Raw genomic sequence first — 62877 nt, forward strand, 5'->3', positions numbered from 1 at the left:
CAATGAATCTCTCGGCTATGAGCTTGTTAGAAATTCTTTGTTCTTCGTGTTCTTCGTGTGTTCTTCGTGTTCTTCGTGTGTTCTTCGTGTTTGAAGGTTTGTGGTGGAAGTTCTTCGGTGCTTTAGAGGCTTGATTCCGTAGAGCTTCGTTGATTTATGGTTTGTTGAGGTTTCTAGAGGCTTTTGAGCTTGATTCCAGTGAACTTTGAGATTGAGGAATATGATTTGGATGACTCCTCTTTGATTGTTCTTTGTATTTGAAGGTTTGTGGTGGAAGTTCTTCGGGGCTTTGGAGGCTTGAATCCGTAGAGCTTCACCAATTTGTGGTTTGTTGAGGTTTCGGAGGCTTTTGAGCTTGATTCCAAAGGTGAACTTTGAGATTCGGACGAGTAGTTTGGATGACTTTGCTTCGAATGTCGTCGTATTCGAGGTTGAAGTTCTTGAATTTCTTGGAGGCTTTGAGGTTTGATCTCGGCGAGCTTCGGTTTACGAACTCAAGATATCTTCTTCCTTCTGTCTCAGTCCTGTCTGTCTGTTCTGTGTCCCCCTAAATGTTTTAGGAAGGCTTCTATTTATAGGAGTTTAGGGGTAGGTGAGCGACACGTGGCGGAGTTTGATTGGTCCGCTTATGTCATCGCTTACACGTGCTGAGTGCTTGTGTCACTGCTTACACGTGCGAGGCTGCCTGTGTCATCGCTTACATGTGCTGAGTGCTTGTGTCACTGCTTACACGTGCGAGGCTGCCTGTGTCATCGCTTACATGTGCGGAGCTGCTTGTGTCATTGCTTACACCTGCTGATGCAGTTTCATGCCTTTATTTCAATGACACTTGGCAAATTTCTATTGGTTTCTGAATAGTGATGGCAAAACCTAGCAGCAGTACGTGGCGCTTTGTAATTGGTTGTATTTTGTGGACTTTGGTAGTATGATGTGTCAGCTTGTGATAGGTCGGGAATTTTCCCTCTCTACAGCATCCATCAAGGAGAAGAAAAAAGTAAGAAGGGACTAGGGTTGACAGGGACGTATGGCCCATAGCACAATGTGACATGTGTACGTTGGGGAGGTAATGTGGATTGAGTAGGATGATTAATTTGAGGAGGGTATATCGTATGAGATCAACAATGTTAGAAATACTGAATTCAATATTATTGTATTTCACATTGAAAGAATATACATGAGTGCCTTTATATAGTAGGCATATGAGTGCAGTACAAGTAAATATGAGTACTATACAAGTAAACTAGTTTGGGCCTAAAACCCACAACACTATACATGTTAACAGCCCCCCTCAAACTCAAGGTGGATGTGAGACCAACTTGAGGTTTTCAGCCAAAGTACGAAGGCGTCCCTTAGGATGTGACTTGGTGAAGATATCTGCAAGTTGATCTGTAGAGGAGACTGAGATTAGCTTGAGAGCACCATGGACAAGATGATAACGGATAAAATGACAATCGATCTCGATGTGTTTAGTCCGTTCATGGAAGACATCATTGTGAGCAATATGAATGACACTCTTGTTGTCACAATAAAGAGGAGTAGCAGAGGATGTAGACACACCTAAGTCTTTGAGAAGCCATCGTAGCCAAAGAAGCTCAGATGTGGTATCAGCAAGGGCACAATATTTTGCTTCAGTACTAGAACGGGCCACATGAGTTTGTTTCTTACTTCGCCAAGAAATCAGAGAAGAACCAAGAAGAAAGCAATAACCAGTGGTGGACCTGCGATCAGTTGGATCTTCAGCCCAATCGGCATCAGAAAATGCACGGAGAACAAGAAGAGACCGAGCAGAGTAGAAAACACCATGGAAGAGAGTGCCCTTTAGGTACCGAAGAATGCGCAGAACAGTAGCATAGTGAGTCGATCATGGAGCAGACAGATACTGGCTCACCTGGTGAACAGCATAGGAAATGTCTGGATGACTAACAGTAAGATAAACTAAGCTGCCAACTAAGCGTCTGTAAAGAGAGGGATTAGACAATGGTTTTTAGATAATGCATCAAGTTCCTCTTTCATTGCAATCTGCCATAAAGGGTCAGTGGAAGCCTCACGATAGGTGTGAGGCTCGTGCAATGTAGCAAGGGCAGTGTAACAATGATAGTCAAGTAAATGTGCAGGAATGGACCTTACCCGAGTTGAGTGACGGGGTGGAATGTCTTGTACATGATCTTCAGGCGGAGCAAGAGCAGGGGAACCAAGATCAAGGTTGGGTAGCTCGTCTTCGACATGTTCATCTTCCACCTGTTCATTAAAAGGGGAATTAGGAAAGGGATCAAGGATTTCTGGTGGTTGGACAGAGAAGTTAATAGGAGAATCAGGAGCAGCTACAGAAGGATCAGGATCAGCTATAGGAGGGTCAGGAGCAGCTACAGAAGGAATTTGCGTCTCATCTGGAAATAGATCTAAGACAGAAGAGGAAGATAAAGAAGCACGGAAGTGAGAGAGCTCGACAAAGAGGCGATGTTCCCAAAAGACAACATTGCGGGAGACACGAAGACGATGAGAAATAAGATCATAACACCGATACCCCTTTTGAGTTTCGCCATAACCAAGAAAACAACAAAGTCTTGACCTAGGTTCAAGTTTGTTATGCTCATGTGGCTGAAGAAGAATGAAACAAGCAGAGTCGAATGAGCGTAGGTGGTGATAGTCTAGAGGTGACCCAAAAAGGCGCTCATATGGAGTTTGATTTTGGATGACAGGACTGGGAATGCGATTAATAGTATGAACAACATGAAGAGCAGCTTCGCCCCAAAAAGGAGCAGGAACTTTGGCAGAGAGAAGGAGAGCACGAACAGTGTCAAGAATATGACGAAATTTTCATTCGGCTCTACCATTTTGCTGAGAGGTACCTGGATAAGTTAGTTGATGAACAGTGCCATAGGAATGCAAAACAGCTTGGAAAGCATATTGAGTGTACTCAAGAGCATTATCAGATCGAAAAATTTTGATACGTTTAGAAAATTGAGTTTCAACCATTTTTGCAAAATTAGAATACACTTGCAGTTATTCAGAACGATGTTTCATATTAAAGATCCAGCTATAGCGAGAGTAATCATCAACAAAGACAACAAAATATCGAGATCCACCAATACTAGAGACAGAGGAAGGTCCCCAAACATCAGAATGAATAAGGTCAAAGATATCAGTGGATATAGATTCACTAGAATTGAAAGGCAAAGCTGGTTGTTTTCCTAATTGACATGAAACACAATCAAAATTTTCTGTAGACACTGAACCTAGCAAACCTCTAGAAGCCAATTGTTGTACACGGGAAGAAGATGCGTGACCAAGTCGAGCATGCCAAAGAGCAAGAGAAGGAATAGAAGAAACTGCAGCAGCTGCGGCAATAGAAACAGGAGCAACAAGTGGAAGACGAAGGTTGTCCACGGGAAACATACGCCCAACTCTGGGACCGGTCCCTAGCTCCTGTCCCGTCCTTGGATCCTGCACAATACACCCAGAATAATCAAATATGATTCGATAACCCAACTCAGCTAATTGTCCCACAGAAAACAAATTGTAAGAAAGGTCAGGAACATGAAAGACCCCAGAAACGGAGAGGTTGGAGGTTGAAACGGAACCTATGTTATGACCAGACATTGTGGAACCATTTGCTGTGCGAATAATAAGAGGGTGTGGTGCAGGTTTAAGTTCAGAAAATAAGGACGAGTGAGGTGTCATGTGATTGCAACAAGCAGAATCCATAAGCCAAGAGGAAGGAGACATACCGGACAAAGCTGAGAAAGAAGAGGAATAAGATGCATTACCAACCATACGAATGACATTGGCGATGATGTTTTTAAGGTCATCTGTGGTCATGGTGAAAGTGCGACCTGAAGACTTAGACTGTGCAAAGACGGGAGCCATTGGTTGGACACTCTCAATGTTAGCAATAGTGGCAGCAGAAATTGAAATAGCTTATTTATTGCACTGAAAGCAAGTCTCAATATTATGGCCAAAACGTTTGCAAAAATTGCAAAAACGTTTGCTGGATTGTCGGCGACGATTGTTGCAAAAGGAAGAAGATCTGTCCTTATTCTTCATTTAGAAGTAAAATTTGCAAAAATGAAATCTACGCGAAAAACTGAGTAAGGAGAACCAGGACTGCAAAAAGTCAACTCCAGAAAAAGTTAACGGTCAACGGTCAAAAGTCAACGGTCAATGGTCAACAGTGACGTGGCAGTGACGTCAGCAGTGCACTGGAGGATGACGTTAGCGATGATGTGGCATGATGATGTCACCTAAGGCTGACGTTAGCAGGAGCAGGTCTGGCGCGTGGCGGCGCGTGGGCGTGTGATCTTCAGGGCAGAAACTTTGGGCGGCGCGTGAAGGCGCGTGGAGCCTCCAATGACTGTGAGGGTTTCACGAAAAGGTAGATCGGAGCAAGACGATCTTCATGGTACCTTCGGAAAATTTTTCGGAGCAATATTCACGGCGGTGCCGAAAAAGGCAGTGATCTTTGCAGTGTTCGAACTCCTCAACGGCGGCTGCTACAGGTCCAAAACCTGAGGACGATGTCTAGAAGACTCGAAGGTTCAACGGCGAAAGGCCGTGGCAGTTGTTGTGACAGCGGAAGCAATATTGAGAATGGAGTTACACCAATAAAGACAAGACTGCTAAGAAAAGGTCAGAGCAGTGGTTCTGATACCATGTTAGAAATACTGAATTAAATATTATTGTATTTCACACTGAAAGAATATACATGAGTGCCTTTATATAGTAGGCATATGAGTGCAATACAAGTAAATATGAGTGTTATACAAGTAAACTAATTTGGGCCTAAAGCCCACAACACTATACATGTTAACAAACAATTAGATGGATTCATTTTGAATTTTGATGCCTCATAGAAATGGGAGTGAAATTCAATTTGGAAAAGACATAAGCACCTGCAAGGCGGTAAGATATGAGAGAAATTAGGAATTTTTGAAAAGGAATGCCAAGAGTTTGAATTTTTATACACAACTTGACTCGAGATTGCCCCTATATATAGTAGTATCAACCATCAAATGATTGTAAAATATTGATTAGTTGACATTCCTATATTTACAGTCCTCGAAGTGTGATTGAGCCTAAACCCCGTTGTTGAGTTTGGATATATAGATATAAGATACGGGTGGGAATGACGTTCATAAAATGTTTAAATATAAATTATTATTGTTAGAGAGAAATTAAAAATATATTTATTAATTAGATAATAATAAACAACTAGTCTTTTTACACATCTTTACTCGTGCTTTGTGAGAGACTTTACTATTTTTAATAAAAATTGAACATTTATAAATTATACCCGCAAGAATGGGAGGAATAAATTGAATAATCCTACAATTTAGAGGACAAAATTGATTTTCAAGGAAAGTTAGATGGTGAAATTTGTAATTTATCCTAAAACTTATCTTAAATTTTTTAGATTGGTTAATAGTGGGGAAGGCAGAGGCAGAGTTCCAATTACAAACATCTTTTATTTTAGTCATATATATAATAAGATGGCACTACAAGAAAATTGGTTCTTTTTTCAAGTGTCAAAACTCATATATGTATATGTATATATATATATATATATATAGCCAAAAATTGAGAGAAAATCCAATTAGATTCTGAATTGGATTCTCAATTTTGCGCCACCTGTCCATCTAACTTTTTTGTTTAGTCAATTGAGTTATTGGGTTCAAAATCTGAAAGATTATCCATAACTTTTCTCCATAATCCCTAAAAACCTTCAAATTCTCTCTCTCATACCCGTTGATCACTAAAGGGATTTTTTTCACCTTCATCATGCTTATCTTCAAAGATTGTCCTTCTTCCCATCAAACACAAACACCTAATATTTCTCTCTCTCATCTCTTTCAAGTGCTAAAGGTTTCTAAAACACTAAATTTCTACTCCATTTTAAATCATAACACATTACTATTGCTAATAGAATAAGAAATAGTCCCCAAAAACCAAAAACTAGACTAAGATCTTTTTACAGAAAAAAAAAATGCAAACTAAACTACTTCAATTCGATGCACTTCATCTCTTTTTTTTTTTTTCTTTTAAAAAAAATAATATTAATAACATTTAAAAATCTTGTGCATTGCACATGTTACATGCTATTTTTTTGTAGTGTGAAAGGTCAATCAATAATCCAATTGGATTCTAATTGAGCCCCAATTTTATTCCAAGTGTACTTAATTCCAATAACACTTTAGAGTTTATTTTTAAATGAAATACAATCATGCATCTTTTTTTTTGTTTTTTTGAGAAAAAAAAAATTCATGCATCTAAACATAGAAACCATAACAAGACTAAGTTTGAATTTATGTAATACCATGAATATATACAACTTGTTACTCAGTCATCTATGAAATACCATGAATGAATAATCATTTTTCTATATATATATATGTGTGTGTGTGTGTGTGTGTGTGTGTGTGATTATTCTTAAATAGGTTTAATGAGGGTGGGATTCTATAAAATGAAAAATAAAATTTTTGAATGAAGGTAGAACTTGGACAATTTTAAATTATTCAATTTATTTTTATATCCTAAATATGATACTTTTAAAGGGATACTTTTTTTTAAAAGAAATAAACACATGCATGCACACATAAGAAAGAAGGTATGATGTTTTAACACAAAGACACATCATGAACTTTACTCACATTTTTAAGAGATATTTTGTCTTTGTTAAATTTGATTAATTTGGAAGTATAGAAAAGTGGAGAACAAAAAGTTTTATTTCTCATATATATGGGTATAGATATAACGTGATATTTTTTTAATTTTTATGTCGGTATAACGTAAAATTTTTTGAGAAAGAATACTAAAAGTATTATTAAGAAAATGCAGCCAAATCAGCTAAAATTACATTAAGGATGTGTGGAAAAAAATTTTGTTGCTATTTGTTTTACTTATCCTTCGTACTATTTTGATTTGGTTAGTAATGTTGAGATTTGTATAATTTTAAATGATTGAAAAGGTATTAATTTGTTTAATTGAACTCATTCTTGATATGAATTGAAAATTCAAAATAATACATTTAACCTCAAGTAATTTATTGCTAAACGACAAATACTTTTTTTTTCCTTTAAAAAAATATTCATGAACAAATACAAGTCAGCCCAACCCCTTATAACCCCCATAAACCTGAACCGCACGTTTGCCCCATCTAGGAATACACGCCATAAGGCCTAACCAAGTCGCCACCGCCACAAACCAAAGTATTATATATCATTATGAAAACTAGGAAAAATAAGTAACAAAATTATTTTGTATTTTTATTTTTGAGATGGGTAAAGTCAAAGGATATATTGCTATTTTTCATGAACTACGCTCCCAGAGACTAACCTCATATGATAATTAATAATAAGCAAAGGGAAGGCTTTGTATATGTGAGGACCCTAGCTAGCTGGATCATGGAACCCCACTAACCCTTTTGTAGTTGATTACAACTACTCATTTTACAACTCACTATTTTCTAATCAATGACTACGAACCTTCCAAGTCTTTGTAGTATATAAATTGCTATCTATTGTATCAAAATCAAATCATTATCAAGGTAGATTCCAATATCATTGTCTCTACCGATTACATTTCCAACCAGAAAAAATCAAAAATGGCTTTTAGTCCTTCAAATGCTTCGGTGGGGCTGCAAATATCCTTGCTGCTAAGCTTTTTCATGGCTGCATTTGCTGGTCCATTCCTCGATTCCTTTGACTATAATTGGGGACAGAGTAATTCTCAGATGCTCAACAACGGAGACCTCCTTACGCTCTCCCTCAACAAGGAATGTGGGTCAGGCTTCGTGTCCAAGAATCAGTATGTTTATGCAAAGATTGACATGAATATCAAGCTTGTTGCTGGCAATTCTGCTGGAACTGTCACTGCCTACTATGTAAGTATATGCATATTGCCATAGAGAAATAACTCTTACACATATGTTAACACACAAAAATGTACACACACACAAGATTTAATCTGAAATCATGACAACTTCATTTGAAATCATGGCTTCATAGTTTATATCGCGTGTGTACATTTGCGTGTAATAAACACCTCCTTGCCAATAACCTTTAGGTCAGTTGATAATTTTTTTAATCCTTCAACAAAGTCCAAATTTGAATGTATATATGTCTATAAATCATGTATATATATTGCATTTTGTGTTTTTCCCTGAATATTCTTCATGTATTTTCCCTTGACTTACAATATTTCTATGTGCTCCAGCTGTCCTCACAAGGGCAATACCATGATGAGATAGACTTTGAATTCCTGGGAAACCTAAGTGGTGATCCTTACATCCTTCACACAAATGTCTTCGGCCATGGCCAGGGCAATAGAGAACAGCAATTCTACCTTTGGTTCGATCCCACTGCTGATTTCCACACCTACACCATCCTTTGGAATACCCAAGCAATTTTGTAAGAACACATGCATATCTTGCACAATTGCATTATATGTTAGACTTATGATTAAATAATTAAATTTATTATTTTCTAAGAATTTACTATTGCACAATTTATCATTATACTTGTGAGTTTCTTGATTCCACGCAAATTAACTCTATATACTTTCTTCTTCTTTTTTTCTATATTTTAGCTTCTATGTAGATGGCATCCCCATTAGAGAGTTCAAGAACCTTGAGTCAAGTGGTATTCCTTTCCCAAGTTACCAGCCAATGAAACTATACTCTAGTATTTGGGATGCTGATAACTGGGCAACAAGAGGTGGACTTGTCAAGATAGATTGGACCCAAGCACCCTTCACTGCATCCTATATGAATTTCAATGACAACAATGCTTGTGTTTCATATTATGAGACCATGACTTCTTGCAATACTCCAAATTCTAACCTCAACAACAATGGTTGGCTCTGGCAGACACTTGATTACAGTGACCAGGGGAAGCTGAAATGGGTTCAGGACGATTACATGATCTACAATTACTGTACAGATTCTAAGCGTTTTCCTCAAGGGTTTCCCCCAGAATGTTACGTCAACAACAAGTACTAGATGGGATGCACTCATAGTTTCTCCCTCTCTTCCATTTGATTTCCATAATTCCTTTTTGGCTTTAACTTTTCATTTTAATTCCATTTGATTTCCATAATTCCTTTTTGGCTTTAACTTTTCATTTTAAATTATATATTACATTTGTTTGTCGTCCCAAATAAACATTGAATATTTTTACTGTGTGTCATAGGATGTGTACAATGGAAGAGCTAATGTTATCCCTATGTGATTTGGAATAAAAAACAATTTTGGAGTAATCTCATAGTGAAAGCTATTGTATTTATACATGTAATTGCATTATAAGTTAATGCATTCTTGATCTATACAACAACATAATAAATCAAATATTCATAATGTGATACCCTAAATTGTGTGAATTTAATTGGATTGGATTATTTAAGTGTGTTGCATACATGGGCATGTGCTGAGTCTTACATTAGATGTTTATTAGGTGGAGCTTGGGTTTATAAATATTTATGAAGTCTCCCAATTGTACCTTGACTAGTCTATTTAGGGTATAAAGGCAAATCTTGCTAGCACTTTCCTTGAATTGTTGCACAAAATTTAAAATCCTAGCATTATTTAATATGCAAGCACCATCAAGTTCAAATAACCCCACATTATCACACCATAGTGCCCCTACAATTTTGACAATAGAATGATGCATCATCAAGAGACTTCCTATTATGTTTTGGAAAGTTTTGTGGAAGTTCATGTGTAGGGAATAAGCACAACTTGGTAAATTTTTCCATACCAGATTTTTCTAGCAACTAAGCAAGTAAGAAATATATCACCATTGAGAGAGATGAAGTTTAATGATATTGAATTTAATTGAAAGTAGCCTCAATGCCAAGAACGTAATGAATGGAACCAAGATCCGTTAGTACTATGACTAATTGCTATTGACAAAAATATCATCCACATACACAAGAACATATGTTCAACTGTTCAAATGTCACAATGACAGAATGTGAAAAGCGAAGTATCACGTATTTGGTAGCAAAAAACCTTGGGCCATTAAGAAGGTAGACAACCAATAAGGTTGGGGAGGTAATGTGGATTGACTAGGATAATTAATTTGAGGAGGGAATCGTATGAGATCAACAATAAGATTGACTCGTTCTGAATTTTGATGGTTCATAGAAATTGAAGTGAAATTTGGAGGAGACCTAAGCATTGGTAAGATATGAGAGAAATTAGGAATTTTTGAAAAGGAATGCTAAGAGTTTGAATTTTTATACACAACTTGACTCGAGATTGCCCCTATATTAGTATCAACTATCAAATGATTCAAATCATGTAAAATATTGACCAATTGACATTTCTATATTTACAGTCCTCGTAGTGTGATTGAACCTAAACCCCGTTGTAGAGTTTGGACATATAGATATAAGATACATGTGGGAAATGATGTGCATACCATGTTCAAATAAAAATTATTATTGTTAGAAAGAAATTAAAAAAATATTTATTAATTTGATAATAATAAACAACTAGTCTCTTTACACGTGCTTCATGAGAGACTTCACTATTTTTAATAAAAATAGAACATTTTTAAATTATACCCGCAATAATAGGAGGAATGAATTGAATAATCCTAAAACAGGACTGAATTGAACTTTAGAATTTAGACAAAATTAGAGGGTGCAAATTGTAATTTAGCTTAAAAATTATCTTAAACTTTTTAGATAGGTTTTTTTTTTTTTTTTTTTTATGAAAATTTTTTTTAGATAGGTTGATGGTGGGGAAGGGAGGAGACAGGATTCCAACTACAAACATCTTTTACTTTAGTCATATATAATATATTAAGGTGGCACTACATGGAAATTGGTTTTTTTTTTTAAAGGATTAAACCCTCAAAAAGGGTGAATTGAAACAAGTCCAATTTTTCAATCAATAATTCAATTGGATTCTAATTGAGCCCCAATTTTATGCCAAGTGTACTTCCAATTATACTTTAGAGTTTATATTTAAATGACATACAAATTCATGCATTTTTTTTTTTTTTTTGAGAAACAAATTCATGCATCTAAACATAGAAACTATAACAAAAGTAAGTTTGAATTTACGTAATACCATGAATCAGGGACCGAGCTAATTTTGGACGTGTGGGCAGCGCCCCCCCCCCCCCCCCTAACAATTGGGTTCAATAAAATTACACTTAACCCTCCTTAATAATATCATTGATCTTTAAAATAAAATTAACAAGCCCAAACAAAAATTACCGATAGCAAACTTAAGCCCAACTAGCAACCCAAAACAAACCCATGCAAGACTAAAAAAAACAAAAAAGGAAAAATCTAAATCAGATTCTAGCTAGGAAAGGAGAACACCCACGCGGCCACACAAAGACACCAAAAAAACAAAAAACAAAAAACAAAAAACCTAACTAAAGACTAAAGCGAAGAGAAAAGAACACCCGACAACACGCTTAAGACCCAAAAAAGGGGGGGAGGGGGGGAAATAGAGAGAGAAAACCTAAGCGGCTAAAGAGAAGAGAAGAGAGATTTCGGTATATTTCACATAAGCAGGTAGGAGGAGCAGCGGCAGCACAGCACCGCCCCAGCCACCCAGATTTGGTATATTTCTCTCTCTCTCTCTCTCTCTCTCTCTCTCTCTCTCTCTCTCACACACACACATATTTGATGTCTAGTGCAGTGCAAAATATTGTTAACGCTTTGTTAGTTGATTTGATCATCTGGGTTGTAATTTCTATAACTAAATATAAATATCAAAGATTCAAACAAAAAAAACAAAAACAAAAAGGCAAAGATTCCAGCACAAAATACTAAACCTCAAATTTAATACAAAACAGAAAACAGAAAACCATTGAATTTCTTCTAATAAAAGATTCCAGCAACTTAATATTATATTAATTCTTTCTATCTCTTTCTTCTTTGATTTCTCTGTTTCATTTTTTTTTTTTTCATCTCTAAACAAAGACAAATAATCAAAACACAAAACACAATCTAGTTCTCATAAAAGTAATCAAATTGTAACACCAAACTTGAATCAGAACAAGAGGAGAAGAAGAAGAAAAAAATAGACAGAAGCAGACCTGACCCAACCTGGTACGCATCATGCACTTGGAGGTGGGGAGGAGGACGAGCGGCGGTGAGTGGATGATCTCTACCGACCTTTGCAGCGGCGGCCATCTCTCCCTCCTTCACTCAGCGAGTTCCGTCTCCGCGTTCTCTCTCTCTCTCTGTCTCTGAGTCTGCGAATTCTGTGTGTCTCTCTCTCTCCCTCTTCGCGTGTGTGTGTGTGTGTGTGTGAGATGCGAATAAAAGTGAGTAGATAAAGTTGAGGTTGAGAGTAAACACAAAACAGTTGTCAATCCTTGGTTTTCTTGTGTTTTCTTTTTAAGAGTAACTGTGTGGAGTGTGGTCTTTAAAATTAGATAGGCTTTAAAAAAAAAAAAAATAGAAAGTTAGTAAATAAATAATCTAGAAAATAAGAACTAGGCAACAATTAATTGTTTTTTATAAAAATTTTAATGAATAAATTCATTCGAAATTACATAAATTTCATAAATGAAAACTATGACCATTAATATGACTCTTGAAATATTTTAAAACATTAAACATATAGTAGTTATGAATGAATAAAGTATGAATAAAGAAATATTAAAGATATAATTGTAGACACTCGATTTTGCATAATATTAAAATGGAATAAAGAAATAATAGTCTGTTATTTAAAAAAATAGGTAAGCAAAAGATAAATGTAACCGCTTATTCTCTAAAAAATATAAAAATTTGGAGACGGTCGAAGACGCTTTAATGCCCATCTTTTTCAATTGTTACTAATCTCTAAGTGTTTTACATTTGATATTTTCTCTGCATTGTGCTTGCTTGTTTGGTAGTGTCCTTTTAAAAATTAAAATTGAGATTATTTGCAACTTTAAAACTAGTACGAATTCAATCAAAGATGATTTCGAAGGTTTAAAAAAACGTCGAGTTTTATTTTCATAAATGATTGTAGTAATGTTTTGATTAATATCGATTTTAGGTCTTTGTTTTTGTTGCCAATTTATTAATACTAAATGAATGCTTTTTGGAGTTTCATTATGTTTTTTTTTTTTTTTATACTCCTGCCCCTCAAGCTCAAAGTCCTGCTATGAATATATACAACTTGCTACTCATTCATCTATATAATACCATGAATGAATAATCATTTTTTCTATAAATACGTGGTTATTCTTAATTAGGTTTAATGAGGGTGGGATTTTTTTTATATATAAAAAAAAAGGTTTTAATGAGGTTAGAACTTGGACAATTTTAAATTATTCAATGGATAAATTTTAGTTACAAAATTGATTGTAGCCTAAGGCTACAACCTTACTCAATAAAATAAACATTACTTCATATTTTGAAAATCTAACTATTGAATTGCATATTCTTTACGCTGTTAATACACATGTCAAATTTTGTGTCAATCGGATATTATTTACTATATAATCTATAAGCTTATATTTTATGCATAATTTTAGACTATAAAAACTTACAATTTAAACAATTTATTGATAACATAGTTATTAATCTTTAATTTTCTAGAAATTTTGCAAACATGAAGGATACAAGAAGAAGATGTAATCCAATGGTGGGTTTGTCAAAATTCATCTCCAATAAAAAGATATTAAAGTTATAGACTTAAATTACAACCAATTTTGTAACTAAATTTTGTCCTTATTCAATTTAATTTTATATCCTAAATGTGAAACTTTTTAAAGGGATAATTTCTTTTTTGAGAAACGAACACATACATACACACAAGAAAGAGGAAATGAGATTCTAACACAAAATCACAACACGAACTTCACTCAAATTTTTAAGGGATATTTTGTCTTTGTTAAATTGGATTAATTTGGAAGTATAGAAAAGTGGATTGAAAAAAATTTTACTTTTTAAATATATGGATATAGGTAATGTGATTTTTTTTTTTTATATGTCGATATAATGTGAACTTAAATGCAAATAACACTGTAAGAAATTAAAATAATAATAATAATAAGGGAAAATTACAACTTATCCACCTGTGGTTTGGTTGAAATTTAAGCTGTCTACTTGTGGTTTAAAATTTGACAATTTACTCACTTGAGGTTTAACTAAAATTTAAGTTGCCTACCTGTAATTTGAAATCCAAAAATGCAAGTGTTCCGTTGGATTATTTTTTATCTTATTTGATATTGTATGTATATGTTTTTTGTGTTTTTGGAGGAGAGAAACATAAAAGTTGAGCAAAATTACATATATAGCCATTTATTTAATAAAAATTTGATTGAGCTAATCTCAAGTGGATAAAGTGTCAAATTAAATTTCAAACGCATGACAATTTACAATTAGTGATATTCTTTGATAAAAATAGTATAAATAAGACACTTGACATTTAACTGTTTGTGATACTCCTTAATAGAAAGAGTATAAATAATAAAGTAATGTTAAATTGAAGGTATCCGTAGGGTTTTACATTAAAGGGTTTTTTAAGATATAGGGATCATATACTAAAGAATTGTTTCATAAATCACTATTGTACGGTATACTATGTGTGTGTTCAAAGGCTTTATATATATTTTTATTAGTTTCAAATTTTTTCATTCGTCTTAGTTTAAGTTTAATGTGTTTGTTTGGTGATGTTATGCATTTGTCAATCACTGATATAGCCAAATTATGATGATACATGTAACCAACAAAAAAAGAAAAGAAAAGGATCACAATCACTCATAAACATATGAGTTCAATAATATTCTTGTGTTAAATAGTAGAATTAATCCAGCCTTTGAGCACGTTAAAAGGCACTTTTATTTTTGCTAATGTCAAAATTTTTTATTCATTCCAATTTGAGGTTTATGCGTTTTCCAATCATTGAATATTACCATAGATATCACTACATAAACACATAAATTTAAAATTAAAATGAATGTCAAATTTTGACATAAAAAAGCAAACAATAAAGATGTTATTGCCTATATAAAAAAAAAAAATTTAAAAAGCAAACAATATTTAAGGAGAATGATAAAACCATATAAGTGTATTTTTAGTTGCATGGTGAGTTACATGACTTATTTAAATAACATATGTTGATGGTTTTATGACTGAGTTGATGAATAAGATTCTTTCAAACTGATTTAGAAGAAAATTTTGGCATAACATTCAAGTTAATTAACTAATACTTCCTCTTTTTTTTAAATAAAAATATTTGACACTTTTGGTGTCTCTAACTCATACTAGGGTTATTTTCAGAAAACCTACTTGGTGGTTAAGACAGTGATATAGATGTCTTAGACCTAGCAGGATTATTCTACCCGTGTACAAATTTCAAGGAAGCACTTATAATTGTTAAAGGTCTTGTGAAAATATTAATCAGAAAATATCCCTCCCTTTCAATACATGATTCTCAAATTAATACTTTGAAAAAGAATATTATTGTGATCTTCCAAGATTAATGTAATCTAGGGTTTACCATACACAACGCTAAGATGCGGCTCAAGGAAAACAATCATGGAGATCAGTTTCCGGTGGGCATGCGAGTCCTTGCAATCGATGCTAACTTTGTCTGTCTCAAATATCTCGTTACCGTACTTCAACAATGTCGATACAAAGGTTTTTCTTTTTTCCTTTTTCTTTTAGTTTTTATATATATATATATATATATATATATATTTATATTTGCACCAAGTTTATTGTTTTGTCTAAGACACTGCACAAAATAAGTCTATTACATCAAATTTTAATATAGCAAAATATATATAATGTTCTTAGACAAAATATTTAGCAAAATATTGCATCTAGAAGATAAAATTGTTGTAATAGTAAATTAAAAGTGTTAAATTATTGTATCAACAATAATAAGTTGCAACAACTTATAATTTTCAGTTGCAATAGAAGCTTTAATACATTAGTAAAAGTTGTTGTAATAACTTAAAATGAAAAAATTGTTGCAATAAATTGATATTAATTATTTTTGCAATTGCTGCAATTAAAATATTAAACTAATAGCATATTACAACAAATTTTGTATTGCAATAATTTAATATAATTTTTTTTTTACAATCTATTGCAATGGCAAACACAAGACTACAATGGAGATATCATTGCAATAACCTAATGTCAATTATTTATAACCTCTTGGTCTATTGCAATGACAACAACAAAGATATCATTACAATACTTTGATCCAAATGATTTTGTTCAATTATTTGTAATCTCTTATAATAAGATTCGTAAAATAATAGCATAAGATCCAGCTAATGTGTGCCCTTATGGCACACATTAAACCATCTATTTTTGGAAACATTTTCTCGGGAATTGAAAATATATTGAACAAAATTTTATTACAACACTCTACATCAACAATTGCAATAACTATAAAGTCATGGCAACGATTTTTTTTTAAAAATTGCAATAAACATTTTTTTTCTTGTAGTGAGAACAACTTCTTCATTGGTGTATGTGAACTAATATTTCATCTTCATCATCATCTTCATAGGGTGTGTTTGTTAGTAAAATAATAATAATATAAAATTTTGAGAGAGGTGATTAGTAAAAGATCTTACTTTTATTCTTATACTCGAACCTTTAAAATAGTTCTTTTAAAATATGTTTTGAAAAATTTAAACCCATGAAGAAAGAATTGACATTGCATATTATGGTAAAAAAAAAGTTAAACCTAGAGTAGCAAAGAAAGGTGAAGTTCATAATTAAAGCTAACCCATCTTTATTATTGACAAAATATGTGCAATTGTTCATGCCAAGTGATATTTGTTTTTGATAAATTAAGTTTAATCCTTTTTTTTTTGGCAAATTCTTATTGTCATGATTAATTTATTAGATTAATACGTAAAACTTAAAGAATTCTATAATGCATTCATGAAGAACATTTACTAATTCATGTATTAGCCGGTAAGAAATTAGAAAGAAAAAATTGTGTGAGCTAGTGATGTAGTAATTGCGTAGAGACATTATATATTGAAAAAGAGATTGATCGGAGACTTGAGCATATATGAGTTAGTTATATAAATTGTTAGTCATTGATTACAAAATAAGGACAATAGGCATGTACTTCACATTTAATCTATGTCTACTACTCTACAATCTTCATGTTCATATTGTTTCCTCAGGTTCTTTTTTTTTTTTTTTTTTTTTTTTTTTTTTTTTTTAAATTGAGAGGTTTCAATATCATTAGAGGAACCTTGAGTCTCATATTGCCTCGATCGTGAAACTCATCTAACTTGAAAAATTAAATGAAGCACTATTTACATTTGTTCATTGATGGTACATGATGTGATAATAACATAAAAGTAAATAGTGTTTTTTCTAAGAATAATTTAAGGCCATAAGATTTTTAATAATCTATATTTTAATTTAAATTAGCGTTATTTTCACCTTAATTCACCACGAACACTAGCTCATTATGTACCAATTATACCATAGGAGAAGTTGCTTAAAAAATCATATCCTTTAACTTATTTCATTTACTAGTAAAAACATAAAGAACATAAAAAAAGTGAAGAAAGGAGTAGTGGGAAAAAAAAATATTTTGGTTGGTCGATAAAATTTGCTTTACGATGAAAGCTTTTTTTTTTAAGTAACAGAACTCTTACGTAATTATTGGCTTACAATTTGTTAACTCTTCTACATTTGGTATGCAGTCACCGCAACAACCGACGCAGAAGAAGCTCTTCAAATTTTAAGGAACAAAAATGAGGAATTCGATATTGTGATTACTGATGTCGTAAGGGATGACATAGATGGCTTCAAGCTTCTGCAAATCATTAGCCTGGAAATGGATATACCAGTTGTTAGTAAGCTCTAAAACTAAAAGTCATTCTGCATATTCCTTGATTTGCTACACAAATATCCATGCACACACAGTGTAGGGGTGAGTTAATTATGTGCACGTATTGTAGGGGTAGGTTAACTATTAGGCCATTTAGGCAATCACATAAGACCCCCTAAAATATAATATATTACATCTATTTGTTTTATAGTATTGCCCAAAAATAAGTAAATCCTCTCACTTAGAATTTAAAATTAAAAAAAAAAAAAAAAAACATTTTCTATCGTCTGATAGATATTGCTTGAAAAATATTAATTAAGCTCTAAATTTTAATAAATAAAAATTATTTTCAAAATATTATACTCTTTTCGAGTGTTCAACATTTAAAAAATATGTTTTATTATGTTAATTTGAAACGGTTTAAGAATGTAAAAAATTTCAATTCTCCAAAAAGTTTACTTTTCCTTTTTCTCTCTATCAAAATTAAAATTAGAATTAATAGTTTCAAGACAGACCAACATTACCAAAAGATATAATGAGCATAAAATGCATTTAGAATTAGAAGGTTTTTTAATACATTTTATAAACATATGAAAATAGTCCACAAGATATGTTGAGCCAACATAACTTATTGAGATTGGAATAACTTTACTTGTACCTACATTCTCTATAATACCAATTTTGTATGCACCAATCACAAAAATTCAGCACAGAAAATCCTGAAAAATGTATTATCCGATGAGTTATTGAATTTGAAATTGTTGCAGTGGTGTCTGCTAATGATGATGTATCCAACATAATGAGAAGTATAAAGCATGGGGCTCGAGACTACTTGCTGAAACCAGTTCGACTACAGGAGATGATGAATATTTGGCAACACGTTATCAGAAAAAATCTTGATAACCCAGAGAAATCTAGCATTACCAAAGAAATAATAGATCAAAAAACATCAACTCTGAAAAGAACTAGAAACCAATCAACAAAGGAAGAGGATGAATCGACAAAGGAAGAGGGTGAGACCAACACTCACCCTGACATTGCCTCCTCTTCCCGGAAGAAGTCGAGGATGACATGGACCCAAGAACTACATGAAAAATTTCTTGATGCAATTCAGGAACTAGGCAATGAAGGTAAATCCTAGATCAGAAGAAACACACATGCATTTCTTAATTCTTTTTCCACAACTATGAATAAGTTACAATTCCTTACAGGCTGTTACTCGATTAAATTCATACACATTGTTTCATTAAATTTAATTATTATTAAAAAAGATAATATTATTTGTACTATATTAATTAATGCCGTTTGAATTTTATTGAGTATCATAAAATACACCACCAAAGAAATTATATCTAAATTTTTCATAGTATATACAACATATTGTATTTTACTAATGTATGTGAAACCTATTATTAATAATATTTACAGAGGCAGTTCCAAATACTATACTCAAAATCATGAACGTTCCTGGACTCACACGGGAGAATGTTGCTAGCCATCTTCAGGTGCGTTAATTTTAAGTCGTATTATGTCAAAATTTGTGTAAAGATCAATGGCTTGTAGTGTGGCAATTGTATATTTTATCCAGAGAGAATCACTAATTGCCAAGCTCATAACAGTATAACTAATCCCAGTTTGTTTCTTATTATGCTTCTTGTACTATATAGAAGTATAGAAATATCTTGAAGAAGCAAAAAGCTACAATGAATCAACAGAAAAATGGTGAGCCCAATTTGAATAGAAATTCAACGAACATGCATGGTTGTTACACTGCCTATCAAAGTACAAGTGCTCTGCCTAGTAACATTCATCCTGTAAATCTTGTTCCAAATTCTGAAGAATTAGCTAGCTCAAAGCAGCTGTACCAGTACTACATGCAATCTCGACAGTACCCAATGGAGCAAGGGATGCATAATCATGTGTATGGAAATCCCCCTTCAACTCCATTGCCAACCGAAAACTACCTTCCTGTGCCGGACTTCAAATTGTTGAAGTTTCCAAGTGTCTTTCCAGGAATCAAGGTGGTTGATGGATGCTTGGGAATTTCTTCAGGTCCAAGTAACACACCACCTTTTAGTCCTTCCATTCCTGATGTTTGCTACATTCCATCCACTCAAATGCTTGGAGATAATGCTTCAACTCAAATAGATGCAATTTCCCAGCATAGTTTAGTTGCGTGGCCTCCTCAATATTTTGGACCTGGTACTTCTCTCTATATTCTTTCACTTGAACATTGTATCATTTCATTTTTTTATGCATTATTATTATTATTATTATTATTATTATTATTATTATTATTATTATTATTGATAAGTTACATAGGCACTTAATCATGACTTCACATCCTGCTAATTATTAATATTAGTTGAGTGTAGCTTATTGGTGTCATTTCATTTATTGTGTCAATAGTTGAATTGAACAAAACAGATGAAGAAATAAATGCCAGTTTTTTAATGGTTTTGATTTATTTGTGTCTAAAGTTGATTGTAACCTATAATATATCTTTAATTTTTCATGCCTGTCATATTCATATATTCAAAATTGTAAGAGGTATTACTTATCAAATGTAAGTATAACATATGGCTGAGGATTTAGCCATTGAGTTGAAAGGCAATTTTAATTCATTTATCTTTCATGATCATCCTTTTACAACAACAATAACCTTTTTCATCTTGAGTATATTTTCTTGGCCCAAACTATTAAGCATATTTTCTTTTATTAAAAGCTGTAGTTGCATTTTGTGAGTCTTATATGCAATGTCACTCTCCATTCCAGTGTCAATTGGACTAAAACTCATTTGAATTAATATGAATCTCATCTTTACAAAATTCAAGATGTAATACTATAGATGGTTCTCTGCCATCATTTTCTACTTAGGCTCAATTTTTTTCATTGAATTTTTTTATTCCACAGAAATCATACAAAATACTTTTCATTTAAACATATATTTCTTTCTTGGTAATAATTTGCAATAGATACAGACAACATTTGATATCTCTTTACTTTTTATACCAACTAATAATCATAGAAACCTTTTCATTCTCCACCAAAAAAAAGTATTTGTCAAAAAATTAAGATTAATCTCATAGTAAAAGGCTTTTTTTCCTCCTTTTTTTTCGTTTTAAAAGACTAATTGATGAAACCAACAAAAACTTATGGAGAATTTGCCCTTGACTACAATAGATCATTCCTTCACTAAATTTCGGTTTATCTTATAGATGGCATGTATAATTTTTCTTCCTGCTTTTATTTTAGGGCAACACGCGGTGAAAATTTTTGCCAATGAACCTGGAGATACCAATTGTGAAAGAAAAAATATTGACTTACCAGACTACATGCAAGATCCGAATTTGACAGACCTTAAAGGAAAAGGCAAGGTCAAAGCTGTGCAAAATTTTCCAGAGCATCCACACATGGAAAGTGGTTTCCATCAGTACAGAAACAGTCTCACGGATGATGAACTCACCATGATGGTCAAAGAGGTAAAAGTATAACAATAAGGCAAAGTCTAGCTCATCATGTTAAGTCTTCATGTTTAGGAATTCATTTAGTCTTGAACTTTGAACTCATCATTTTGGAAAGAAAAAAAAAGTACTAAACTAATGGAATTATTGATTTGTAATCATATTATTTTTTTTTTTAGAAAGTAATCATATTAAAGTTAAAAGGACTAATAGGGAAAAAAAAAACAAAATAATACTTAAAAAACTGAATTGAAATCATGTAAAAATTAATAGGGATAATTTGCAATTTAGTCTACGCAACGTCACATTTCTTTTTATTGCTTATTTATATTAGTGTTAATATCGATTAATTTTTTTAGAATTAATTGTGCTCTTAATTTTGTTTCATAATGATATCCTCCTTGGACAAATTAATATATTCACTCCACTAACTAACACACACACACACACACACATATATATATATAGTTTTAACTTCTAACATCTGTTCTTAATAATTATTATTTATCATCAAATTAAGACACTAATTATTTTTTTGGTGAAACGATGATCAAACTCTACCAATATATTGTGTGCTTTTATAATGACCATATTATAAATATTAATTGTCTTCAAACTTTGAGATCAGGCCTTTTTTTAATAATCTATTGGCGCATATATAATAATGATAATGACTATATTAATATGACAAGATTATTTATAATTTTGATTTTTTCATAATCGATAATTCTGCTTTTGATTAAAAGAAGCTTTAGTTACAATATATTTTACATAAAAAATATTTACTTTCTTTGAGTTAATTTGTTCCTTCTTTTCTGTATTGCAGTTTAACGATGATGATCCTCCAAAATTGTGATGATCATGACCGTTCTAACCGAAGCTGGTGCTCGCAATAATGATTTTTTTGGTGATTCTTATAGTTAGGTATGATAAGTATTTTTGTGTAAAGCTGTTAGCTGCCCACATCTCGTGGGTATTTAATTCTTCCCAGGAAAATAATCTTTTGAAAAATTTAGCTTGTAGAATATTTTCTGATTAGTTCTATCCATTTTTTTGGCCATTAGATGCTTTGCACAACAATTCTACACAATTTCACACCCAATCTTACAATATATTGATGTGGTGGTGTCCATGTAGACATGAGTGAGCAAAAAGTTTCCAACACTCATAGTCAAACATGTCAACATATTATGAAATTAGTTGTGTTCCTTAAATTATTGTATTTAAAATATCCTAGAGAATTAGTTGAGAATAAATGATAGATACTTTTATGCCTCGTGTTTTTATTTTGCTTTTCACGGATTCTACTTGAAATTTGTAGAGATTTTTAGCACTCTAGAATTTATGTAGAAATGGTTTTATATTGTCAGGATTCCATAATTGATATCATTTCATCTAGAGTATCGCTTGCCTCTTGCAACATAACCAAAACGTGAATTTTATAAGCCCTATATATGTAATAATACAAGTGTTGAGTTAGTAATTTAAGTGTTTGTAATTGTAGATCAACTGGTTGGTAATTCTTAGTATTTTTAAACAAAAATATCTAAAGTTCAAATTCCACCTCCCTCACTATAACTACTAAATTATTAATAAACAAATGAAAATCACTTCCATGCAGATAAACTAAATTTGGAAAAAATCTGAAGCAAATTTAGCATTGAGAGGAGAAACTACCATGAGCATATGTTCTGACATCCTTTATAGGGCTATGCATTCAAACCACTAATCCAACGAATCTTAATTGACCTAACTCGATGTTTCAGGTTGGTTTTTGATAGGATGATGAGTTGAGTTGAATTCTAAATATTTTTTAAGCTTGGGACATGTAAGATTTTGATTGACAAATTTTTCATTGTAGGATTCAAAGTCTGTTTAGATCCACTTATTTTGCTAAAACTAGAAACTTTTTGCTGAAAGTACTGTAGATAAAGGTAAAAGTTAACTGAAATAATATCTGACTCGTCTTGTTCCAACAAGAAGCAATATCCCGACTTGACAGAGAAGACCCCATCTCGAGTGTGAGTCTAGAAAGGAAGGTCATCCCGATTAAACAAACTTAGGGGATGGCCTTGATGGTTGCTACTTCAGGGGGTAGAAATAGCCTATCAATCTCCTCCTTTCACCACATGGCATCATGGTTTATCAAACTTGAAACCTGAGCATCTGCGTGACTTGCTGTTACAGGGGATATGACCTTGCCTTACAGAGACCCAGGTAGCCAGGCATCATGGAAAATACTTACCTTCGAACCATTCCCTGTCCTCCACTTCAATTCTCGCCTAATGACATCTCTTCCCTTCAGAATACTTTTCCAATTTTTGAGAATGTATGCAGTGGAATTGGTTTCTTTGCTCTAAGGGAATTAGGGTTTTCTACCTTGTTTGCCTTAGACTGTAAAATTAAGGGTGAGTATTGTTTGGATCATTAGAGTAACTGGTTTACTTCCAAGGCTTGTAGGGCTTTGTTTCTTGGGGTTCTGGGAAACAGTGAGCGCTTTGTGTGTATGATTTGATAGTTTTTCCTGTGGAGGATATCACAAATAGTTGGAACAAGCTATCCCTTTCAAAAAGAGAAGGAGGTGAGTTCAAATTCCAAGCACAACACAAGTCCCAGGAGTTCTTGATCGTGGCAAAGTTCTTCACGCCTAGAACTTTGAATGTGGAACCAGTAGCATGCACTTTCAATCCTATTTGGCGGTCAAAGAACGGTTTTCAGATCCAAAACCTTGGTGATCACAAGCTATTGTTTTATCTTTGATAATAAAACCGATGTTGATAGGGTTTTACACAATGAACCTTGGAGCTTTGATAAGCATGTTGTTGCACTCTAGTTTTATAATAAAACCCTTCCTTTGTGTGACTTGGCCTTTAAAGAATCGGTTTTTTGGGTCTAAGTGCATGACATCCCGATTAACTACATGAACCAAGCTATGGCAGAAGAGCTATGTTCTATGATTGGTGAGGTGATTTGCATGCCAGGGGGACTTGCCTTGGGAGGACAAAGGTTTATGAGGGCATGGGGTAAGAGTGGATGTTACTCAACCTCTTTGTCGTGGTAGGGTAGTAACCCTAGATAATGGTGAATAGTCATGGATTGCCTTTAAATATGAGAGGCTGCCTAACCTGTGCTACTGGTGCGGCTGCTTAGATCACACCGATGAGGACTGCGAAGCCTGGATTCAAAGTAATGGTACTCTCAAAACGAAGGACAGGAGGTATGATTCTAGTATTAGAGCCCTTCCTTTCTATTCTTCGAACAAAAATATTGTCTATGTGCCTGGTTATTTTGAATCACAGAAACAAAAAATTAAAGAGAAGGCTATTTCTCGAAGAAGTCCAATCAGAGAGGAAAGACGGATAGCTTGTGCCGGCTGTCAGATCAGTCTGAAAAGGAAGGTGCAGATTTCTCTGTAGACATTAATGCTGATTTGAATTCAACAAGTTTGTTTCAATGCCTATTTTCCAGAGTAAAAAATGGGATAGTAATGAGGAAACGATCAATCCCATAAATTCGAAGCGCATATCCAGGGATTTGGGTATGCATGAGGATATTCAAAATGATGGGGCTGTCTTTGGTGGTGTTGAGGAACAATTGGACCCTAATAAAATCCCCATTGGGCCGGTTTCAAAAAGCCTAGATAGTGAAGTCTCTTATATGAAGCCGGGCCTGGTGAGTGAGACCATAGCTAAGTAGGTTAGGATTACTCAACCCCTTAGCTCATCTGATGACTTTGCTCACAACTCATATCTAGGAAAGCGTCATATTGATGCTTCTTCTTTCGACCACCCAAAAGTAAAGCGTCGTCCACAGAAGCCTAAGGTCTCTCAGTCACATCCCTTTACAACAGTGGAGGTTGTCCAGCAACCCCACCGAGAACAATGAGTTGGCTATGTTGGAACGTGCGGGGGCTTGGGAACCAACGCACAGTTCATAAGCTTGCATCAGTAATGCGAGCGCAAGATCATGTTGTTGTGTTCTTGGCCAAGACATGGACAGATGAAGATAGGCTGACAAAGTTATGTGATGATTTACAATTTAATGAGAAGTGAGTTGTTCCGAGAGTGACAAGGGTAGGCAGACTGGCTTTGTTATGGAAGAACTCAGTGCAGAGTGACGTGGAGTCATTTTCCCTTAACCATATAGACGTCGTCATCAATAAAGGGAAGGATGATTCGTGGAGGTTTACTGGTATATATGGGTGCCAGATGCTAGTCGGAAGCATGAGACTTGGGAATTACTTCGAAATCTTCATCGAAAATACAGTCTGCCATGGATGTGTGCCGGTGATTTCAATGAAATCCTATTGTTGCATGAGAAGTTAGGAGGGGCTCCAAGAAGCGAAACAGCAATGAGGGAGTTTAGAGAGGTCGTGGATGACTGTGGTTTTATGGACCTAGGATACATGGGGAGAAAATTTACTTGGAGAGGCAAGTGGGGTGACGGCATGGTGTTGGAGAGGCTTGACCGAGCTCTTGCTACTTACTCTTGGTTTGCTCTAAACCCAACTACACGAGTATAGTGCTTTCGGTCCAATGTATCTAATCACTACCCCATCGTTATCAAACCTGAAGGCATTGTGGGCAAGCCGTATAAACCATTTAGGTTTGAACACGTGTGGCTAAAGGAACATGGCTGCAGAGACATAGTCGGGGCGGCGTGGGTGACTTCTCTTCCACTCTCAACCTCTCCGTCGGTGCATGAAAAGATTAAACTGTGTGGTGATAAGTTAATGGAATGGAGCAAATGCTCCTTTGGCAGAGTGAAGAACCAAATAGAGGAAAAATCCAAGCTCTTGGAGAGGGCAGAATTTAAGGCGGCACTGGGGGCAGATTATGAGACAGTCAGAATACTCAGATTGGAAGTAAATGATTTGCTGGATAAGGAAATCTTAATGTGGCAGCAATGGGCACGGGCTTTGCATCTAAAGTTCGATGATAGTAATACCAGCTTCTTCCACAATAAAGCCTCTTAGAGATTTCGACACAACAGAATTGTGGGATTTCTTGATGATACAAACTCTTGGTGCATAGATTACTCCCAAATTGCAGATATCATAGTTGGCTTTTACACAAGTCTGTTTACATCTATAAGGCCTGCCGATGCTAATACTATTTCGGATGTAATACAGCCTTGGTCACAGAGGATATGAATATCAATTTGGCAAGAGAATTTACAAAACAAGAGGTTGATCTTGCCTTGAAGGATATGGCCCCACTTAAGTCTCCTAGTCCAGATGGTATGCCTCATCTTTGCTTTCAATCCTTTTGGCCTTTGATTGGTGATGATGTTTCTAAAGCAGTCCTAGATTGTTTAAATTTCTGTCGTATTCCTAAGGAGTTTAATTACACTTATGTTACTCTCATTCCCAAAGTGAAGAATCCTGAAAAAATATCTGAGTTCAAGTCAATAAGCCTTTGCAATGTAATTTATAAATTGATTTCAAAGGTCCTAGCTAATCGTTTGAAACATTTGTTGCCCTCTATTATTTCTAAGAACCAAAGTGCTTTCCAAGCTAACCGAGTGATTGCAGATAATATCCTTATGGCTTTCAAAACTTTACATTACACGAAAAACCATCAAAATGGCAATATAGGTTTTATGGCTCTCAAACTTGACATGAGCAAGGCTTATGATCGAGTTGAATGGTCTTTTTTGGAGTGTCTATTGAGAAAAATGGGGTTTCATAATAAATGGGTTGATCTTATGATGAAATGTATCACTACTGTTTCTTACTCCATTTTGATTAATGGGGAGCCTTCGCAAACCATCCACCCTAGTAAAGGACTGAGACAAGGGGATCCACTATCTCCTTACCTCTTCCTTCTCTGCACTGAGGGTTTACATGGCTTACTTACTAAAGCAGCTGCTTTTGGTGATATTAGAGGTATATCTATCTGTAGAAATGGCCCTATTAACCCATTTATTTTTTGCAGATGATAACTTACTTTTCTGCAGAGCTTCAGTCTAGGAATGTACACACATCCAAAACCCTCTCTACTTATGAAGAAGCTTCTGGGCAAAAGCTAAATAGAGACAAAACCACTTTTTTTTTCAGTCAAAACACGGATAATGCAATTCAAAACTCCATTAAAGACTTGCTAAGGGTACCTAAAATTAAGTAGTATGAAAAGTATTTAGGCTTACCATCTTTTGTGGGTAGGAATAATAAAGCAAGTTTGGCCTACATTAAAGACCGGATTTGGTCTAAGCTTCAAGGGTGGAAAGAGAAACTCCTATCCCAAGCTAGTAGGGAAGTTCTTTTAAAGGTTGTGGTACAAGCTATCCCCACTTACTCTATGAGTTGCTGTAAGCTTCCTATTACACTATGTCATGAGATAGAAGCTATAATTAGGAAGTTTTGGTGGGGTGAACGTGCTACTAAGAGACGTATTCATTGGGTAAAATGGAGTACAATGTGTAGCCTAAATCTCTTGGAGGCATAGGTTCTAGGGAGCTCCAATAGTTTAATGACGCCATGTTAGCCAAGCAAGTTTGGCGTTTATTACAAAATCAAGATTAATGCACACCTCTAATCCTTATGAACAACCTTCTTGAAAATAAAAATGAAAAACCAAAGTTAGATGCTCCTTCCGAAGCCACAAAAACATCGCACCACACCAAACGGTAGATGGAGTCAACAGTGAAGTGTGTGCAATTCTTGGAGAAGCGCGTAGGCAATACAGTTCATTGGTGACCATAGTAATGGCATTATTAGGCTTTTATTGTGACCATTAGATTTTTGAGCCGATAGTTCTTAGCTTTGTAAGCTGTAGAGAGGGAAAATTTCCAACCTATCACAAGCTAACACATCATACTACCAAGTCCACAAAATACAACCAATTACAAAGCGTCACGTACTGCTGCTAGGTTTTGCCATCACTATTCAGAAAACCAATAGAAATTTGCCAAGTGTCATTGAAATAAAGGCATGAAACGCATCAGCATGCGTAAGCGATGACACAAGCAGCCCTGCACGTGTAAGCGATGACACAAGCAATCCAGCATGTGTAAGCGATGACACAAGCAATCCAGCATGTGTAAGCAATGACATAAGCAGACCAATCAAACTGTGACATGTGTCACCAATGAGACTCTGCCACGTGTCGCTCACCCACCTCCAAACTCCTATAAATAGAAGTCTTCCTAAGACATTTGGCAAAACGGAGAAAAAGAGATCTTGAGTTCAGAAATCCAGAAGCTCTGCCTGAATCAAACCCCGAAGCCTCCAAGAATTTCAAGAACTTCAACCTCGAATACAGACAACATTCGAAGCAAAATCATCCAAACTACTCGTCCAGGTCTCAAAGGTCACTAGAATCAAGCTCAAAAGCCTCCAGGAACCTCAACACACCATAAATCAACGAAGCTCTACGAAATCAAGCCTCTAAAGCACCAAAGAACTTCCACCACAAACCTTCAAAGACAAAGAACGCCAAGAACACAAAGAACATATCAAGAACGCGAAGAACACAAAGAACAAAGAATTTCTAACAAGCTCATAGCTAGAGATTCATTGTAATTCTGTTTCAACGATCTTCGATCCATTCTTCAGCTAAATTGAAGTACATTCGATGTTCAAATCAAACTCACATTACCACAATTCCAATCAACAAATCTTTCAAGGAAATCGAATCAGAGGATCACTCTTTTGTAATCACAAAGAATTGTACCACATATTTATCAATACAAATTCGCATTTGTGAAACTATTTTACTTGTTTAATTTATTTCGAACTAAGAATTTAGTCATCTACATAAGCTATTCAGTTTTTTTTTTTTTAAATTAAAAAAATTATACTAAAATGCAAAATTCACTCTATAATCTCTATGTTTTACCAAAATTTATTTTAGTCCTCTAACTTTATTTTCATTCATTTCAGTCCTCTAATTTTGTTTTAGTTCATTTCGGTCCTCTAACTTTCAATTTTATTCAATTAAAGCTTTTCCATCAATTTTTGTTATATGTTGTAGTTAATTTTTCAATTTTTTAATTTTTTTCGTCAAATTTTTTAAATTAAAAAAAATCAATTAATTATTGAAAAGTTTTTTCTAGATTTTTTTTATAAAAAAAAATTTAACAAAAGTTAACAGAAATGTCTCAATTGAATATATATAAAACTTAGAAAATTAAAATGAATGAAAACAAAATTAGAGGACTGAAATGAATTCTAAAGAAACTTAGAACGTGAATTTTGTATTATAGCCAAAAAATTAATATAAATTAAGTTTGTGGCTTACTTAACATACCACCAGACCAATCTTGCTCTTCTTCTTCTTTGCCACGTCGCCACTTCTTTCACACACTGATTGAAAACAAAGTTCAATACTATATGCTAATCCTAAGAGTTGTTTGGCCGAATAATAACCATTTCGCACACATTAATTTTTAAGAATAACACATTCGTTTGATTATATAGCTTGGTGAGATGTTCCTAGCTAGATTTTTTTTTTTTTTTTGAGAAGCCAATCTCGTCGGCAATTTATTAAGTAGCTGACATATCAGAAAATACAAAGCGATAAATGTTTGGTGGAACATCCTCCATCCAGACTAATACAGGAAAAGAAAACTTTGCTCTTTGGGCTAAGGCATGGGCCACTGAATTACCCTGCCTCCTTACATAAGAGAAAGACTTGGTTTGTAACAAACCTGACATAGACGAAACGTCTTTAATAATGTGTCCAACACTAGCTAAAGAAAAATCTTCACGAGCAAGGGCCTTGATAATAATCTCCGAATCACCTTCAAACACCGCCTTATTAAAACCCAGCTCAAGGATAAATTTGACTGCCCTCCGCGCTACTAAGGCCTCTAGGATTTCAGCAGAAGCAGGCTTTTTAATTTTTTCTGATAACGCTGCCATAGTTTGTCCCGCCTGATTCCGAACCACCACCCCTATCCCAGCCTCTTCAGATTCCGAAAACATAGCCCCATCAAAATTAGCTTTCCACATCATATCAGCTGTAGGTGGCCTCCACTTGACATCTCAATGCCTTGGTACACTAGCGCCATGACTGTAGTGTTTCTGAAAATCACTAAGGAGTGATGCAGCTGCTTCCTTGATCTTCCCCAGCGGCAAACATTGTTCATTGCATCACAGTTTATTCCTCCGACCCCAAATTAACCATGCAATAGTAGCAAATAAGTCTAACTCCTTTTTCTGCCTTCCAACTATTTCAACCAAGTCCGAGAAAGTTTCCTAGCTAGATTTCTTTAGCCTATGTTCTTGACTTCTTGTTGTTGATTTTTCAAATTAAACTTGTGCATTTTTTTCGAAACATATTTCCTACATATATACGTTTTTTTTTTAATACACAAACTTAATTAATTGTTCTCATACATGAGGTCATAACATACAATTGGATATACGATTAATAGATTGATTAAAATTTAATAATGGAGGCAGTTGAGCTTCACGGTGACCAAACTGGGTACCAAAATATTTAATTCACCTAATGAAGCACTCCACTTGGATTTGGCGGATTAAATTAAGTCACGTGTTCAGTCCCTGCAAGAAATTGATTCTAGTTGGTTAGCGGTTACGGTGGAGCTAGTCTTGACAACTTTTCTTTGCATCTTTTTCGTAATAACTACAAAGTGATCAATAATTCGCTTCAAGTACTAATCTAATATTATAATTGATTTTATTACTAATCTACAAAGTCATTATTTATCATTACTTTTTAGGGGGTAATTACTATTTGGTCCCAAGTTTGTTCTATTTGCCAAGATAATCTCTAACTTAGTGACGTTTCAAATGTGTCTGTTTAATCTTTAATTATATTGTGTCAAATTTTTCCATAATATTTTGTATTATTACAAATAATCTATATAACGGTAAAAACTAGTTTGACACAATACCAAACTAAATTGATGCATTTGAAAATTAATAAACTATTTTAATATATCAGACAAACATTAGTGATCGATTAAGGCAATAATTAATCTTTTTTTTTTTGGAATTATATTATAGGTCATACTAATAGGTGCCTATAAAACAATCGTTAATTAATCATTTGAGGAAACTTTTAATACCACTTTCATGAAAAATATAAAATATTATAAAAAAAATTAATTTTTTAAAATCATTTTTTCATAAATTGTTTATAAAAATATCCTAAATCAATGTGTTTAGGCTTTAGGGAATCCATTAAAAATTTACTTATATTATATACACTTTTATATAAAAAGATGGGAGAAAGCTGGTAACTTTTTTGAAAATATTTTATAAAAAATTGACATAAAAAGTTTTTTTAAATAGTTTACTAAGGCCATAACTTAGTAAGACCCACACACACATATATTGAGCAGGTACTTGATGAATGGTCTCATTTGATGATTGATGATTTTCCTTCTATTGGGGTCACTCGAGTAAAATAAGAGAGGGACGTGACACGACATACTTTTACCAACTAATCAAGCATTAGAGACGAGTTATTAAGGAAGGAGAGATAGTGACACACGAAATGATAGAGAGACTTCAAATACTCGGTAAGCCGTGGACGTTTCTGCACCACTAGTTTTTTTCTTCCTCTGTGTAGTAAATTCCTCTAATCCCCGACAATAAATGTACACGTTGTAGTTGAAGTAGTACTTATTACTGCAAGGAAACAATTGGATATTGGATTATTCAGTTTCAGAGAGAAATGGTCGGAATAGCCCAAGTTAACGTTTATCTTCGAGTTTCTGCAGTTCTATCCTTTGTCTTAACAGTTTGTTTAGTAGGCTTAGATACTCAAACCAAGATTATCTTCTTCATTGCGAGGAAAGCTACTTACAGAGATTTAGAGGCGCTCAGGTAAGATCTCACTCTCTCTCTCTCTCTCACTTCTGTTTGTGTATCGCGTGCAACCACTTATCTCGATATGAAATAGATCAATTTCATAGTTCATATATTAATATTACAAAGTTAAAGATGTGTGTGTATATATATAATATGTTAGGTTATTTAAAAATTTTAAATAACATGATATTACTATTTTACATGTTAAATTCAAGATATAATATCTAAACTGTGAAATGAACTCTTTCCTTTCCAGCTTTAAACTAAACTAGATCAACATTTGTGTGGTGTTCATGTGAGTGTGTCTGCTCATTGACCATGTTTTGTTCCAATTAAGTTGAACAAAGTTTTGGTTCATTTTGATAGGATTTTGGTGTATGTGGATTCTGCGGCTGCTGGTTATAATCTGCTTCAGCTATGCAAAGGTTTAATCTCGGCTAGGTTTGAAGGAAACTTGAAAGGGGCATATATATGCATATCCTGGATTGGTTTCCTGTTAGATCAGGTAATTTCCTCTAATATCTCTCTGCGTAATCGTTGTTTCAGAGCCTCATGGAAGGTAAAATTTATTCAGACATCTATCATCTATGTTAGTCTGCCAATGTCATGTGAAATTGGTGTGTTCAAGCAACACTTGGAAAAACAGCTTTTGTAAACGAGTTTTTTTTTTTTTTTATAAAAATAAAATAGCCAGCATATTTGGCATAATTTTGTGCAAAAGTTAGATAACTTGAAAATTCCTATGAAAACCATGTTGCAAGCTACATAAAATATTTGTGTTAAAAAAATATTTCAATTAAAAATATTTTCAGGAAAGAATGCTTTTTTTTTTTTTTTTTGATGCTAAGGAAGATAAATTGTGGCGTTTTTAAATGTTTAATGGTGATCCCTGAAGTTTTGAGATATTGCTGTGCCACTTCTGAGTTCAGGAACAATGCACTGAATTTTAACATTAATTAATGCTCATATTTTTTTTTTAAATTTGATAAGCCATTTTTAAAAAAATCATAGACCTAAATCATTATTTCTTCTCTTAAATAGCTGGCACTGGCAGTGGTCCGTTGCCCCTTAAGTTATTGCCGCATTAATGATTAGGTGTGCGTTTGGGCTAAAATGAAAAATGAAAAATTATTTTACTATTTAATAGTTTATTTTTGTTATTATTTATAAGTTTCATGGTACTTTTTGGTATTATTCATGACCTCACTATACTATTTCAACTAACTTTTACTTTTATCTACAATACTTTCAATAATAATTTTTTAATTTTAGCAAAATAAATGGTATCCAATACACACCATAAGTTACCTCTTTGTAAGTTTTTTTTTTTTTTTTTTTTAAGGTTGATAGCTACTTGCTTCTTTGTAAGGCAACCGGAAGTTTATTTATATATTTATTATGATTTGGATTTGGATAATGATCTAACAAGATGGCAATTTTTTTAGTGTTTCTGATGTCACACCATTGGCCACACAACATTAGTCATAACTAGTTCATATAATAAATTGTGATTGGTAAAGAAATGATGGTGGGACATCCCTACACCAACCGCAACTCATGAATTATGGCCAATGTTATGGTATCAAAATTTTTCCAATTTTTTGGAAGCTGGCACATCACAGAAAACTGTTGTAAACAGAAGCGTCAAGTCTCAGTCAAACTATTATTAGGAGTTTAGGACTATTCATGCGCAAACTTTAGTCTCACGTCTTGCTTGTCATGTATATGTCAAGTCAATGAATCAGAAAAGGATTATTAATTACTCGCGAGCTGTCAAGACTCAAGAGGTAAAAATGAATCAATATTATGAAAAATCTTTCTTTTTTTCTGGTTTATGGAAAATCAAATTGAATGCGTTAGACTTTGCATTAGAATTTTTGGACTCTTTGACTTGTAGGTGAATGGATATATTCTATATACAAAATGATTTGAAGTTTAGAAGAAAAAAAAAGTTTGAATTGCAAAATTAGACCGGGACGGAACTACTTTAGGGCTAAAGGGGGCTACGGCCCCCTAACATTTGAAAAAAAAATTCTTAGCATATATATTAGCATAAAAAATATATTTTTGAGTTTAAAATTAATATACTTGGCCCTCCTTTCTTAAACAATTTACATGTTGACTCATGAAACAGAAATGAAAAAGTTATCAAATCATCTCTTGTCTAATTGTCCCAAGAATATCAAGAAAAACATTTAGTTAAACATTTGAACAATTTACAAATCCAGACAATAAGGAAAATTTACAAAACAATTCACATATTCAAATAATAATAAAAAATTCTTAGGAGACGGTCTAAGTTAAAAAATATATATATATATATATATATATAATAAATCAATTATAAATTCTAGCAAAACAAATAACAAAAACCCAATAACCTCCACTCAATTTATACCTCTCATTTGAGAGCTTTTTGTCCCTCTCAAGTAACTTCACCCCATAGTCACAAAGACAATTCCTATATTGGTAATCACTTCATCCACACATCAATTAATGTCATCAGTAACTTGGATTAGTTGGTATCTTTAACTCAATTCTTGAAAAAAAAAATTATTTTTTTAAAGATGTACCGCTCACTTGGATCAGTTGGTATCTTTTAAAAACTTACTTTAAAGATGTATTATTAGCATTAATTTATTCTTAATTATAATATCTATTTTTTAGTTTTTAAAAAATACAAAAAATTAATTAATTAATTAATGATAATAATGTATCGTTGTCAACCTTTAGTATTAATATACACTCAGATTAGGCTAAATTAGAATTCTATCTTGTATCAAAAAAAATTTCTAATTTTTTAAAATTCTTGAAGAAAGAACTTTGGCCCCCCTAAATTTGAATCCTAATTTCGTCCCTTAAATTAGCAATATGTTGGAATTATTTCTAAAAGAGAAATTATGTCTATGTCCAAAAAAAAAAATTATATATGTGTATATCTCTCTCTCTCTGTTTTCTTTCTATCTTTTAGGGTTAAAATTATCACACTAATTATATTTTGGTGAATATTACTTAAACTATAAAAAGTCAAACTGCGTTTGGCCTTCCTTTAACTGCTACAATATTATGAAATGTCTAATTTATTTTTTTTTTATCATAATTTTACAAATTTATGGTAAATATGTTTGTCAAGTTATGTGCCGAAATGATGGATAACTCAAAATTTCAAGTGCGAACATGTTGATTAACTAAAGAAGTTAACACCGACAAGCCTTTTTGAGTTTTCAATGATTTAATAAGCATGCACATATCACTTTACACAAATATTCTCTTCTTTTTTCTTTTCTTTTTTTGGTTAAGAGTCTTGTAAGTTGCAACTCAACTAACATCTTCTAGTATTTTTAACAAAAATGTTCATGATTCAAATGAAACAAATCTCATTTCTCCCATTCTTGTAACTATCAAATTAAGAAAAGAATCTTTTTTTTTTAGGAGTCATAAGAAAATTATTTTTTTAACAAGTCTCAAAAATACACGATAAGAATTTTTTAATATTCCATTATCTTTTTCCTCCTTTTCTTTGTACTATATAATGTAAGAAAATGCTAATCGGTACCCTTAGGACAATGGTTAACAATCCATTTAAAAAAAAAATTATGGGAAAAAAAGAAAAAATAATTAATATTTTGACAATTTTTTCCATTTCCCATAAAAGTGGTATCAAAATTTTCTTAAAATGGATTGTTAATCATTATCCTAAGGGCACTCGTTACATTGACCTAATAATGAATAGTATACATAGTCTTTATTTACACAACTATTAATCATTAACAAGTATTATTTTTCTTTTAAAATAAATTTATATTAGAGTTAATAATTTCTTAACACGTGTCATTAAATCATTAGTTAACAAGATTAAGAAAAAATATCATAACAATAAACCTTAATTCTTCCAAGAATGATGGTGCAGGTTGTAAAGTTATTTTCCATTAATGATTAGGTAGCACCACCTTTTGGGTTAAAATATTCTTCGCATCTCAAAAATTTTTAAATCTAAAATGATTTATTTTTGTCTCTAAAAATTTAAAATGTTTTACATTTTGTCTATCCATCCACTCTTTTCAATTTTTTTTCCTTGATGTGTTTGATAGAATGGACAAAATAAATCCCGCTTGATATTTTAGAGATAAAAATGTGACTTATCTAATTATTTTGTCCTTAAAAAATAATTTGGATTCAATTTCCATCCCTAAAAAATGGATGGAAGGATGAAACAGGAGATTTTATAGTTTTTGAAGGTATAATTTTTTTTTTCCTAAATTTAGGGACGAAAATAACACTTGTACTTTATTTCAAGGACAAACAAAAAAAAAAAATCCTTCTTTTTCTTCATTTTCAATAGTAATAGGGAAAGACAGATTGTGATCTCCAATCCCTTTCTTTTACTATTCTAGATTTCTAGTTGTTACTTCTTAATGCCTATATATATGCATGACATACTTATTGGGGAAGCAAGCAGATGACTAAAGAAAATTTTTATGGGAAAAAAAAAGTAATTAATATTTTGACAATTTTTTCCATTTTCTATAAAAGTGGTGTCAAAATTTTCTTAAAAATGGATTGTTAATCAATATTCTAAGGGCACTCGTTAGCATGACCTAATAATTAATAGCATACATAGTCTTTGTTTACACAACTATTAATCATTAACAAGTATTATTTTTCTTTTAAAATAAATTTATATTAGAGTTAATAATTTCTTAACACGTGTCATTAAATCATTAGTTAACAAGATTAAGAAAAAATATCATAACAATAAAGCTTAATTCTTCCAAGAATGATGGTGCAGGTTGTAAAGTTATTTTCCATTAATGATTAGGTAGCACCACCTTTTGGGTTAAAACATTCTTCGCATCTCAAAAATTTTTAAATCTAAAATGATTTATTTTTGTCTCTAAAAATTTAAAATGTTTTACATTTTGTCTATCCATCCACTCTTTTCAATTTTTTTTCCTTGATGTGTTTGATAGAATGGACAAAATAAAACCCGCTTGATATTTTAGAGATAAAAATGTGACTTATCTAATTATTTTGTCCTTAAAAAATAATTTGGATTCTATTTCCACCCCTAAAAAATGGATGGAAGGATGAAACAGGAGATTTTATAGTTTTTGAAGGTATAATATTTTTTTTTCTAAATTTAGGGACGAAAATAACACTTGTACTTTATTTCAAGGACAAACAAAAAAAGAAATCCTTCTTTTTATTCATTTTCAATAGAAATAGGGAAAGACAGATTGTGATCTCCAATCCCTTTCTTTTACTATTCTAGATTTCTAGTTGTTACTTCTTAATGCCTATATATATGCATGGCATACTTATTGGGGAAGCAAGCAGATGACTAAAGAAAATTTTTATGGGAAAAAAAAAGTAATTAATATTTTGACAGTTTTTTCTATTTTCCATAAAAGTGGTGTCAAAATTTTCTTAAAATGGATTATTAATCAATATCCTAAGGGCACTCGTTAGCACGACCTAATAATTAATAGTATACATAGTCTTTGTTTACACAACTATTAATCATTAACAAGTATTATTTTTCTTTTAAAATAAATTTATATTAGAGTTAATAATTTCTTAACACGTGTCATTAAATCATTAGTTAACAAGATTAAGAAAAAATATCATAACAATAAACCCTAATTCTTCCAAGAATGATGGTGCAAGTTGTAAAGTTATTTTCCATTAATAATTAGGTAGCACCACCTTTTGGGTTAAAATATTCTTTGCATCTCAAAAATATCGAACATTTTTAAATCTAAAATGATTTATTTTTGTCTCTAAAAATTAAAATGTTTTACATTTTTTCTATCCATCCACTCTTTTCAAATTTTTTTTCCTTGATGTGTTTGATAGAACGGAAAAAATAAAATCCGCTTCATATTTTAGAGATAAAAATGTGACTTATCTGATTATTTTGTCCTTAAAAAATAATTTGGATTCTATTTCCATCCCTAAAAAAATGGATGGAAGGATGAAACAGGAGATTTTATAGTTTTTGAAGGTATAATTTTTTTTTTCTAAATTTAGGGACGAAAATAACACTTGTACTTTATTTCAAGGACAAAAAAAAAAAAAATCCTTCTTTTTCTTCATTTTCAATAGTAATAGGTTAAGACAGATTGTGATCTCCAATCCCTTTCTTTTACTATTCTAGATTTCTAGTTGTTACTTCTTAATGCCTATATATATATGCATGACATACTTATTGGGGGAAGCAAGCATATGACTAAACTATTGTGTTGTTTCCATTGCTAAACAGTTCGCAGCTTACATTACATTTGCTGCAAACTCAGCTGCTATTGAGGCCGCAGTTCTTGCAATAACGGGTGCAGAGGAATTTCAGTGGATGAAGCTGTGCAATAGATATACCAGATTTTGCTTCCAAATGGGTGGAGCATTGCTCTGTGGCTATGTGGCATCTATCCTAATGGCACTGATATCATTCATCTCCGCCTATAATTTGTTTAGGAACTACTCACCAAATCGATTCCTGCACTTAAAGAAAACATAATGATCCATTCTTAGGCCAACGTTTCCATTCTATTTGCCTAAAGTGTGGAATTTCAGAACAGAGCTTTTTGTTTTTTGTTTTTAGTCAATCATGTCATATAAATGTGTACAAGCTATTGTATAAGCAGGTTTAGGCCTTCCTTTCAAATAGTGGCCATATGGTTTTAGACTAGGAAAAAAATGTTTGTGATTAGTACTTTTGAGAATGTATAAAATAATTAAGATTGTAATGTTTGAAGGTGTTATGAAAATTTAAAATCAAGTAATGTTATGGTGTTCCAAAATGGTTCAAGTTTAAGCGAAAGAATCTCAAGTCATACTCATTTAATTTTCTTTGAATTTATTTTTTCTAGGAATATACTTATTGCTATATAAAGTTTTTGTAAGTAATCACAAGTGATTGGTTTAGTGGTTTTTAAAACTTTGTGAAATCCACAAGGAGTAGGTTCAAAACTCTTAGCCAATATTTTGGGCTACTGCCAAAGAATTATCTCTTAGTAATTATTTAGTGTGTGGAATGGGAGGCCTCTACAATGTATACATACTCCAGAGGATGGTCAAAAACTCAAAGAACTCTAACAATATATGCTAGTAAAAATTGATATATAATTTTCTAATACATTTTGGTATTTTCTCTCTCCTAATAAGGTTTTACTCTTTTGCTCTGTTTCCAACTTCGAAAAACTACAACTCTAATTTCAAATTTTGTTCTCATTCTTTCTATTCCTTTCTTTGAAATTGAGGAATTAAAATTTTTTTTTGTCATTTAGATGCTAAGATGGCATTTTTTAAATGTCAAATATTTTTTTTATAAAATTATTTTAGTAGCTATATAAATTTCAAATATGTTAGCGGTGCACACTATTTACCACATAAATATTTTCTGTAAGTAAATTAACGGTAAGGATTAACTCGATAGCAAGTTAAAAATGAAAATTTCACCTATTTTCAAATCATCTTGAACTAACGTGTGCTTTATTAAGTGGGATGGGCTGAATATTGCTACACACTGGCATCTAGTTTAGATGAGAGCTCTATACTGTGGCCCAATGTTGGGCTTAGCTTGAGTGGACTTTTATCCTCGGCCCGCTAATTGTAACTAAACTGTCCTTATGGCCACTTCTATTTACTCTGTTGCTTCTTCCACCTAACTTAGGGTCCATTTGATTGAGAGGTTGGAAAAGTGAAAAGATATAAAATAGAGGAATGATGGAAAAGTGGGAGGATAGAAAAATTTTTAGTTTTCCTCAGTTGTGTTTGGTTGAGAGGGTGGAAAAGTAGATGCATGAAAATTTTTTTGGTTTTGTTAAAAATAAGGTTTGTATAAATTTACCATCATGTCTCTCTTAAATAAAACAAAAAGTAATACATTATACTTTTTAAAAAAATTGTGTATAGATGAAAATGGACATTTCAAAAAATAGCATAAGAAATCATCCAAAAGTGTTTTCTTAAAAAAATAAAAAAAAATTAAGAGAAAAAAAAAAAGAAAGAAAAGAAGAAGAACCCACCTGACAAAACAAAAGAAATAAAAAACAAAAAAAAAACAAAAACCAACGAGTGGAAAAGTCAAAAGAAGAAAAAAAAAAAAAAAAAACCAAAAAAGTGGGGGCAGTTTTGTCAAAAAAAATTCTCACTTTTCACTCCAATTTTCTCTCCAATTTGGAGAGATTATATTTTGAAGGGAGAGGAGAGAAAACTTGTGGGCCCCACCACTTTTCTCTCCCCCTCTCAACCAAATAGTGAAAAATGTCATTTTTCACCCTATTTTCCCCTCCCTATATTCCATCCTCCATATTTTCACCCCAACCAAACACACCCTTAGGCTTATGGAAGCGTGACAGCCTATACGGCTGAACCTTGACAAGGTGCTCGGCATGGCTTGCCTTGACATGACACCATTCTGCCTAGTTTATTTCTTCTTCTGTATGATGTATACTAATTGATCTGGTATTATAGATACAATAGATTTCAACTTATAACGTCCACTATTGTTCTTTATCATCGGACGAAAACGCCAATTGATTTTGGGTGTAAGTAAGATTTGAACTTCAAATCTCTTATTGGGCGGCATAAAATTTTACTAATTGAATTAACTAAAACCCACGTAAGTTGTTTGTTTTCCTCTAAATATTACTCAAGGAAGGGAATTATGGTGCAAATTTTAATATATTTTCATTTGGAAAATACAACAACAAAGTCTTAATCCCAAAAATTTTAGAGAAAGCTATAGATCATAAGCAAATTTATATATAATGGGCTTCATAATTATCATCTTGTCAACATGACAAGTTACAATATAGAGATCAAATATGTATGTAGCTTTTCTCCAAACCAAATTGGAAGAATCTCTTCTAACATATTACATAATGGTTTATAAAACCATTCACATGTAATGAGTATTTTTTTTAATGCAATAATGATGAAAGATGATCTATTAAAAATGAAATTCTTAAAATTCTAACTATTCATGCTTAAATGAAAGTTTGATAATGTTATCAATATCTTAAATGTATCTCAAAATGGTAGTAGTTTTTTTTTTTTTTTATACAAGATATAATTTTACTCTAACCTAATCTAAGTGTATGTGTGTGTGAAACTCCCTCCTGGAGACTTGAACCTCGGCCCTTACCCTCCACACCCCACAAGCATTTATACTTGTGGAGTGAACATCACACCAAGGATATGCGGTGGTAAAATGGTAGTAGTTAATATGAAAAGATTTGGGGTAATTAACTAATTATGGAGTACAATAAATGCATACTCTTTCCTTTCATATAATAGTGGATTTCAATAGTTAGATTCATGAGTAATGCTACAAACACAAACTAATTTTCAACTTTTTTACAAATTGTTGATGTGGCTTTTGTAATTTTCAAATAATTATTAGTAAACATAAATGTGATGTTAGTGGTGAACTCATATTAGAACTAATAAGAATTTGCCACATCAGACCACCACGCACCCTTGGTGTGGTGGTCACTCCATAAGTATAAGTGTTTGTGGGGTGTAGGAGGCAAGAGCCGGGGTTCAAGTCTCTAGGAGGGAGCTTCACACACATATACACTTAGATTAGGTTAGAGTAAAAACTCTATCTTATATTAAAAAAAAACAAGAATTTGTTATATCAGTAGTTTGTAAAAATATTATGAAATAGTTTGTAGCTATAACTGTACGGTACGGGATCCCCGAGCCCTTTGGGCCTTCGACCTCGGCTCTATGGAACGGTTCCTGGCCCAACCCCTTATACAAGGTAAGGCCCCAGGCCACAAAGCCATAGGCCCGAGCCTCGTGCTGCAGTGCTTGGCCCAAGACACATTGGGCCTATGATCTCGGTCAACTGCGTCTTAGATGGAAACGTGATTGCTTGGGGGTACACGTCTCGGCTACCTAGTAGGGCCTTGGGGAATATCTTCGCCGAACAACCTATAGGAGGTGAGAACTAGTCCCAATGCCACTACTGCCACTCCCAACAAAAATCCACTTCAAAACAATAGAATTGGACCCCATCTCCACTAATAATCAAGAATAATCATGACATTCCCACTAACCATACACTATAAATAAGAAACTAGGATGAGAATGAGGGGGGATAGAAAAATAGGGGGAGGGAATTGAGAGAAAAGAGCGACAAAACTAAGAGAGAAAGGAAAGCAACTTGGTGAGAGGAGGGATTGCAGAAATTGGAGAGCAGGGATTGCAGAAATTGGAGAGCATTGGGGTCACCAAGCACAAGATCATCTATAGTAGGAAATCATAAACCCACAATACAAATAAATTGTGAGCCCAATAACCATAAATTGGGTACATACAGTAACATTACTCTAAATTCATTGTATGACCTATTATTTATGTAAGAAAGGGAAGTATACGTTTATTGTATTATAATTATATTTTATAATTTTATCAAAATTTGAACCATTTATTTAACCATGAAAATTTAGAATTTTAAGAACCCATCAGTGACTTTATATCAAGGATTTTAAGAACTTTATAGTAGAGTTATATGTTAGGGACATATTTTATGTAATTGACTAATCCTTTTACAAAATGCACTTTACTTGTAATTGGGTAGATCTAGGATGGGTTTAAGACTTCAAGAAACATATTGTTCAAGTCAAGTGTGACCAAGAAACAAGTAAAGAAGAGTTGTTCATTAAAGCTTAACAGCAATCTCGACACAGGCTATTTCTGTCAAGACTTACGAAATCAGAATTTTCAGATCTGATTTTCGGCCCATGTTAAAATATTTGTATAGGGTTTCTTTTCTCACAAACCTATATATATATATATATATATATATATATATATATATATATATATATAAGGCTTATTTTAAAGGCTGTCGCGCATACAGATAGTGCCATAGTTCATTATTCTCTCTGAAGAAGTTACTGTGTCTTTATGCCAAGGGTTTTGTGACCAAGGAGTTTCCTAATCTTTATCATTGATGAACTGATGAACTTTGCAGCCAACAACCTCTTCAAATTGCTAGAGTTAGTCACATACTAGGATCCGTGCATCATTGGTTAATCACGTACTGAGATTCGTACATTGAACGGAAAGATTGCAACTGCAATACAAGTCTTATTGGGTATTGGGGTAAGGGTTCAACTTTATGTTGGTATTTCGATATAGGCCAAAGGAGTTGGTAAGATTGCTTATACTTGTAACCGTTTGTGATTGACAATAGTAGATTTTTGGGAGTGGTGACCTTAAATTCACCAGGTGGGGTTTTGTCTTGATAGTTTTCCCCATTCGTAAACAAATCACCTGTGTCAAATTTATTTTCCGTTGCATTTAGTATAATTAGTGATTTGTTTGTGCTATCACGCTATTGCATATAATTGAATCTAATTAATTAACTTGGGTAATTAATTAATTTGTAAGGGGTAAATTCATTTTAACCCAATATTATAAAACCCCTTAAGTTTCTTAATCCAACAACTACATTAATGCCGACAGAAGGCAAAGGAAAAAAGGTGAGAAACTCTAGCATATCATAGATTATGATGGGGGGTTTGAAGACAAGTTAATTTGTAATGACTTTGATGTGCCATGATTATGGATAACATGATGTTTTCTAGATTGTTGAAAGGATGTTTATTTTCCTCATTCGTAAACAAATCACTTATGTCAAATTTATTTTCCACTGCGTATAGTATAATTGATGATTTGTTTGTGTTACCATGCTATTGCATGTAATTGAATATAATTAATTAACTTGGGTAATTAATTAATTTGCAAGGAGTCAATTCATTTTAACCCAACATTATAAAACCCCTCAAGTTTCTTAATCCAACAACTACATTAATGCCGACAGAAGGCAAAGGAAAAAAGGTGAGAAACTCTAGCATATCATAGATTATGATGGGGTTTGAAGACAAGTTAATTTGTAATGACTTTGATGTGCCGTGATTATGGATAACATGATGTTTTCTAGATAGTTGAAAGGATGTTGATTCATTACGTGTGAAATTGCCTAATCTTGAGTTCTCTCAACTTTAATTTATGACATCAATTCAGGTGAAACCCATGGTATGTTTGAGAGTGAGTTTTGGGAAAGTGCAACATTATCACATGGAAGTCATCATAATGACTTGCCCAAAATTGGCAATAAAACTTTTGATTTAGTACATGATAGATTCTCATAATCTTACAAGATTTAACCCCACTACAGGTGTCTATTTTTATTTCTTTTCACTCAGCACATGGTAGATACTACTAGATAATTTCTTCCGTGTTCCTCTCTCTCTCTCTCTCTCTCTCTCTCTCTCTCTCTCTCTCTCTCTCTCTCTCTAAGTTCGAGAGATGATGCATCTAAATTCTAATTAAAACAATTGCACAATGACACAATGTAGAATTCATTTTATCAGTAAAAAGGTATCTAAATATTGCGAAGACTTCTCAAAATGAAAAGAAAGTCTTGTATGCGCAAACTCAAAACTGATTTGTTATAACTTAAGTTTCACTTTGGGCATTTCGGGCCTGTTTGTTAGTGTTTTTTAAACAAAAATTTTCATTATTTAAACAACACAACACTTTTTCATCCACATGTATTTCCATAACACGTAAACAACGTTACTAGAATAACATTATCAAACGGACCCTTCAATTTTCAAGTCTTCAACTACACACTAATGTAGAATTCATTTTATCGGTAAAAACGTATCTAAATGAAAAGCAAGTCTTGCATGCAGAAGCTCAAAACTAACTTGTTATAACTTAGTTCCACTTTAGGCATTTCAATTTTCAAGACTTCAACTACACACTAATATGATTTATGGACTATTGTTTCCCACGGCGTAAAACCACTAGTGTTTTGGGTAGGCAAGCTCAACTTGCCTGAGAGAGCACCAGCGTCTTCTCAACCCCATTGAGGCCTTTCAGACATTGGTTCCACAATGATAAAAAAAAAGTTATCATGAGCACGCTCACGCCACTGGACGCACTCCTTACCCTTTCTTATTTACTAAAAAAAGAATCACACTAACATGCTTCGCAATAATATATACATATAATCAAGGTCATCTATGTAGCACCTACGAAAGAATTCATTTTTTTTTTCTTTTCCTTTTTTGGGAAGAAAAGGGAGAGGTAAGTCGAACTCAATTCCCGCGATAAGGGGACTGTGGAACAGATGTAGCTGCCAATCAGACTAAAAACTAAAAAGCCCGTTGGCTAAAGAGTTCAATGTTATTAATTCGATTTGTCTCCTTCAAGCATATGTAAACCCAATTCAAGGTGGTCCAATTGATAAAGAATTGCACCATTTTAATTGAAAAACCAACAAAATTGCACCATCAGAATGATTGCAACAGATCCTATGACGTGCACAACTCAATATGAGCGATCTATGATAAAATTGGGAAGCAAGAGTTTCACAAGTGATTTTATGATCTAGGTATTACTTAGTTGTACACGATTTGCATTTCTATCCAATAAAGATTTGTCATCCACAGAAGTTTAAGTAATATCACTGAATTACAAGACACAAATACTCAATTTAAATAAATTTTTTACAAATATTATTAGCCTAATTTTCTGTGAGGTTGATTTGATTTTGAGCTATTATTATTTTTATTTAAAAGAAAAAAAAAAGGCAAAGTTATTCCCTTTTTTTTTTTCATTTTGTTATGTAAATTGAATTCATTTTTGCCTTCTATTCTTTTGTGGTGTGCTTGCAAGCGGCACATGTGCACATTTTAAAAGAAAAAAATATACAATGTTGGTCTTGTTCATGGGTGTCTAACTCCAGTGATTAAAAAAAAATCAAAATTAAGTGTTGGCATAAAATTCCCACAAAATTATTTTCAATGAAAAATGATTTTTTTTTTTTTTGCTGCAACCCAAAAATTAATTTTCAAACATTTAGTTGCATTGAAACTTCTAATGACAATGACAATTTGGAGGAGAGAACTCACAAAAGTGATCGTGATGACAACAATATCAAGTGTACAATGATGGCAACGATGGGAAATCAGTTGTGCCAATAACAATTTCATCGGCGATGGGCAAGCCAGGTGGTGGTGGCCAACAGTAGTAAATCATGATGGCCGATGATCGGTAGTTAGGGATTGACAACCGGCGAGCAGTATGTAGTTCCTCAAAAAAAACTAAAAGTACTTTTAATTGACTAGCATATATTTTTATGAGAAAAAATTGACTAGCAATTTTTAATTGTGCTAATCAGCCTATACACTTAAAAATATATATATGTATATATATATATATATATATATATATATATATATATATATGGAAAATATTTTACATGAAAATAAATGAGAAGCAAATGAAAGATAAAATTGGCTCACAAAGCCGAACAAGGTCTTTAGTGTTTAGAACTCTTTCAAGAGAGATGTTACATTCACAATATTTTTACAACATTTTACAACAAATCACAAGTGATTAGTTGTTATTAGTTCAAATTTGAACCTAACACAAAAATTACTTTTTTACCCCAACAATAACAACCAGTAATAACCTGCCACTTAAGATTTATTGTAAAAATATTGTGAAAATATTATATACATACCATTTCTCCTTTTTCAAACATGTTCACATAAGAAAGTTGTACTATTACGTGGACCACAAAACCAATGATGGACCACAATCAAAACATATAAATTAGGGGTGTGCAAAAAACCGAGGAACCGAACAAACCGATTGAAACCGACCGAACCGTTGCCAAAATTTCGGTTTGGTTTCGGTGCTGTTCGGTTTCGGTTTCATTTTTTAAAAACCGAAATTTTCGGTTTCGGTTTCGATGCTGGATTTTTTCACCCCGAAACCAACCGAACCGAACAGAGAGAGAGAGAGAGAGAGAGAGAGAGAGAGAGAGAGAGAGAGAGAGAGAGATATATATATATATATATATATATTTTTTTTTATGTAACTTTAAAACATAACTCATCAGTGGCTTAGTGGTATGCTTCTTATGTTTTGGCTAGCAGATCCAGAGATCGAGCCTTCGTGTGGGCGTGAGTGATTTTTTTGCTATTTAATTTTTTAAAACCCTAGTACTATAGCATGATATAAATATCCCTAATGTCTTCTTCTCTTTCCTTTCTTTCCAGCCGCCCCTATCCCTAATTTCTTCTTCTCTTTTCTTTTTTTCCAACCGCCCCTATCCTCCCTAATTTCTTCTTCTCTTTTCTTTTTTTCCAGCCGCCCCTATCCCTAATTTCTTCTTCTCTTTTCTTTTTTTCCAACCGCCCCTATCCTCCCTAATTTCTTCTTCTCTTTTCTTTTTTTCCAGCCGCCCCCTTCCCCAATTTTTTCTCTGTCTCACTATTTTCTTCTTCTCTTTTCTTTTCATCAGCCCTTCTCACTGCCATTCTCGCTTCAATTCAGCCGCTCCTTCCCCATCTACCTCAGCCTCCCCACTCTTTTCATTTCTTTTTGTTCTCTATGAGTCCCATGGACCATGGCCATGCCTTTCTCTTCTCTCTGAGTCACATCTCTGTACAGAGAACGAAAAATCACTGGTAGGCTCAAGCATGGTGGTAGGCTCCTGCTATGGTGTGGAAAAGTTCAATTTTTTGTTCGAATCTGTGTGTAAATTGTTGAACAAATATTGTTGGAAGTTTTTCTTTCTTTGTCGTTCTGATTTGTTCAATAGCTCCCTCTCTGTTGCTTTATTACTTTGTTTTTTATATGTGATTAAAGTTAGGGTTTTGAAAATCTCAATAACCCTTTTTTGAAAAACCGAAAACCGACAGAAACCGAAATACATTGAAACCGTTCGGTTTCCAGCCATTTCGGTCGGTTTCGGTTGAGAATTTCACAAACCGAAATATTCGGTTTCGGTTGGCCATACCCGTAAAAACCAACCGAAACCGAACCGAAACACCCCTAGTATAAATCCTGTTGCACAAAAGCATGAGATACCAGAAACCAAAAGAATTTTCAAATTGTGTTTCCAAATGATGAGAAAATGTCTTATTACAAGGGGGCACACATCTCAAGAACCGTTCAATTTTAATTAAGTTTTGTATTCACATTATTTTTTTCCCCTAAGGAAAGAGTTTAGCATATATGGTCTTGTCGTTGATTTATCTAAACCCTACTCATAAATAAAATAAATAATGTGAGATAATTTATGGCAATAGTGGGAATTGTCACTTTTTTAGACTCGCATGGTGATAGGCCACGAGAGCTTTTTATCCACAATTTGAAATAATCTATGGCAATAGTGGAAATTGTCACTTTTTAGACTCGCATATGCATATTGATAAGCTACGATAGCTTTTTATCCACAACTTAAGCTTAATTCTCAGTTCTTAGTTCTCGCAATATGATCATGTGTATTTCCTATATTCCTATGTACAAAGACAAATAACTTGAAACATTTCCCCCACACCAAAAAAAAATAATTTGAAACAATTTTTTTTTAAGTAAATAAACTATAACGTTTGGAATGGGGCCATCTTGGATTCCCATCAAAGAAATAAGTGATTGACAAATGAAAGTTAATTCCTAAGAACGGTTGGCCACAAAAGCAATGTCAGTGGACCACAGTGTGACAACTACCTGTTTTACATAAAAGGATGAGATACAACAATTGAAAGAACACTTCATCAAACTGTAACAAAAATATTATTCTAGTTAAAGCTCCAGGTAAGGAAGGGTGGTCAGCATTAGCTAAAATGACAACACCAATTTTCACTTACTAAGGTCTCCTTTGGTGTTAATGGATGAAAGACACATGCATGAAACATCGCATTTAAGAAGTTTCCTGGTACCATGCACTCTACACATCTATATCAACGACTATTCAGTCTTTGTGATTATCTGAAGTCTTTCAAGTCATTATTTTTTGTCAATATTTATGATATATGACATGGAAATCAGACACCATATTGCTTGTGACAATTGCCAGTAATTGTCGAGCCTTGATATTATGCCAACACTTAATACTTGTTTATCCTTGTAATTCCTCATAAGTGTTAAATTTAGCCTTCATTATAGTTGTTTGGTTATTTTAATGCAAGTAAGTTCCCCTTCTAATGCTTAATTGTTCACGCACTTAGTACTATTTAGTTCATCATAGCATCAAATTTACTTCATTTGCAAATAAATTCTTGTCAAGTTTAGGGATGAAAATCTAACTTCTTGTAAAGAAAACAATAATTTAGTCTTTATTTTATGCAAGAAAACAATAATTTAGTCTTTATTTTATGCAAGAAAACAATAATTTAGTCTTTATTTTATGCATGAGTTTGGGGCACAGAAAAGATTAGATATGAAGGTGATATGCACATGCTCACCCGGGAGGTTCTGTTCTAATATCATCATACCAATTTAAAAATTTTAAGTGATATATAGATAATTTAATATTTGATATATCATATATTGTTCTAATAGTTTTTCCCTTCGTATCATAGATGAAGCCCACCCAAATATGTTCACTTTAGTTTGGGAAATGCTTTGGTCATGATCTCCTGCAAACTCATTGTAAGAAAACATAATGAGATCCCCAACCCTTTTTTTTTTTGTAAATTTACTACTCTATATGGTTTACAATTTTGTTAAAAATTTTGCCCATTTCAAATCGAAACCTATAAATTGGAATGGGCTCCTTATATTAATATTTACTAATTTATGCTAGGCCATTACTCCAATAAACATGGAAGGATATCTCAAAGACTATAGAGAGTATAGACCCATTCGACTGGACATTTGGTCCAAGTGGTACCTACCTAGGGGTAGAAAGCAGAGAGGAGTTCAATTTTAACCGGTATTCAACTATTTATAGATTATAAAAAAAGTATAGACCCATTGGTAAAGAAACTCTATATACACGAAAATATGACATCAAATTTATTTCCAATATCTTTTTTTTTTTTTTTCTGGGGTAAATTTTTATTTCCAAGATCCGGCCGTATCAGAAGGGGGGGGGGGGGGGGGAATTTAATAGATGCATGGGAGGTTGTTGGTTTGTATGTTAGATCGGTGAAGCTGACAAGCAGGTAGAAATAAATGGGGCCAAAAATTAAATTCTGGAGTTTATTATTGCATTTGATCTAGGTCAGTAAGAGCACCAACGATACAATCAGTTATGACAAGATAACAAACGGACATAACTAATGATAATGTACAAAAATCGTCAGTGGGTTGATCATCCACACACATGCCAATGGGTGCACCTGAAAAACAAAATAGAAGAACCAATCAAATGACACCGGTGGGGTATCGGCCAAAAACGCTCTGAAGGATAAGTCAGTGATTCAAGAATCTCCAAGAACTCAATAGTGCAAGAGTTAGAGAGAATTCACATACTTTGATTTGTGAGGGCTTTGGAGTCTTTATAGTAGCATAGAGCTGATCTCATTTTCTTGATGGAGAAGGTATTTCCTTACGGAAAAGATCTTTTTCAGCGTCTATATATTATGGGATTCTTTCCTTGTAGGGAACCCTCAGATTATGGTGGAACGTAGAATGCAAGGCATTCCCATATTAGGTTCCTTGAAAACTACTTAGGTCACGTGGGTGCCACGTGGCTTTTCCACCCGTCTCTGTCGGGTCCATCCACCTTAAAGAGTCTGTCCCCATTAAAGAGTCCATCCACTTTAAAGGGTCTGTTCGTCTCTCTAGTTTCTATTCAAGACGAGACTCCGTCTACCAGGTCTTTGACTATCAGGCTATCCAGACCGTCTCTAGGTGTCACCGTCGCTTAATTATTAGCTGAGCAAATTGGATCTGTCTGCTATGGGATTTATCCCTATCAACCGTCAAGGCGAAAAATGTCGAGTAGTGTCAAGGAAGGCACTTAACGACCGTTAGGTCCCAGACGACCCCTTAGTACTTGACGACCCATTGATACGTGACGACTGTCAAGGCAGAACGTGTCGCGCGGTATCAAGGAAGGTACCTGACAATCGTTGGTACCTGACGACCCATTGATACGTGCCGACCGTCGGGGCGGAGCGTGTCGTGCAATGTTAGGGAGAAGACCGTTGGGTACCTAACAACCCCTTGGTACATGGTGACCTCTTGGTACTTGACGACCTATTGATAGGTGACAACCGTTAGGGCGAAGCGTTTCGTGCAGTGTTAGGGAGGGTACCTAACGACTGTTGGGTACTTGACGACCTTTTGGTACCTGACGACCCATTGATACGTGACGACCGTCAGGGTGGAATGTGTATCACGGTGTCAGGAAGGTACCTGACGACAGTTGGGTACCTGACGACCCCTTGGTACCTGATGACTCTTTGGTACCTGACAACCCATTGATACGTGACGACCGTCAGGGTGGAGCGTGTCGCGCAGTGTCAAGGAGGGTACCTAACGACCGTTGGATACCTGATGACCCTTTTTGATCGACTATACTTTTGGTGACCGAAAATTCGTTTAGATGCTTTTGGTAATCGAAGACTCTAGGGTGTTAGAAAAATTTTTCTAACTAATGAAAATATTCCCTATCAACTAAGATTGAGACACCAGTGCAAATATTGGGCGTACTTTTATTTTTATGAAAAAAAAAATCAACAACATACTACACAAAAATAATTTCACAAAATTTTTAAAGTTATTGAAGAGAAATATTGTGATTACTTTAACATCACTTTTATATAAGATAACTAGGGCTATCCACCATCCGCCCTGACTCAAAGAACCACCTGAACCCGAAGCTCTCCACTCAAAAACCAACCAATCAAAGCACTATTTTGGTCGGACGCGAGTTGCCAGCTCCTTGACCCGACACTGTCAGTTCAAGTTACGGGTTATCTGTTTGAGAAACCAACAAACCCGACCCGTCCAATGAGTTGTTCTTTCCCCACCAAAAATCACGAGTTTCGACCAAAAACTGTAAGTCCAAACTCTTAGTCTGACTAGGGATGGCAATTTAAATCCGACCCGCGGATACCCGGTCTAGCCCGACCCTAATGGGCCGGGTTTTACCCGGTCTGATAAAGAATAGGGTCGGGTATGGATTTAAAAAAAAAAAAAAAAAAACCCGAAGCGGGTCCGGGTCGGGTCCGGGTTTTATCAAAAAAATCCATACCCGACCCGGATAAATACCCGGTATATGAAATTACTAAAATACCCCTTATATATATATATATATATATATTTTTTTTTTTTTTTCTGATTTTGTATGGGAAACCCTAAGTCTCTACTCTCTACTCTCTCACACTCACACCAGCCGCCTCTCACACTCAGCCCTGCGCCCCTGCCCTCTCGCCTCTCTCTCACACTCACGCGCCCCGCCCGCCCTCTTGCCTCAAAGCACACAGCCCCCTCTCGCCCGCCCCGCGCCCCGCCTCGCCTCGCCTTGCCTCGCGGCCTCACCTCGCCTCGCCTCGCCTCGCCTTGCTTCACCGCCTCGCCTCGCCTTGCCTCTGCACAGATTTGAGGTATGTCTTATGTTCTTGTTTTTGCCTTTTGAAAAGCTCAGCTGGGTTTGATTTGGTTTTGTTCAATTTTGTCATGTTTTGGTTTGTGATTATTGTTTATGATCTGGGTTGTGGTTGTTGGGGAAATTTTTTCAGAACAGGGAAAAAAGATTGGATTTTGGAATTGGGTTTTGAATATTTATTTTATAGTTTTGATCCGATTAGCTTTTTGGGTTTCATTTGGACTTGTTTTGATTTGGGAGTGATTGAATTTTAATTTTGACGTGTTTTTGTTGAGAAAATCATAGATATAAATGCGATTTATTAATTAAAAGATTTGATATTAAGTTTCAATTCATCACAATAATTTTTAATGTTTGGTCATGCTGGACATGGCATCAATATATGTTTGTTTGATGTGATTATTGGCATTGTATTTTGCTATGTTGACGAATTAACTTCAGCATCAAAATATATGTTTGTTTGGCCATTGACATGGCATCAAAATATTTATATGTTTGTTTGCTGATAGATTTGATATATGTTTGTTTGATGTGATTATTGGCATTGTATTTTTAATGTTTGGCTGCTGGACATGGCATCAAAATATTTATTTTCTTCTATCAGCAAAGAAAATGAAACCGAGAATATACCAATCAATTAGCAACTCCATGTCCCTTAAAATATCCTAAACATATTCGAAAAACAGCAAATTTCTTAATATATCATGACCTTATGGATTTCCTATGAAATTAAACTTAATATATCATGACCTTAAGGATTTCCTATGAAATTAAACTGACCCTACCTTCTTTCTTCTGATTAATCCTTGTTTCAAATGTCTTTAAGAAAAAAAAATCCCAATTGATAATTTTTTGCTTACTGATCCCAATTGATAATTATATCATATAATTACACTGCTACACATATGACCCTATAAAAAATCACTTCAAAATTATTAGTCTATCAAGTAATTCATGTCACATGATTTTGTGTTTGTTGTGAATGCAGCGCCTAAAACGGAGATGGAAAACACAAACAAATCTAGTTCTTCCTCTCCGAGTGGCTCTCCCTTGAGAAACAAATCTAGTTCTTCCTCGCCAAGCGGCTCTCCCTTGAGAACCGAACGTTTTCCTTTGCCAGCTATGCGGCCTTCTTCACCATTTTCACGTTCACCTTCACCATTGTCGCCTGGCAGCTCAATTCACCTCGTGATCACCATCACCTTTATGCCCATTAAACAACGAGTAAGCATTTGGAATTTGTAGTTAATTATGTTTAATTATATTTGGGTTGATAGAATTTGTGAATCTGTGTATTTATGAATTTGTGCGTATTAATCAATGAGTATGTCACATAATAAATTTAAGTATATTTGTTGTGATTCTAATTCCTAAACTTTTGAACCAATTAGGAGTCCAAAATCCCCAACGGTGGACTTAGGAGAAGACTTAGAGTTAGAGGAACAAGAAGGGGGAGGAGGAGAGGGAGAGGGAGAGGGAGAGGGAGAGGGAGAGCGAGAGCCTACAAATGAGGGCTTGGAGTTGGATACAACTAGAAAAAGAAAGACTACCTCAGATGTTTGGGATCATTTTACAATGAAGAAAGTTGATGGAAAAATTAAAGCCCAATGTCATCATTGTAGCAAACTTTACTTAAGTGATTCTAGCCAAGGTACAACCCATTTACGTAATCATTCAGCAAGATGTCCACGGTTGAAGTTTAAAGATATAAGGGATATGCGACAACAAGTGTTAATTAAACAACAAAATAAAGTGGATGGAACTATGAGTTTAAATGCTTATCAATTTGATCAAGGCAAAGTGAGGAATAATTTTGCTCGTATGGTTATCCTACTTGAATACCCCCTTTCAATAGTTGACCACATTGGATTTAGAGAATTTGTGGTTTCTCTTCAACCGTTGTTTAAACTTGTCACAAGAAATACTTTGAAGAGTGACATTCTTAAAATCTATGATAATGAGAGGGAGAAAGCTTTGAAGATGACGGACAAGAATGGAAGTAGGATGGCAATTACAACTGATATGTGGACTTCAAGTAACAAAAAGAAAGGGTTTATGGTCATTACCGCTCATTTTATTGATCATACTTGGACGTTGCAAAGCCGGGTTTTAAGGTAATTTTTTTATCTATAAATTGAATGTTAAAGACTTTACATTTAGAATGTTTATTGAGTTATGTTATAATTATTCCTATTATTTTTTTAGGTTTGTTTATGTTCCTTCTCCACACACAAAAGATGTCCTTGCTGATGTCCTTGTTGATTGCTTTTTAGAGTAGAATATTGATAGGAAGTTGTCTACAATAACCGTTGATAATTGTAGTACTAATGATGCTATGATAAGACTTCTCTTGAATAAGCTTGATACTAGTTCTCTCATGTTGGGTGGGTCTATGTTGCATATGAGATGTGCTGCACATATTTTGAATTTAATTGTTCAAGATGGATTGTCTCTTATTGGTGATGGTATTGAAAGGATTCGTGATAGTGTGATTTATTGGACTGGATCACCAAAAAGGAGGCAAAAATTTGATGAAAATGCACGACAATTGCGTGTTCAATGCACCAAAGAGTTAGTCTTAGATTGTAAAACTCGTTGGAATTCAACTTACTTAATGCTTTCTACTGCATTGATTTATAAAGATGTTTTTCCTCGTTTGGCTAAACGTGAAACATCTTATTCTTCTTTGCCATATGATCATGATTGGGAGTTAGCTAAAAAATATTTGTGGGAAGTTGGAGTTGTTTCATAGTGTGACTGAGTTTTTTTCAGGCTGTAAGTACCCCATAACTAATATGTATTTTACTTTGGTGTGTGAGTTGAAAATTGCATTGAATGAATGGAGTTTGTCTTCAAATGAGATGATAGCTACAATGGCAGAAAGCATGCTTGCTAAATTTAATTCTTATTGGGCTAATGTTAGTGTTGTTATGGCTGTTGCTGTTATCTTAGATCCAAGATATAAGATGAAGTTATTGGAGTTTTATTATCCTAACATTTATGGTGATAATTCAAATTTGGAGATTGAAAAAATAAAGAATCTTTGTTATGATTCGCTTGATGAGTATGGAGATCTAGATGAGTCCCCTGCAAATAATGAAGGAAGTTCTCATATTCCTGCAAGTAGTGCTTCAAGCCCTGTGGCTCAAATGAAGTTTAGGTTGAGTGGGTCAATGTCATGTTTTGATTTGTTTGTGAACAATAGTTCAAAGAAACATGGGAGTGCTAAAATGGAATTTGATTATTTCATTGATGAGGGAGTGTTGAAGAGAAGTGAAGATTTTGATATTTTGGGATGGTGGAAAAGTAATGGTCTCAAGTATCCTACTTTACAAAGGATTGCAAGAGATATTTTAGTCATTCCTGTCACAACTGTTGCTTCAGAATCTGCCTTTAGTACTAGTGGGAGGCTTTTAAGTCCACACTGTAGTAGGCTACATCCCAAGACTATAGAGGCAATGATGTGTGCTCAGAATTGGTTATGGAGTGAAATCAACGGTTAGTAATTGTCTAATTTTTATTTATAAAATCAAAATTGTATTTTTATATTTGCTTGTTACAAATTGATGAAGTTTATTCCATTTTTTAATTCCTTGTTGTTGTAGGTTCTTCAACTATGTCTGGTGATTGTGATTTTCAAACAATTCTTGATGATAAGGAGCCTAATGAAGAGGAAGGGAGTTGTGTCACAGTTGTGGACGATTAAACATTTTGTAATAATTTAGTAGCCGTTTTAATTTCTTAGACTTGTTAGATTAATTTGTTGGTTTGTAATTATTCTAAACCATTTGCAATTTCTTAGTCTTTTTAATTTGTTGATTTGTGGAGGATAAGACATTTTGTAATTTCTTAGATTTGTGAGATTTATTTTGTAGCTTTTTAAGTAATTTATTGCCATATAAGATGATTTTGGGTGCCATATAATGATATAAATGGAGGTAAATGATTTGGCTACCATATAACAGGGCAAATTTTGGCATTTGGGCCATGTTAAATGACTTGAATGGGCTTGAATTTAGGAAAAAAGATTTAATGGGCTTTAATTTTTTTATTTTTTTTTTGGTTGGGCTAAATTTGGGCCCAATAAGTTAAACGGGGCCCGCGGGGCCCGGTGGGGCGGGTCTGGACCCCGAGAAAAAAACCTGATTATTATTCGGGCCGGGTCCGGGTTTCGGGTCTTGGCCCACGGGTCGGGTCCGGGTATGCAAAAACCCGGCCCGAACCCGACCTGTTGCCATTCCTAAGTCCGACAATATAGGGAGATTTCAGCCAGATCTCGACAGGTCCATCAAGATCTTGACCCAATCTCTATAGATTCAGAGGAAATATCAATCAAATCCCGTTAGATTCGGCCAAATCTAACGAGATCTGGAAAGATTTTGGCCAAAATTCGGCCAGATTTCGATCCATTATAGCAAACCCGCAACCAACTGATATGCACTCGAAACTAATAAGACCTGAACCAGCCGATCCAAACTCCATTCGGGTCAGTTGCGGGTTAAGATTTTCCTCATCCGATGCATTCGGGTTGGGCACAAACCTGACCCGGACTGATCCATGGATTACCCTAGAGACAACTATTAAGATCATTTTCATTACACCTTAACTACAAACTATTACTTCAATAATTATGAAGTTTATGGTAAAATTTATTGTGTACTAATCATTTATGCTTGTTAGTTTCATTAATGAAATGGAAGAAGCATGCACATTAAGAATCTTATAACTCAATTAACACTTCATAATAATTCCATAAAAAACATTTAGAGTTTAAAACGTTAAATCCCTCCATCCCAACTTTCGAAATTCTAAAGAAAAGAAAATAGAAGAAGTATGGATTTAAAGTGTTTAGCAAAAAGTATGGATTTGAAGTCTTGGAACACCGGCACACACGTCAGACTGTCATCCAACTGATCCAAGGATGCAAGTCCTTCGCTTTCTAAACTTAAAAATGTCCGTATATGTCCCACATTTGTTGGCAAGATAAAATACAAAAATAACAATCTAGCAACGCAGCAATCATTCTAATTGCTATTTGTCATTGAATGTTTGTCAACTTTGCTTGCTATTATTATCATTCATTATTAATTTATTATCCACAATTGTGTTGGTGAAGTCCTAGCTAATACTCAATTAATTATAATACGTGTGATATGTCTACTCCAAAACTGAAAAAAGTAAAATAGCATCAGGTCATTTTAGACATGGATCAAGGATAATAGTGTATTATTGTTAGAATAATGCTTTAAGGATAAAGGGAGACTGATTCAATTAGATTCATAAATTATATATTTCTTCAAAAATTATATGATACTTTTTACTTTTTAGATTCCTCTAATTAGCTTGCATTGAGTGTTCCCATGAACTAGACAAGACTAAAACCTTATCTAACAACAATGATATTAAGGATGTTAAAAATTTTATTATATAAGGAAGTATCACAATTAAATATTGGAGTACGTAACACTAATTACGTTCATTACTATGTTATTGATGATAAATATCTTGTAGTAAAATAGGTAAACCTAAAAAAATTAACTTACCACATTCATTACTTGATGGCTCATATAGATCACAAATGATTACAATACAGTAAATTTAGCCGATACATCCCTGGGACACAAGAAAATCAGCACCTCCTACTGTGACACAGTTCTTCTCTGCGCAAGAGCATTCTAAATTACTGTGCCCCTTTAGTTCTACCACTCTCCTTTCTGTGAATAATTGCACTACATCATAGTGAGCCATATATAAATATATAATAATGAAAATGAGAATGAGTACAATATTCATAGCCTCAAAGACAAATCAAGCTGGTTGAACTCTTCTTGAACATTCTCTGCAGGTCTATATCCCTTATGCCAAGAAGAACCAGCTCCTTCTATTGAACCATACTCCATCTCTCTCATTCCATAACAAGTATGATCAGAAGCAAACCTAGCAGCATTTCCATGATGTTCAATAGGTGGTTGAATGTGATGAAACTGACTTGGACCACTAACATTATTGGGTCCTGACCGATTATGATAGGTTGGTCCTCCATGAGGTAGAATAGTTGAACTTAGCTCCCTACTTTTTTTGGCCAAAGTTCTTTCTAGCTTGTGAGCATTTTGGTGGCCCCCAAGTGCTTGTGAACTATAGAATTTCCTTTGGCAATAGTTGCAAGAGAATATTCGAGGCTCTGAATGGCTAAGATGTGATGATGATGATGAGGACAAAGAAGGTGGTGTTGGCTCTACAAGATCTAGATTGGGCTGATTGTTGGATTGAAGGCCGAGATGAAGAGAAGTATTGGGTTGGAAATCCATGAGAGAGAGGTTTCTATTAGCTAATGAAAGCAGTCTATATGGGAAATGAAAGTGGGGATGAGAGTAGTATATATGTAGTAGTAGGTTGAGAGGATTTGTCATGTGTTGCATTATATGGGCTTTTGAAAGGTAAGATTCACTGTTCCTGCACCACAAATAGTATAAAGAGTGGAAAGATGGTGGCCTTTGAGTGAGTGTATGTAAGAGAAAGAGAGAGAGAGAGAGAGAGAGAGAGAGACAGATAGCTGCAAAGTCAGTGAGGAATCGAAGTTTGTCTGCTTATTCATGGCAGCATTCGAATCCTTTGTCGGACCATGAATTAATTCCATGGTATTTCATTTGCCTACATACACAAGGAAAATATAAAAATATATACAGCTTTATTATATGTTATATATTATTATTTTATCTTGTTTATTTACATTATTGTGTGGACAAATGATGTAGATTTACGCATCTAATCATGGGTCCAATCATACTTTGTTTTGATCTCACTCTGCCTCTAATCAAGGAGTTAGAGATCGTGCAGTAATGTTATCAAATTTCTAGTATTGGTATTAAATGTGAAACAAGATAAGCCCTATCTTGACAAGACAAAACCTGCAACAAGATAAGAGAACAATTGTGTTTGCCACTAATCATACTACGGTACACTTAACCACACCTATCTTATTCTTATATTAAGATAGATTCATACATTGATATGGTTTATATTGGAAGAACTATATGATACTTCTAAACAAGTTGCGTACAACACAATAGTCAGACAGACCAAAGACATCCAATCTCGTAAACTGTATACAGTCATATATGTTGCTTGAGTACCTGTACTTCACTCCTACTTGATTTTAAGTTCATTCAGGCATGCACAAAAACAAGTCCGAAATACTAGTCAAAATATATAATTATAACTGACTTTGGGATCAAATGAGTTAGAGATAAAAACTCTTATAACTCGTCACAATTATCACAATTATGAGTTTAAGATTTGTAGGTTTAAGTAGTGGCAAAACCCATTAATGTTTAGATAGTCTCGTACCATAACGCAGTGCGAGAGTTTAAACGGTGTGAGGAAAGTCTTCAAAAACACAATTACCACAAAACAAAACGGCATGGAAGAAGGTCAGATAATAGTATCACTGGACCTCAGTGCACCTTACTATATACCTCATTTATCAGTCTCAAGTCATGCAGGGTTCTTATATTGCTGACGTACTTTATCGTATAAACTTTCCAACAATCATAGTGACCTGCATAGTACTACTACAGTGAAAACAGGGACCTAGTCGTATGATCAATTGATCAGGACTATCAGTCTATCACCTAGATAGAACTTTAAGGATGAAAATTCAAAAAAAAAAATTGTAAACAACATATGTTTGGGAAATGTTTGGGAAATTGTAAACAACATATGTTGTTATTAAAGATAATGTGTGTAATGATTGGAGTTACATAAGAAATACACTAAATAAAATTTTTAATTACTCGCTGAATGATACAAAAGATAATAATAATTAAATTTTATTACATATATAAGAGTCTATAAACTAATGTGTTTAACTTTTAAACACAAATAAACAAATTACAAAATGTATCTTATTACATTGTTTATTGTTTATGAGGCACCAATCATATTAATTATTATGTCAGTTTATAAGGTTTTGTAATAAAATTATATGAATACTATGCGTGTGTGTCACCCAGTACAAAAAAATTAATTATCACATTCATCTATTATGTTGTTTACATCCACCAATCACATTCATTTCTTGATCAGTTTATAAAAGTTATGTAGTAAGCTTTAGCATTTCCCAAAATGATAACACATTTTGCACTTTTTTTTTTATTTAAGTTTTAACACATCAATTTATAAGGCTTGTAATAGTTTTTTCTTATAGAAAATACTAGGCTTACTATAAAATTTATTACAAAATGTTTACAAATTAATACTCAGTGTTGTTGAGTTCTCCCACATCAGTAAGGTGTGATATTAAAAAGAGATTTATCACTTGCTCCGCAACATTAACTGCCGCATGCAGTTTTGGTGTTGGCGTGTGAGTGTATTCCCTTATCTCATCCTCCTTTCCCTATATGTGTGTGTGTTTCTCAAAAAAAAAAAAAAAAGGACAATAAATATTATTGTACCTCAAATACAAAATAAATGAATATTTAAATTATGTTTACAAATTAATAGGACAATAAATATTATCGTACCTCAAATACAAAATAAATGAATATTTAAATTATTTTTGTGATGGGTAACACATAAATTTTAATTTATACTTTAGAGCCCAGCAAAAGTCACAACTCAATTTGTCTTATTCATCCTTCTCAAAAAAACATTGTGTTATTCATTGTATCATTCATGGTTCGCATGCCTAGCTAGGACTAAGACCTGCATGGCTATCCATGTATGCCACTAGTGTCTTCTGTCATCTCTCTCTCTCTCTCTCTCTCTCGTACATATATAACATTAGTTAACTGAGCCAAGCACATGGCCACGAGTTATAGAACTGTAGAATAGCAGACAAAGTAAATTCAATATGCGCCCCCAAAAGGACATCCATATCAAAGTATAAGCTTCATTAACATAATAAAAAAATTGTGTTACAACATGATTGTGAGATCATAATCTTGCAGGTCGGCTATGATTGCGCTGAGTCCTGTCTTACATTCACAAACACTACACTAACCAGGAAACTGCCTACTGTTGTATCTTTTGCTAGTCAATTAGTCATAATGTTCCAAGTTAGAAGCATAAATTCTATGTGTAACACACTGCACCATATCAGTCAAATTAATAAATAAATACAAGTATCAGTATAATGTTATTGTATTGTTATTTTTTTCATTCTAGGTTTTATTTTGTTTAGAGGTGTATATATATACTCCCATGAGAAAGCAAATATTTAGAACTTCTTTGAGAAGTAATATAAATATAAATATATATATATATATATATATATACATATATATATATATATATACACATATATTTGAATAAGGCTTTGAGAAGTAATACTTGAATTGTATTCCAATTAAAGTAGCCCCAAACGCTTATCCCATATCGTAAAATTAACAAAGAGCTCTATAAAAGTATTCCTACTCCTAGTACCAGTAACAATTTGTATATAACTTAATTTCACTTCTTCAATATTTTAGGTTGTCTTTGGATGATTTTTTTTTTTTTTTTTGGTTAGCTTATTTTGTTTTAAAAATTAAGAGTGTAAAATTATTATTGTGAAACTTTAAAAAATTGTACACACACACACATATATATGTATATATATATATATATATATATATATATATATATATATATATATATATAATTTAGCTGCAAAACAAATTAATATTTCAAGATTCAACAAACAGATCCTAATAATCTTTGGAGTACTAGTAAATTCCACCAAACACGGGTTTGTTTTATAGAGTTGGCTTCAATCTTTTCTACAGTTCTACTGAGTTAAGAGGATACATCCTCATCTGGACACATTCTATAAAGCATAGCTAGTGAGTCCGTCCCGCATTGCATATGCATTAGCCCAAACAAAAGTCATCTCTGTTTGCCTTATCTTTTATGTTTTGATTTGAAAGGATACAATTGTTGAAGCAAGAAAATAGTGATCTCTTAAAAGATCATTTACTACGGTCTTGTGTTCAAACGTAAAAGATATTGGTAGATACTTTAAACTCGACAACATCATAAACAAAAAGATATATATACATACATTATAATAATTAGTACTATGAATTGTAGTACATGTACGGTACTGAAATTTATTTTTTGGAACTTTGTATGTGGTCTCTCTATTATTGGATGATAGTACGAATTGTAAGAGATAGTATAGGAGGTTTGGAATGAGTTCAGGTGCAATACTTTAGATTTTGCACCTGATATAATAACAATAAATGGCTAAGATTAAAAGTTGAAAAAAGTAATTTTCAATCTCAACCATTAAAATAAAAAAGTTTAAAAGTTAAAGTTGAAAAATTAGAATGGTAAAAATTAATATGTATGGAAATGAGATAATTGCACCCAATGCAATATCCTAGGTAACAGTGTAAGATTTTATTCAACTACCATGTTAGCAGAATTAGGGTTTTATAAGTATTGTACAAAGCGTCATCATATATAGCACTTTAAAGGATCATCAAAAACAATATATATA

At 33.5% G+C, this 62877-nt stretch overlaps 5 protein-coding genes, 1 long non-coding RNA gene and 1 pseudogene across 6 annotated transcripts; 4 read left to right on the plus strand and 3 right to left on the minus strand.

Moving 5' to 3' along the window:
- Nucleotides 1-7467: 7467 nt before the first annotated feature.
- LOC142617002 (uncharacterized) lies at nt 7468-12326 on the minus strand. The gene is made up of 2 exons (XR_012840896.1): nt 12051-12326; nt 7468-8379 (listed from the first exon to the last, which is right to left on the minus strand). It is a non-coding gene; the product is annotated as an uncharacterized LOC142617002 (long non-coding RNA).
- On the plus strand, nt 7598-9212 carry LOC142616996 (putative xyloglucan endotransglucosylase/hydrolase protein 13). The gene is made up of 3 exons (XM_075789712.1): nt 7598-7876; nt 8209-8402; nt 8581-9212. The coding sequence occupies exons 1-3, from the start codon at nt 7598-7600 to the stop codon at nt 8990-8992; spliced, it is 885 nt and encodes a 294-aa protein (XP_075645827.1). The 3' UTR covers nt 8993-9212.
- Nucleotides 12327-25115: 12789 nt separating the features above from the next.
- On the plus strand, nt 25116-26209 carry LOC142636117 (uncharacterized). Its single transcript, XM_075810204.1, has 3 exons — nt 25116-25282; nt 25501-25725; nt 25840-26209. The coding sequence occupies exons 1-3, from the start codon at nt 25116-25118 to the stop codon at nt 26207-26209; spliced, it is 762 nt and encodes a 253-aa protein (XP_075666319.1).
- Nucleotides 26210-29719: 3510 nt separating this feature from the next.
- On the minus strand, nt 29720-30190 carry LOC142636131 (uncharacterized). The gene has a single exon (XM_075810225.1). The coding sequence runs from the start codon at nt 30188-30190 to the stop codon at nt 29720-29722; it is 471 nt and encodes a 156-aa protein (XP_075666340.1).
- Nucleotides 30191-31744: 1554 nt separating this feature from the next.
- Nucleotides 31745-38828, plus strand: LOC142608842 (CASP-like protein 2C1). The gene is made up of 3 exons (XM_075780507.1): nt 31745-32032; nt 32384-32522; nt 38280-38828. The coding sequence occupies exons 1-3, from the start codon at nt 31881-31883 to the stop codon at nt 38529-38531; spliced, it is 543 nt and encodes a 180-aa protein (XP_075636622.1). The 5' UTR covers nt 31745-31880; the 3' UTR covers nt 38532-38828.
- A 14571-nt stretch (nt 38829-53399) lies between these two features.
- On the plus strand, nt 53400-56268 carry LOC142636139 (zinc finger BED domain-containing protein RICESLEEPER 2-like; annotated as a pseudogene).
- A 1664-nt stretch (nt 56269-57932) lies between these two features.
- On the minus strand, nt 57933-58711 carry LOC142632954 (uncharacterized). The gene has a single exon (XM_075807267.1). It carries the CDS (start codon nt 58703-58705, stop codon nt 58187-58189), a length of 519 nt encoding a protein of 172 aa, XP_075663382.1. The 5' UTR covers nt 58706-58711; the 3' UTR covers nt 57933-58186.
- Nucleotides 58712-62877: the final 4166 nt, after the last annotated feature.

The sequence above is a fragment of the Castanea sativa genome, chromosome 1 (genome assembly GCF_040712315.1).
Source record: "Castanea sativa cultivar Marrone di Chiusa Pesio chromosome 1, ASM4071231v1".
Taxonomy (NCBI): domain Eukaryota; kingdom Viridiplantae; phylum Streptophyta; class Magnoliopsida; order Fagales; family Fagaceae; genus Castanea; species Castanea sativa.

What these genes read in the sequence shown, in the direction of transcription:
- LOC142608842 (XM_075780507.1), top strand. Translation starts at nt 31,881, where the DNA reads ATGGTCGGAATAGCCCAAGTTAACGTTTATCTTCGAGTTTCTGCAGTT. An exon ending in AGAGATTTAGAGGCGCTCAG is followed by an intron (nt 32,033 to 32,383) that starts GTAAGATCTCAC and finishes TCATTTTGATAG; the next exon opens with GATTTTGGTGTATGTGGATT. An exon ending in TTGGTTTCCTGTTAGATCAG is followed by an intron (nt 32,523 to 38,279) that starts GTAATTTCCTCT and finishes ATTGCTAAACAG; the next exon opens with TTCGCAGCTTACATTACATT.
- LOC142632954 (XM_075807267.1), bottom strand. Translation starts at nt 58,705, where the DNA reads ATGGATTTCCAACCCAATACTTCTCTTCATCTCGGCCTTCAATCCAAC.
- LOC142636117 (XM_075810204.1), top strand. Translation starts at nt 25,116, where the DNA reads ATGAGTTGGCTATGTTGGAACGTGCGGGGGCTTGGGAACCAACGCACA. An exon ending in GATTTACAATTTAATGAGAA is followed by an intron (nt 25,283 to 25,500) that starts GTGAGTTGTTCC and finishes TCGAAAATACAG; the next exon opens with TCTGCCATGGATGTGTGCCG. An exon ending in GCTCTTGCTACTTACTCTTG is followed by an intron (nt 25,726 to 25,839) that starts GTTTGCTCTAAA and finishes TAAACCATTTAG; the next exon opens with GTTTGAACACGTGTGGCTAA.
- LOC142636131 (XM_075810225.1), bottom strand. Translation starts at nt 30,190, where the DNA reads ATGATGTGGAAAGCTAATTTTGATGGGGCTATGTTTTCGGAATCTGAA.
- LOC142616996 (XM_075789712.1), top strand. Translation starts at nt 7,598, where the DNA reads ATGGCTTTTAGTCCTTCAAATGCTTCGGTGGGGCTGCAAATATCCTTG. An exon ending in GAACTGTCACTGCCTACTAT is followed by an intron (nt 7,877 to 8,208) that starts GTAAGTATATGC and finishes TATGTGCTCCAG; the next exon opens with CTGTCCTCACAAGGGCAATA. An exon ending in TGGAATACCCAAGCAATTTT is followed by an intron (nt 8,403 to 8,580) that starts GTAAGAACACAT and finishes TCTATATTTTAG; the next exon opens with CTTCTATGTAGATGGCATCC.